At 39.9% G+C, this 72089-nt stretch overlaps 1 protein-coding gene across 1 annotated transcript; it reads right to left on the reverse strand.

The window, feature by feature from the left end:
• Positions 1-1553: 1553 nt before the first annotated feature.
• Positions 1554-60505, reverse strand: spaca6 (sperm acrosome associated 6). Its single transcript, XM_051721017.1, has 10 exons — positions 60397-60505; positions 22531-22617; positions 21737-21808; positions 21283-21306; positions 20498-20575; positions 18977-19077; positions 16947-17103; positions 16648-16828; positions 14811-14917; positions 1554-1702 (listed from the first exon to the last, which is right to left on the reverse strand). The coding sequence occupies exons 2-9, from the start codon at positions 22598-22600 to the stop codon at positions 14818-14820; spliced, it is 783 nt and encodes a 260-aa protein (XP_051576977.1). The 5' UTR covers positions 22601-22617; positions 60397-60505; the 3' UTR covers positions 1554-1702; positions 14811-14817.
• Between the last annotated feature and the right edge of the window lie 11584 nt (positions 60506-72089).

A 72089-nucleotide genomic window follows, 5' to 3' on the forward strand; every position in this document is an offset into this window, starting at 1 on the left:
TCTTTCTAGTTCAACATTTTCTATCTTAATTTTTACATGATTATTGATTTTTCGATATATATTCGAATATTATAAATGTTGTTTTATTTAAATTAAGACAATTTATTAATATCAAACCATCGTTTTAAAGTTTTTAATTCTGCTTCCACCGTATTCAGAAGTTGCTCCAGTACTTTACCAGTACAAATTAAATTTGTATCATCAGCAAACAAAACAAAATTTAGCAACTGGGACACATTACATATTTTATTAATGTACAATATAAACAACTTTGGACCCAAAACTGATCCTCAGCAATTCAGATTTATCATTGTCTGTTTGCACATACTGATATCTATTTTCAAGGTAGTTACTAAGCCATGAATAAGCTACACCTCTGATACCATATCTTTCCAGTTTCTTCATTAATATTCTATGATCAATCGTGTTGAATGCCTTTTTTAAATCTATAAATACCCCTACAGTAAACTCCTCATTTTCTACAGCTGTTGATAATTTTTCTGTCAGTTGCATTACTGCCATTAAGGTGGATTGATTTGTAACGATGCTAGCTGCTGGCATAGGCAATGACGATGAAGTGAGAACCCAAGTGCAGTTTATTTACAAACGTGATAACCAGTAACCCTAACTACAAACGTGAAACATAAACATGAACTTAACTATGACTAGACTTAAAACTTGACTTGACATAAACATAACATGGCTTGACTTGGCTAGAACAAAACACATCCACATACATTCAGTACTTGACAAGGGACAATGGAAAACATGAGAGCTTAAATACAAGACATGGGAGGACAAACCAATGAACAAACAGAACTCTAACAAGATAATTAAACAATAAACCAATGAAAACATGACACATGAACATGGAGGGAAAACATGAAATCACATGACAAGGGAAACAGGAACTAAACATTTCAAAATAAAAGACATGAATCAACAAAATACACATGACATATCCCGACGCCCCAACACAAGAACAACACAAAAAACAATACAAAGTTCCAAAGCTCTGTAGAGAGCTGGGGGGGGGGGGGGTGTCTTGAGGCATGGGGCGTGATGTGGCGAGAAAGGGCGAGGGGCATGGGACCAGGGCAAAGTCTGTGGGGGGTGGAGCCATGAGAGGCTCGAGGGGAGGAGCCATGGAAGTTGGAGCCGTGAGAGGCTTGAGGGGCGGAGCCATGGAACTTGGTGCCCGGAGAGTAGCCAAAGACTCGAAGGGCCAGGGTGGAGCCGATGGCAGGGAGGACCAAGGCGGTGCTGGAGGCTCAGAGGAGCAAGGCGGAGCTGGGGGATCGGAAGACTGAGGTGGAGCCGGTGGGACTGAGGACCAAGGTGGAGCCGTAGGGAAGGAGGTCCCCGGTGGAGCTGACAGATCGGAGGGACGAGGCACAGCCAGAGGATCGGAGAACCAAAGCGGAGCCAGGTGACTGACAGACCAAGGAGGAGCCGGAGGGACGAGGGACCCCGGCAAAGCCGACATTCTGAAGGACCGCAGTGGAGCCGAGGGAACGCCGAGCTGAGGCAATGTCGAGGGACCGACAGGCCAAGGCGAAGTCCAGGGCTCGGAGGGTCCAGGCGGGGTCGGAGGGCCGAAAGTTCCCCTTGCCTGCTCAGGAGAACTAAGGGTGGGTATAAGGGTGGGAACCATCTCCAGGTCCAACTGCTCAGGTGTGGCTGTGACATGCCATGGAGCAGGCTGAGGCAAGGGACAATGGAAAAAAGAGGGCTTAAATACAAGACATGGGATAACATAAACCAATGAACAAACAGAACTCTAACAAGATAATTAAACAATAAACCAATGAAAACATGACACTTGAACATGGAGAGAAAACATGAAATCACATGACAAGAGACAGGAACTAAACTTTTCAAAATAAAAGACATGAATCAACAAAATACACATGACACGATTAGATCTAAAACCATATTGATGGTCAGTAAAAAGTTATTAACTTTCTATAAATTGATCGAGCCTTTGTACAAAAAGTTTTTCTAATATTTTTGAGAACTGAGGCAGAAGAGAAATTGGTCTATAATTTGAAAAAAAGTGCCTATATCCATTTTTGTAGATGGGAATGACTTCTGCTATTTTCATTTTATATGGAATTATGCCAGTTTGGAGTGACAGGTTACAGATATAGGCCAGTGGTTTTGCTATGTACTCTATAATTTATTTTACTAATGTCATATAAACATCATTACAATCTGTGTTTTTTTTTTTTTTTATTTATTTATTTTTTTTTATTTGTTTTTGTTTTTTTAGTTATTTACCACATCAATTAATTCATTCTCTTCAATTCTCTTCAGAAAGATGGTGTTGGTATTCCTTTCAATAATATCTACATCTACACCCTCCTTCATTATTGGATCTAGAATATCTTTTGCTAAATTATAACCCACATTCACAAAGTAATCATTTAATTCATTTGTAATCTCTTTTGATTTCGTTATGTTAGACTGATTTCCTTTAATAAAATAATTTGGATAATCCAATTTCCTGCACCCTTATTAATGATGCTTTTAAGCACTTTCTATGTACCTTGTGTATTACTTCTCTGCTGTTCTAATAATTTGTTGTAATGATCCTTCTTACTGAATCTCATTATACTTATCAATTTATTTATATTTATGTTCTGCTTCTTTTGTTCTATACTTTAAATACTGCATTTAAGTACGTTTTAGCTTTTGATGCTTTGACAAGTTTTGTTAACTAATACATGTTGTAGCTTTCAATGCTTAAATAAGTTTTGTTAACTCTGAGCTATAACAGCAAAGGACTGAAGATTCTCAAGACACCGTCTTCTGAGGTGCTATGGAAGATGGTTGCATAATTCCAATTTTCTTTCTTATGGTCTCAATTTTATCAGTAAAGAAATTCACAAAGTTGTTATTTATTGCAGCAAGCAATATCTGGTTCAGTTTAAGCTTTGTTCCTTGTCAATTTTTCCATAGTACTGAATAAATACTTAGAATTGTTGTGGTTATTTTCTATGAGTTTACTAAAATATGCAGACATGGCAGCTTTTGAAGCCTCTCTGGAGCTAGAGACATTATCCTTCCATGCACCGCAAAATACCTCAAATTTTGTACTCTTCCACTTGCTCTCCATTTTCCGAGCTGCTCTCTTAAGAGCATGAGTATGATCATTGTACCACAGTGCGGGGCTTTTCTCTTTAACTTTCTTTACTATAACGGGGCGACACTTTCTAGAGTGCTCGAGAAGACTGTAACCATACTTTCTATGACTATATCAAGTTATTCTAAATTTTTTGGCATACTGAGTATACCACCGCTTCCTATACGCATATTATGCAGTCAGCGTAGGGCACCAACTCCCTAGGGGGCACCATCTTACAGCAGAAACTCAACTGGCTGCCCTTCCTCACATGTTATACGTTATTCAAGGACCAATAGCAGTCGCAGAACACAGACGATCACCTAGCAGCTCGTGCTTACACCACGCCTCGCCATGCTACCCTTCCAAAAAATCTAGAGTTTGGAAACTTGCCCCAAACTTGCTGCAAACTTGCCGCAATTTCCCGCTCATTATTTTCACATGCAAATGAGCTTGCGATTCACCGCAAATGTTGATAAGTTGAGAATAATGATAAATGCTAGTCCTAATGTATCTATTTCATTATCTATGTAAATGTTGAATGTGTGTGCATCTGTGAGAAAGAAAACACACATCTGTGTTCATTGTACTTTATTTATGTTGTGTATTTATTTATGAATATTTTCTTACTCATTTTTTACAATCATTTTTATTATGCATTTTTACTTAATACTTTTAATGTTATATTGTTCCTTCCTCTTGCTATGCTGTGCTATTGCTGTTTAAACTTATTTTGTGTGCTGTATCATCTTCACAGGTCAGAGATGAGAAATGTCTCCATATCAAGGTCTTCAATGTCACAGGACGATATTGAGAAGCAGTAATTTTATATTGCCATTGCTTGTTATAAAAACACTTGTTGAGATTGTACTTGTCAGACCAAGTCAGACTTAGCACTGAGAAAGACAACTCTGCTCATTTTCCATCGCATCGTCTCCTGCCTCCTTAGCTAGTAGGAAACATGACAAAGTGTTGACTGACTTTGAATAATCTGATATTTTCTGATGGAGAAAGAGAGAGATCTAGTAAAAAGACTGGATCTAACATAAGAACAAAAGCACACCTTATTTATTGGTACTGTCATGGCCTTCACTTATGTAGTAAATTAAAATTGAAACAATCTGTAAACAATTGTTGGAAACATTACTCGTGTCATGCACAAAGAAGATGTCCTAAATGACTTGCCAAAACTTTAGTTTGCTAATATTAAATCTGTGGAGTGGTTAAAAAATTAGTTTTAATGACTTCAACCTAATGTATGTAAACTTCTGACTTCAACTGTATACAGTAAATGCAGTTTAGCATTTTGTGTGTTAATCCCATTATTTTAGAGGTTCAGCTATTAGATGCAGTGTACTTCAGACAATATCTATATATGCTAAAATAAACATGCAATATATTTTCTATATACAGTATGTTGAAAGGTAAATAGGGCAGCTGCAATTCTTGACTACAACAATGTGAAATGCTTACTGGCACACAGCACCTCTGCTTATGTCATGATTCTGTTATATGCAAAATATGATTCTGTCATATATTGTAGTTATGTTTGTTTTGTACAGAAATTCAGTGGAACATCTTCACTTTGCTTTTTTTCTCCAAAATATTGTCGCGAATCAGAGGCAGGACCCAAACGCAGAGTGTAAAAACCAAAAGAGGAGAACAGGTGTCACAGATGATCGGCTAACAAGGTGATCATGTAGCCAGGGCAACAGGGCTGGGATCACTGTGGCACCTGCAAAACAAAGGCTGTGTCTCGTTTGGAAGGATGTGTCCTTCGGATGATGCATTTTTCGGCCGCATACGTCATCGAGGATGTCTCATTTCAGAAAAGCGAGTAGGACACTTCGAATGCAGCCTTCGAATGCTACATTCTTTCACGGGAATTCGGAGGATGCATAAGGTATATCCATCGTGGGCACTCACAACCCACAATTCTTTGCTTCAACGAAAAAGTCTAAAAAAAATGGTGCCAATTTGCCCGTAAATATGATGTTCAAACGCAAGGAATGTTAATTCCCAAGTTGAAGAACCTCAGTAGATGGGTGCAGAGTATATAATATGTATCATTTAATTAATATATAATTAAAATAAAGTATTAGACTAAAAGTACTCCTGTAAAATCTATTTTCTTTTCTCTTTACATCTTTATAACTCTCCTAAAATATACCTCATACATTCCCTTCTAAAGGGGCTTTGTTCCCTTCTCACTCGAAGCGCTCGCGCTTGTTAAAGAGTGGCGTGCTGTCATAGCAACCATGTTATGTTCAGTTTCCATTTGTCCTACGAAGGCCGTCTTGTTTAAATGAGATTTATTTAAAGGAGGATGCTTGGTATACTGCAGCCTTCAAAGGACGCGTCCTACCTAACACGCAGCCTTCAAAACGAGACATAGCCAAAGAAAGAGAGAGAGACATAAGGCGGGGCATGACTGAAAGACATGTGGCAATACAGAAACAAAACAAACACATGTGCTCTCACAAGTCACAAACACCTGAATGGCACGAGCGCATATCGCCAAGACAATAGGCAACATGCGTTCATGCCAACCAACAGTTAAGACGAGAGAATGCACAGCAACACCAACAAGGCAATGCCATGCATTCTCACACTAAACAAAGCCTGAGCGTACATCGCGAGGCAAACACCACGCGATGCACGCAACAGGCGACGACATGACACAGGACACTTGTGCGAGAGTTTGGCCACAAATAAACCCGACACTTCAGACCAAAGTGACCGAACCTCAGCACAACATGAAGACAGATCGCGACCCGGGTGCGCAGTACAAAGCGAGTGCAACACGTGTCTGCGGTTACGAGAGAGGCGTCCACTTCCGTGTGGAGGGTGCCCTCGTCCTTGGGATGAGGATTGGAAGTCTTCCGAGGCACAGGCTGTGATAAATTCATCTCATTTCATGGCGAGCCTGATTGTCTTGAGAAGACTCCCACCCACACCCCCATCTGGGACACAAGATTTAATGGGTTCAGTCAGACCTGCCCTAAAAAGCTCAGTAAGGCAGGCCTGATTGTATCCCATACCCGAAGACAGTGACAAAAACTCTAAGGCATACCCCCACACGGACTTGTCCTCTTGCTGTAGCCTGCACAGCCTCTTGACACGCTCTGCACGCAGGCGAGCAGGAGAACCAGGCTTTGTAAAAAAAAATCATCTCTGCTGGGTCCATTTTGGCCAGTTCATTCTGTCACGAATCAGAGGCAGGACCCAAATGCAGAGTGTAAAAACCAAAAGGGTTTATTAATTCAAATAAATGTGTCTTACAAGACACAGACACTGGAATGTCACAAGTGCATATCGCCTAGACAATAGGCAACACGCGCTCATGCCAACCAACAGATAAGATGAGAGAATGCATGGCAACGCTAACAAGGCAATGCCATGCATTCTCACACTAGACAAATCCTGAGCGTACATCGCGAGGCAAACACCACATGATGCACACAACAAGCGACGACATGTAACATGACACCTGTGTGAGAGTTCAGCCACAAATAAACCCGACACCTCAGACCAAAGTGACCGAACATCAGCACAACATGAAGACAGCTCGTGACCCGGGCACGCAGCACAAAGCGAGCGCAACGCGCGTCCGCAGTCGCGAGAGACAGACACAGATTATTGACGCGAGTGCATCCAGCCAAGGTGACATAAGCGCAATGCACTCACACCAATACAAGACAAAACATGGAACATGAGTGTCCGAATCACGACACCAAAACCTAACCAGACAGAGAAGTCAGGATCCAGATACCATGCTCTGGACATGAGACACGAGACCGACCGAAGAGCGCACAGCAGGGAAACTACAACTGAAGCCATGCGCTCACACAAAGACAGAAGACAAAACACAGACATAGAACAATGATGTCACGATCCTGTCACACAAAAACCCAGACTGACAGAGTGACAGGACCGTGACAAATATATATACATGTATATATATTTTTTACAAGTGAAATTCCAGGAATGGATCTGCCCTGTATGATTCTTACTTATTCAACACTGTGAGGTCAACAAAGCGGTCACAACTTACATCATCCAGTGATTTTCCAACTAGTGGTTTCCGTTTTGTTTAATCATGTCTTATTTTTTGTGTTATTGATATATAATGACACATTAGTTCATACTCTCATCATGATAACACTTGGCACAAATGAAGAAACCTCTGTCTGTTACTTACAGTAAACTCATGGCAGAAACTATGCCTTGTAATCAACAAATGTTCGCAATTATTCAGATCCTGCCCACCCAGTCTCTTGTTCCCTCCCTGCGTCAGAGGGGCTACAGAACTTGACCGCACATCTGGGAATGATTCAAGAGGAAACAGAATTCTGTGACTAAGAGTTGTGTTGTATAGGGCTCTTGCAGTCTGTTCAGTCTCATTTCATTACTGTTTCACTTCACACACTGCACCAGTAATGCCACAACAAAGCAACCATACCACAATAGCAACTAGAACTTCCCGCTTATGACTCTAAATCTGAATCATCTTCATTGATAAAAGTAACGCCATCATCACTGTAACCACCACCATTCACTGATTTTCACGTAAAGACCAGGGCTTATTGTCATACTTTCTCAGGTTAAGTTTACCTCCTGACTACAAAGAAGCCATAGAACATTTCCATCGTTACTGCCCAGTGCGGAATATAGGAAATACAGTTTATTGAACACACTTTGACCTTTTGTGACAACATGCCCCAATAACAACTATGTGGGGTCAGTTGTCATTATTGTTGAACCTGCCTACACAGCCTGTAATAGGACTTTCGGCAATATTTAAAAAGTAAAACAATTATACAACTCAAAACAATTATTGTAATGTAATGTAAACAACAAGAATGTAAACAGTTGCATGCAAAAATGCCAAGCCATTGTTCTGAGCAACAAATATTGTAATTAATACAATTGATTAATTTCTAACACGTGACTACTTGCAAACTTTGCACTTTGAGAGCTATTTTTCAATTAAATCTTTATATAGGAGACTCTTACCTGAATGTATGTTGTAACTCTTGTTTACATAACAACAAAAATATGATGATATTGAAATTCTAGTTTTGAGTAGTTAATTCACAAAAAATTCTAATTCTAATTTAATAGGGTTTTGAGCTAGTGTTTGAAAACCACCATACACAACCACTGCTAGAGAAAACACATTTGTGAATTGGACTTTTTGACCTTGTATATCTGGGCAACATTCTATATTTTTATACAGGGTTGGGAGGGTTACTTTTAAAATGTATTTCACTACAGATTACAGAATACATTCTGTAAAATGTCATTTGTAAAATACTCCGTTAGATTATTCAAGGTCAGTAACGTAATCTAAATACTTTGGATTACTTCTTCAGTACTGGTAGATTTTTTCACATGTTTTGACTATATATAAAAAAAAATTAAAAAAATCTGCCATTACAGTAAGACAAAATTCACATGTTAAAAATACATTCTCTGAAAAAAGCCTAAATATCTTATGCAGTGTTGCTTCTAAAACATGATAAATCAAATCAATCTTGTTTTAAGGATTTTTAGATATTTTTTACAGAAAAACAAAACAAAATTCTCAACAAGAATAAGATTTTTGCCCTAATATCAAAGCTCTTACTAGAGAAAACAAATTATGACCTAACTTGGATTTTCTTTTTTTTTCTTTTTATCCCCTTTCTCCCCAATTTAGAATGCCCAATTCCCACTACTTAGTAGGTCCTCGTGGTGGCACGGTTACTCACCTCAATCCAGGTGGCGGAGGACAAGTCTCAGTTGCCTCCACTTCTGAGACAGTCAGTCCGCACATCTTATCATGTGGCTCATTGTGCGTGACACTGCGGAGACTCCAAGCATGTGGAGGCTCATGCTACTTTCATCCACGCACAAATTACCACGTGCCCCATTGAGAGCGAGAACCACTAATCGTGACCACGAGGAGGTTACCCCATGTGACTCTACCCTCCATAGCAACCGAGCCAATTTGGTTGCTTAAGAGACCTGGCTGGAGTCACTCAGCACACCCTGGATTCGAACTCGCACACCCTGGATTTGGCCCCCGAACTTGGATTTTCTTGATAAAAAAATATGATTGTGCCCGGTAACAGGTGCATGTAAAATGGCTAGAAATAGCATTTTAGCTTAGCATAAAGCTAAATGTTCACATGACTATTTTCACAAGGTTTATTTTTATTTTGGCTGCTTCAAACATACTTCAAACTTACTCCTCTCCTATTCTGTCTGCTCGTATGAATGTAACACATCTTAAGAAAGTGTTTCACCGCTATACAAATGCTCTTTATTTTGCATAATTTATATGGATATATGTTTTCCAACTGAATAGACTAAATATTAAATGAATCAAATGATAATAAAATGCAAAGTAATATTTTCAGTAATCAAAATACTTTCTGATTTTAACTGTATTCTGATTACCAGTGTTTGAAACTGTAACTGTAGTGGAATACAGTTACTAATATTATGTATTTTAAATAAATACGTAATCCCATTACATGTATTCTGTTACTCCCCAACCCTGTTTTATAGTATGTTGTTACTTACTGGATTGTCAAAATAATTTTGTTTATAGATGGTTGGTCTGTTATTACAGGATTCATACCTTAAAATGTAAGAGATTTTACTTTTACATCAACAGTTCCAATGCAGTAGATGAAATATTCTCTAATTTTCCTTAGTCTTTACTTTGGAAATAAAAGTTGTTAAATAAAGAACTGAAGACAAGTTATTTTTCCAAGATACATCTAAGAGTTTGGGAAACTCTTCCCATAATAAACAATGATTATTATTATTATTATTATTATTATTATTATTATTTTTGCAGTTTCAGGACTTTGTAATCCATCAAGGGTAAAGATAAAAGACAAGAACATATAGCCCAAGAACAAACAGAATAAAATGTTATTCTGCATCTAAAGATCATTACAGTTGATTTACAGTTGAGACTTTGCCTGCCAGTACTGTAGGACTGTCTGTAGTATGTGTCTTTAAGTTGTGATTCCACTTTTTTTAACAAGCCGTGAATTAAGGAGCACTTCTTTAAATTCTGCACGTTTACTGCTCAGACATGAAAAATCCAGAGGCACAGGCAGAAGTTGCTTCTTTGAATTAAAATAACCTATTTTCCACTTTCCATTTCCATGACATAGCTTTCTATTTTTGGTGTTTTCGCTAAACAGTCATGACCTCACTCAACAGTTGTAGGATGTCTTCTTATCTCAGGAGTAGATATGGTAAGGAGATGTCAAAAGAAATGAAAAGCAGAAATAAGACCAATTTTAATGGTCAAAAAAGGTCACCCCCCCAAAACATTTCTTGTTTAGATGTATGAAAAAATTATATTGGGTCTTTAAATCTTTGACCAGGCATTGTGATTAAATTCTCAGCTTTTAGATACACATTGTTCTTGCAGATATTATGGAAAATTGACGTACAATACAATCAGATTTTTCCGTGCCTAGATTGGGCTTCTTGTGTTGTTGGGACAACAGCAGCAAAACACTGAGTAAAGACTATAAAAGGAGTTACGCCTTGAGTCATTTCTGGCTATTTTTAGTAGCATACAGGAGGCTTTATAACTTGAGGTAGTGGTACAGACTCCCTCACACACTCAGACTGCCTGCTTCTCCTATGTTCTTCTGGTCTCATTTCTAATTTTGCTGTAGTTTGTTGCCTAAAAAGCCATTCAAATACATATTATTAGTATATTATTAAGTTGCTGTGACAAAGTCAATGTGCATGTTATTCTACAAACTTGGTTTAAGGTTTTTTCAAAATCTCTGAACCGAGACCAACGTTTTTTTACACAAACTCAAGCTAGCTACATCCACTAAACCTGTTACAGACCCTTAGACTGTTCTGGAATAATGTGCTATGACTTTTCTAACTGATTGAACTTAATATTTTCACACAGCGAGCGATCAAAAATGGGTAAAATTCCATGTACTTATGGTACATTCACATCATGTCAGAATTACTGTAGTTATGTAGATTCTACTCAGAGCTATTCACATCCTCAGACCTTATTTGTTATTGGTTTCTATGGCAGCACACATAATGACAAAATGACTTTCTTGTTAATAACAGCAAAATTTTCATCACTACATGAATTATTAACTAACCTCGATATGCTCTCGCAAAATGTTTAAGGAAAAATAAATGCTCCAGGCATCAATGGCATAATAAAGAAATGGCACATCACACAGAAATATGGGTTCACCTTCAACTGTTGAGGCCACTGCCATATTGGTTCTTTTTACATGACGTCATGATTGTCAAGTCGAAGCTTTCATAGAATACATCTTTTAATTACAAGTTCTACGAAGACATGAATGCATTTTACAATTCGGAATCTCGTAAATACGGTAATTCTGACATGACGTGAATGCACCATTACATTGACGAAGTGTTCCTTATTAAGCTCCCCTCATGTTCAGTCCAGTGTTGAATTGTTTGTTATTCTTGTTATGCTTTGTCATGTGTTTCTCCAGTTGATCGGTTCCTGTGCCTGTTTTTTCCTCCAGTCTTATTCTGAGTTTTTATTTGCCAGTGTTTTAGTTCTGTCGGCTTTTCTCCATTGTGAGATTTTTGGTTTGTACTTTGTTTGTTTATTTAATAAAGCCCTTTTCATTGCCTCCCTGCATTTGGGTCCCACCTTGCTCTCTGTAACAGAATGATTCAACCAAATTGGAACCAGCAGAGGCAATGGGAATTTTTTTTATCCAGCCCCAGCCTGAAAAGAATCGGTCTCTCAAGGCACCGCCCAGCACAACAACGCTCTGGTCAGCTCCCAGAACGATCAAGGTTTTGGCCAGTGAGCCCCACATGTAGTGCTTTGATGAGACCCAGTTAAAACAACTCTTTATTTCAGGCTTGGACAATCCACTCAGTACGGAGGTGCTGGGCGAGATTTTCGTTTGACCTTTTTGAGATCTGGTGGACCATGTCTGCTTTCTTGCAGAAGTGGACATCCTGCTGCAGAGATGGAACGCCAGACCCAAGAACCCCTCTCAGCTGTGCCCTGTTCCTCCCTGGGCACTTCTCGGGCTTCACGTCACTGTGGGAGGAGGAAGCCTGCTGGTGACCACCATGAGGCGGAGGAGCCCGCTGGTGACCGCCAGGAGGTGGTGGGGCTCGCTGGTGACTGCCAGGAGGCGGTGGGGCTCGCTACTAACCGCCAGGAGCCGGTGGGGAACGCGACTGACCCCCAGGAGGTGGAGCAGCCCTCTGCTGTCCAACAGGAGGAGGAGGAGCCTTCTGCTGACTGCCAGGAGGTGGCGGCTGTTCCTGTAACCACCTGCCAGGAGGCAGAGTTCATTCCTGTTGCCGCTGGCCATGAGGCAGCGGCCATTCCCGCAGCAGTGTTTCTAACCGTCTAGAAGAGGAGGAGGAAAATGCCCCACATTTCCCAGTTACTGCCACGAAGGCCATTCCCCAGCTGTTGCCAGTGCTCATGGCCACAGAGGCCGTTCCCCAGCCGCTGCCAGTGCTCACAGCCATGGAGGCCATTCCCCAGTTGCTGCCAGTGCTCCCGACCATGGTGACCACACAGTCTGTCCAGTTCCCCGTGATCAACAACCAGTCTGTCCAGTTCCCTGAAGTTGTCGACAAGCTGGTCCAGTTCCCTGAGGCTGTCGATGAGCCGGTCCAGTTCCCCATGGCTGACAACCAGGCCATCCAGTCTCCTGACCTCAGTCCAGCAGCTGCCGCCCAGTCTCCTGACCCCTGTCCATCGGCTGCCACCTAGTCTTACGACTCCTGGCCAGTGGCCACCTCCCTGCCCAACCTCATCCCTGTCTTACCTGACCTCATCCCTGTCTTCCCTAACCTCAACCCCTATCCTAGGTGCCCAGACCACATCCCTGTCAAGAGGTTGCCTGAACTCTCCCCTGTGGCTGCTGCCAACCCTGAACATTCTCCTGTGGTCACCGCCTACCCTGACCTCTTCCCTGCGGCCGTTCCTGACCTCTACCCAGCAGTTGCAACCCTTTCTGCCCAGTCCTTAGTGTCTGCTGCACAGTCGGCCCTGTCCCCTGGACTTCCTACCCAGTCTGACCAGTCTCTAGCGGCCGGTGCCCTGTTGACACTGCTCCCTTCCTGGAGCCTTTCCCTCAGCCGCCGGACCCTGCTCCCTTCCTGGAGCTGCCTCCTCGGCTGCCAGACCCTGGCCCATTCTGGAGGTCTCTGTCCTGGTCGTTGGGCCCTGAGTCCTTCTTGAGGCCTCCTCCCAGGCCACTAGACCTTACCCCCTCCCTCAGGCCTTCTCCTTGCCCCACTGGACCTTACTCCTTCCCTCAAACCTTCACCCTGATCGTCGGACCCTGAGTCCTTCCTGAGGCCTCCTCCCAGGCCGCCAGACCCTACCCCTTTCCTTGACCCTCTTCTGAGGCCTCCAGACCCTGCCTCTAACTTAGTTCCACCCCTTGGTTTCCCTCTCCCTCCCTCCCTTGGCGGGTTCTGTCTGCTGCACCCTGGTCTATGTTTCCTGCCCTGTCCTAGTCTATTTTTGTGTCTGTGTTTGGTCTAGTTTTGTATTTGATGTTTCAAGTATCAGTGTCAGGATCCTGTCATTTTGTCAGTCATATTTATTGTGGTGACAAGAGCCTGACACTCATGTTCTGTGTCTGTGTTGAGCACATGGCTCAGTGTTATTCTCCTGGCAACGTGCTCTATCTGTCTTTGTCTCTGTGTGGGTACACGGCTTCGGTTTTGGTTTCCTTGCCATGCGCTCTTTGGCCTGTTTATGTTTCATGTTTAGATCATGGTGTCTGGATCCTGACTCTCCTGTCTAGGTTGGTTTCATTTCTGGTGTCAGCATCCGGACACCCATGCTCCATGTCTTGTCTTTTGTCCCAATCTCCCTCCCTGGTCAGTCCCTCTTGTGTTGGTTTTGTCTGTTGTGGATGTCAGGAGGCATCCGTAATGGGGAGGGATACTGTCACAGTTTGGCTTGACTGTGCCTCTCCTGACTGTCTTTCTGTCTCGTCTGAGTGTTTTCTTGTGTTGGTTTGTCTCTCACTCCCTCTTGTGTCTTGCAGGTGCCACAAGGAGAACACCAGCTCAGTTAATCAGACAACAGCTTGTTCTCCAATTAATCATCAGCGGCGGCACCTGCTCCCTGTCAACCCTTTCCTTCTTAAGCTCCCCTCATGTTCAGTCTGGTGTTGAATCGTTTGTTATTCTTGTTGTGCTTTGTCGTGTGTTTCTCCAGTTGATCGGTTCCTGTATCTGTTTTTTAACTCCAGTCTTATTCTGAGTTTTTCTTTGCCATTGTTTTAGTTCTGTCGGTTTTTCTCCATTATGAGATTTTTTTGGTTTTCACTTTGTTTGTTTATTTAATAATGTCCTTTTCATTGCCTCCCTGCGTTTGGGTCCTGCCTTGCTCTCTGTGACAATTTATGCGTATTTATAGGTATGTGTTATGTATGTATGTATATACATGCATTTATATGTATATATATATATAATTTATTTATTATTAATTTATTTTTAGTATGTGTTTCCTTCAGACAAGGCTGTGTCAAGTCAACATAAAAGTTTGTTTTGACAAATTTTACCTTTCTAAATTTAAATAATTTGGTTGTGATTCTAATGAGAATGGTCTTTAATGGTAAAAACAAACCTTTGCTTTAATATTTTATTTGTATTCTCACGTGGATACCTCAGGTTTAGCAGTGAATCACATATTTCTTCTTTTCCATGTATTTTTTGTCTTGGTCTGGAACAGAATCATTGGTCCCGCTTTTATAGGACAACCAATACAGCACCCTATGGACAAGAAGAGACAATCAAAATATAAACAAACAAATAAACAAACCAACCATCAAACCAATAAATTAAAATAAATAAAATATTAAAATATAGCCTTATTCACTGAGAATCTGTCACTTCATTTTCCATTATACACAGACAAAATCAATGCACAAATGGCTTACTTATAGTTGCCTCTCCATATTAAGTTGGGATATGAGAAACAATTTTAACAAAATATTTTTTACACACATCTTTTAATACATTTTGAGACTAGGGCTGCAACTAACGATTATTTTGATAATCGATAAATCTAACGATTAATAGAATGATTATTCGACTATTCGGCGATTATTACAACGATTCCTTAGCTCTTAACCGATTATTCAGCTTGTGACCCAACTTAAAAGGTTGTATTAAATGTGCTTACAAACAATAAAGAGGACAAAATCATCTTTTAAAAATACCTCTAAATGACATTCTCTGAATTAAAGGGAAAAAATATTTTTTATTAAGTTTAATTCAGTAAAGAAATTCACTGCAAAAAATCCTATTCTTATCAATTATTTTTGTCTTGTTTTCTATTTAAAATTGTCAAAAAATATACATTTACTTGAGATGCAACATATAAGATATTTAGACTTGCTTTAAGAGAATGTACTGTATCTTAATGTAAGTGTATTTTCTATATAAGTGTATTTTTTCACTTGGTTATACTTCTGCGAGTTCAGTAAAAACATATACTTATATACTTATATATATAAAATATACTTATATTCAAGATCTATTCTCTAATAGCGAGTCTAAATATCTTATATGCTGCTTCTCAGGTCAATGCATCTTTTTTTAAAGGATTTTTAGATATTTTAAAATATTTGTATTTTTAATATTATATTCAACATTCTCAGATAACAATTTTTCTTCTGCAGTATAGCTGCTATAGAAAATGTATGTCGTTTTAAAGGATATTTATATTGGAAAACAAGCCGAAACAAAAACAACTCAAAAACAAATTTTGCTGCAGTGCATAATGGGGCGAAGACTACCCTCTCTCACCTTTTTGTTCTCTTCAATCCTAATTTAACTCACAAATAACAAACTCCCTCTTATTAATAAAGCTGCGTATAGCCAATTTTCTTCATGATAAGAAATGCACAGTGACACATATATTATTATTCAATAAGTCGCGAGTCATCATGTTATAATCTAGCTGCAGCAAGCGCGCCTGAGGGAAGAGCGTCCCTGCGACAGAGTGTGCATCAGACCGCACAGAGAAATGCCAGTAAATATAACTGCATTTAAGATGTTAAGCCGGGGTGTTTCCTTTAAAGATGCTCGACATGCAAGTTTTGCATCAGCGGAGCAGCAGCTCAGGCTCCACTTATTCCACAACGAGTGTGCTTCTGTATTTACTTATTTTGTATTTTTGCATTAGAATTCCCTCATACTTTGCGATCTACATCACATGAAGATGTTAACACCTGAAACTGGAAAGTTTAGAGTGCATCTGGACTGTGAGCTGTGTAATTATTCCTCTCCTCAGTCAGGCGCGAACTGCAGTGCTACTCTCGCATGTCATCATTAGAGTTTAATGTGATCTCATGTTATGTTAAATGAGATCATACGACTATTTGACAATGACAATTTTGTTCACAATTTTTTATTGTCGATGTTGTTGATAACATCGACTAATCGTTTCAGCCCTATTTGAGACACACTGAAATGTAACCATTTAAACATTCATTTACCCTAGACTAAGGAAGATCAGCAGGAGCATTGCAGCCAGACAGGTGGTAAGAAAGTCAGTGCTGGGCAGCAACAAGGTGACTGGAACAGTAGGGGACAGTGGAGAAAATTGTCCTCCTGGGAGCAGAGCCTGTTCAAAGACATCTTGAAGCTCTGCTTGACCTAACTGCACCAGAGGGACCACTAAGTTGACAACCAGAAAGAAAGATAGACATTTAGTTTTAAAGGCATCCCTGTATGTGTTTAAATAACAGCAACAGTAGTTGAATATCATTCTTTTTTCATGGACATGAGTGCTCACCAGTGAGGTAGTAGTAGATACGGATGAGCGAGTGCTCCTGAGAAAAAATTTCACACTGGTAAGTGCCTGAATGCTCCATTCGAGCAGAAGGGATGAAGTAAAGAGGATCCATGCCAACCGTGACTTCTTTGAACTGATCTATCAACATTGTTTTCTCCTGTACATGAAGTACAAAGGGAGTAGTAAGTAAAGACTTAAATACTCAGATCCTTAAAGTATTGTCGGTAACACTATACAATAAGGTTCTATTCGTTAACATTAGTTAAGGCATTCCGTATAATGACCTTACAATGCGCAATAGATTTTTAAAGCATTCATTAATCTTGGTTAATTAAAATTTTGTATAACTATACCATTGCTCATTGTTTGTTCATAATGCTTTAACTAATGTCAGCATTATCAACTATCATGTTATAGTGTATTAGTATATGCAGAAATTAATATTAACCATAATAAATGCTGTAAAAATATTGTTTCCTTGTTCACTCATGTTATCTTTTGCATTATGTTAACTAATGTGAATGTCTACAACCTTATTGTAAAGTGTCCCAGGAATGTTCCAGGTTCAATACAAGTTAAAATCAATAGACAGCATTTGTGGCATAATGTTGATTACCACAAAAATTATTTCGAATTGTCTGTTGTAAATATATTATGTATATATATATATATATATATATATATATATATATATATATATATATATATATATATATAAAACAGTTACAGTAAGGGACTTCCAATGGAAGTGAAAAGGGCCAGTCTATAAATGTTAAAATATACACATAGAAATGTATATCTAATTGTAATATTAGATATAACTTTACACAGATAAGATTAGTAAATTATTTTATCACACTAAAATCATGTTAACACATAATGTTTACTTCTTTTGACTATACTTTTATGACAGTGTGCATTTTATTGTTTATGGACTGGCGCCATTAAAGGAATATTCTGGGTTCAATACAAGTTAGCTCAATTGACAGCATTTGTGTCATAATGTTGATTACCACCAAAAATCATTTCGAATCATCCCTCCATTTCTTTAAAAAAAAGCGAAGGGAAAAATCGAAGTTACAGTGCAGTAAACAGTAATGGCAGGGGGTCTGTACTTGAAGGTGAATGGGGCCAATTTTTGGAGGGTTTAAAGGCAGAAATGTGAAGCTTATAATTGTATAAAAGCACTTACATTAATTCTGTTAAAACTCATGTATTATTTGAGCTGTAGTCGTTGAAAATGTAATTTTTACAGTAATTTTAAGGTTTGTTGACATTACATCATCATGGCAAATAAGATGTAAAATTGGCTTTACACAGAAAAGGTTAGTTAGGGATTTTATAACACTAAAATCATGTTAACACGCATATTGTTTATGTCTTATGGCTATAATTTTGAAATAATGTGTATTTTAATGTTCACTTAAATTGTAATTGTCTCACTGTAAACCAGATTTTTATTTTTTATGTAAAGGAGGGGCAAGTCAAAATACATTTTTGTGGTAATCAATATTATGCCTCATATGCTGTTGATTAAGCTTAACTTGTATTGAACCCGGAATATTCCTTTAACTTCCATTGTAAGTGCCTTACTGTAATCACAACTTTTTTCTTCTTTTTTAATAAATCAAGTATGATATGAGTTGAAAAATGTTTTTGTGGAAAACAATATTATGCCACAAATCATTTTAATTGAGCTTAACTTGTATTGAAACCAGAACATTCCTTTAACATATTGTTACATTCATTAAGCAATAATTCCTTCAAACTTATGAAATTAATTCATTGCTTCAACATATTTAAAACAATTTATTTTAAAATCAGTTACTTATTATTACACTTACTCATTGGTCATTTGATCCTTTGTCATGTGAACAACTTCATCAACTATTCGTTGTTTGAAATGTATTTGTATGCAATCTACAGTATATATGCATAACCTATGCATGTTTGACTTTGTACCAATCCCTGCCAAAATTCAAGCATGTATAATTTACAGAGTAAAATCTGTTGCCCTAACTTCTTCTCACCATTGCATATCTCCAGACTATCTTTACATCTTTGGGCAAGTGGAACGGGACCTCACACCACATCTGAGTCCTGTTGTTCTCCTCTACTTTGATTTCCTTCACTGTGAAAGCACATATATCCAGGGTTGGGGAGTAACGGAATACAAGTAATGGGAATACATATTTAAAATACAAAATATAAGTAACTGTATTCCACTACAGTTACAATTTAAATCATTGGTATTTAGAATACAGTTACATTCAAAAAGTATTTTGATTACTGAAGAGATTACTTTGCATTTTATTGTCATTTGTTTCATTTAATATTTAGTCCTTTCAGATGGAACATTTTATACATATAAATGATGTGATCCAAAGTGCATTTGAACAGCGGTAAAACACTTTCTTATGATGTGTTACATTCATACGAGCAGACAGAGAAATACGTTTGAAGTAAGTTTGGAGCAGAAGAAATAGAAATAAACCTTGTGTAGATTGTCAGCTTTATGCTAAGCTAAAATGCTATTTCTAGCCATTTTACATGCGCACATTACCAGGCACGATCATGTTTTTTTATCAAGAAAATTCACGTTGGATCATAATTTCTTTTTTTCTAGTAAGACCTTTGATATTAGGGAAAAAATTATATTCTTGATAATAATTTTTGTATTGTTTTCCTGTAAAAATATCTAAAAATCATTAAAACAAGATCAATTTGATTGATCTTGTTTTAGAAACAACACTGCATAAGATATTTAGGTTTTTCAGAGAATGTATTTTTAACATGTGTATTTTGTCTTACTGTACTGGCTGAGTTTTTATAGTCAAAACAAGTGAAAAAAATCTACCAGTGCTGAAGAAGTAATCCAAAGTATTTAGAATACGTTACTGACCTTGAATAATCCAACGAAATACGTTACAAATTACATTTTACAGCATGTATTTGGTAATCTGTAGTGGAATACATTTCAAAAGTAACCCTCCCAACCCTGCATATATCCCACATTATTACACACACACACACACACACCACACACACACACACACACACGCACAGCAATACACTAGACGCAAATCTATAACACTTCACCTTGCAATTGAAAGCCTTTTGTCAACAGAAGAACAGGGGCAGCACAGTCTGCCTACCATTCCCCTAATTATAATATTAAACATAGCCTCTGGGGAAAGCAGTAAAGGAAACGATACACTGAGCAGTAATTGTAACTCTTCTGAGTGGAAATGAATACCACAGTGTGTGGGAGGGGGCCTGCCAACTTAGGTGACCCACAGGTCTCGCTGTGCAAAATTTTATTATGTGTGAAAGTGTGTCAAAGCCTAGGGTTTAGTTTAACTACCTTTCCTTGCTCTGAAGTACATTTAGTAGAGTTAAAAGCTACAAATAGATGTGCTGTGTAAATGCAGTTATGTAATTACAGAGCCAGTTCTGTCAGGGTGAGTTATAACATATCCATCATGTCAAGTGAACTAGGTGAGGGGGTGGGCTGCATAGAATGACATATCATTGTAGACTGAACAACTCACCGGGGCAATCAAGCGGGAACTCACAAGAGTCAAACTGACAGGTCATGCAGTTATAAACAGCTCCTTGCGCCTGGAAACCTAAACAATACATTTTATCCCATTTATGTGAGAATACATTTTTTACAATCATATGTACTTTAAAACAATGTAATCAGATTTAAAAACAGATCAAGGTTAAAAGTAGATCAAGGACATAACCAAATATTCAGGATCGGGGGGACCAAATGTAAAAATTGTCCATTGAAAAACCCACATTGATCAATAACTATTCTTAATATTTGGAAGGATGTGTCCCCCTCACTGTCTATGGTGATTATGACCCTGAAGTAGATAAACTAGTCCCACTTTATATTAGGTGTCTTTAACTACTATGTACTAACATTAAAATACATACAATACAATGTACTTATTGTGTAACTACATGTTGTTCTGCTAAATTCTCACAAGATTCACATTTGCTGCTACTATGGTTGAGGTAAGAGTAGGTTTAGGGGTAAGTTTAGGGTTTAGATTAAAGGGTTGGGGTAGGGTTAGGTTTAGGGGTCAGGTTAACAGTGTAACTACAGATGTAATTAAATGCAGGTACTTTAAATGTAAGAACAATGCTACAACACGTACAGTATGTACATAATAAGTACATTGTATCAAATGCTTAAGTACATAGCAGTTAAAAACACTTAATATAAAGTGGGTCCGATAAACTTGTTTATTTGTTTAGAGAAGAAGTGTATGCTGTAGAAGAGCTATGCCATATGTGATCAATGATGAAGGAACATGTCGCTCACCACAGGGGGGGAAACATCCAGAGGCTGCAAGAAATGACAGAAAACACATCTTTAGATACTGTAGGTCCATGTGCACAAGTTCACAAACTGTAAATAGTGGTAATCATCAATTGTTACATTAAGGAGCTGTTTTGACCTGATATAACCCTTAATATAAGTTTGTCGGTGTAATATAATGTATTTAAGCTGATTCAGTGATGCAAAATAATATGTTTGACTTGAATAAACCCAGTTCATTTAGATTTTTTTGGTTAACATTCTTTTTTTTTTTAGTGCATGAGAGGAATTCAGAGTAGGTTTAATAGTCATTAATTCAGTGGTGAATGAGTGTACTTATGTTCAAGGCAAGAAGAAAGAAGATAAAGAAGAAACTGTGATGGATATAGCTTGTGGGGAAAGAAGTGTATCATGGTATACCAAGCAAACAAAATAGAAGTGATAATGCAAGTCTCACCTCTAGGCAGCCTTGAGGTTGCAGCAATGAAATTATTTGCTGCTGCCTGTAACCTGATCTCATACACTGTGTCTAAAAGAAGTATAGAGCCATTTATCTCAATTGCACTCAGAGTGTACATATCAAAGATTGTGTGTTTGTTACTCTCTAGTGCTCTCCCTGACATTTCATGTCAACCTCATGTCTGTCCCTTCTGCTTTTCTTAATTGTTTAAAAGATATAAAGAAGGAGCTCTGTTCCAGTTACCTAGAATTCATGTAAAAGTTGTTGAATTCCAAATTGATGTAGAAAAAAACTCAAATTTTATTGAATCTGATACAGACACATTCTTTTTTTATTTCAATCACGCATACTCTTAACATGACAAAGGAGTATTTCCTCCTCTTATTAGGTAAAGCCTGTAATTAAACATCAGTAACTGTCAGATGTATAACTTTACAATTGCTTGCCATTACCTTTAGCATCTGACAAATCCACTGTGTTTCTGGGTGCGGAGAGTGTAGGCAATCATTTGACATTTTTTATCTGTGCATACCAATTTTCAGTGCACGTTACATAAGAAAGTGGAAATATTTTTGCAATCTAAGTACTGTTGGAGTTCACTGATAAGAGTTACGCCTTCTAAAATACACATCTATTATTTTTTATGAATCATGTCTAAAGGTAAATATTTACTCTGTGATCAGGGAAATCCACATTAAGGCAATAAAGCATTGTCACCGGGCTGGCCCCAAATCCTCATTCTGTAGTTATAACTTGGCTGCTGAAGATTACTAATAAGATGCATCTGTCACCTTCATTTGTCCTCTGGTCAAATTCCTCCACTATAGGCATAATTTCAGCCAGCAAGATATTCCTCAGCATCAGATCATAGCCTCTTCCTGAGAAAGAGAAAAAAAAAAAAAAGAAAAGAAGAAGAGATAAATAGATCAAAAGATACAAAATGTATTAGCAAACACTTCAAAAAATGGTAAGCTGTAGTTGTTACCTTAAAGGGATAGTTCACCCAAAACTGAAAATTCTCTCATTATTGACTCACCCTAATGCCATCCCAGATGTGGATGACTTTCTTTCTTCTGCTGAACACAAACAAAGATTTTTAGAAGAATATTTCTGCTCAGTAGATCCTCACAATGTAAGTGAATGGGTCCCAAAATGTTTAAGCTCTAAAAGCACATAAAGGCAGCATTAAAGTAATCCATATGGCTCCATTGATTAAATCCATATCTTTAGAAGTGATATGATAAGTGTGGATGAGAAACTGATCAATATTTGAGTCCTTTTTTACAATAAATCTCCACTTTCACATTCTTCTTCTTTTGTTTTTGGCGATTCACATTCTTTGTGTATTTTGCTACCTACTGGGCACCCACACCTATCATCTTGGTTCTGAAGATATGGATTTAACAACTAGAGTCTTATGGATTACTTTCATGCTGCCTTTATGTGCTTTCTGGAGCTTCAAAATTTTAGTACCCATTCACTTTCATTGTAAGGACCAACAGAGCTGAAATATTCTTTGAAAAATCTTTGTGTTCTGCAGAAGAAAGAAAGTCATAGACATCTGGGATGGCATAAGAGTGAGTAAATGATCCTTTTCCTTTTAAGGAGCTAGTTCCACCTGATCTAACCCTTAAAATGAGTTTTGCTGGTGTAACCTAATGTATTCTGGTTGATTCAGTGTTGTTAAATAACATGTTTTACATGAATTAAACCTGTTCATTTAGATGTTACCACATGAAGCACATTTTTTAGGTTAACATATTTTTCCAGTGTAGAGTGAAGAGAAGACAACCCTTACTTTCAAATGAATCATGTCTGTGACATGTTTAATGTCTTTTATATTTTATATTATAAATAGCTTAATGCATAATAAGGGTGTGATTTCTTACCCACTTTCCCTGCCTCAATTATTCTTGGTTCATTGTTGAATATTCGATCCACTGTTTCAAAACAAGAGTCCACATTCCTTATATTGTATTTGGTAAGAATGTGGCCCCAACACAAACGAATACTGTCTTCGACATTGATAAAGCACTGATAACAATTCAAAGCTGGGCTCACAATTGAGCAGAAAAACAACAGTTTCAACACAAACATTTCTCTTTTTTGCGTTTCTGACCCTGCACGACACTGCAAAATGAAACTCAGTTTCAAAAGGTTCTAAGAATCTTTAGAAAATTCTTTAGAATGTTTATTACATCATAATCACAGATGAACCCATCAACACAGAGATTACAACTGATTGATTTACTGTGAAACAGAACTTGGTTTTCACATATGTGTTAAAATGAAGATGACTACAACCAGAATAAACACACATTTTTCGGTATGTGAAGAATTAAATTAAATAAGGCTTTTGTAACATGAATTAATTCAGGACATACAGATGTAATAACTCAATTCAGGTAAAACTCAACACAAAAGCAATAAACGTGGATTTTAGTGCTCTTGTGCCTCGCTAATATTTCTGATTCCTCATTTACCCCACTGTCTTTTCAACTCTCTCATTTGAACCATTTCTGATGCGAAGTAAAGAGATGGTGTGAGTCTGTGTGTGTGTGTGTGTGTGCGTGAGAGAGAAAGAAAGAGAGGGTGAAAGAAGAGTGATAGAGATGTGAATGAATATGTGTGCCTGTTGATGATGGTGGAGGGGTGCTTGTGATATTGCAAATGATCCAAATTGAACGAAACAAAGGAAAAGACCTTCTGTGAATGTGATCAGTCAAGAAGCTCTGGGGCAGCAGAAGAAAGAATGTAAAATGACAAAACAATAAAGAAACAATGGGTGCAATAATGAGACATGAGAACAAGCATAATTGCATCTTAAACAGATAAATGTAATGTACACAGAGGGAAAAAAAAAAAATCTTATACAGTAGAATGGGGAAAGACTGTGTCTGAGAAAGTGAGAGAGACTAGCGAACAAGCCCACAAGCTCATTGCATCCCGTATCCCACACCCCTCCCCCCATTCCATCACCCCAAAACCCCCTCTCCTCCCTCCACTTCCCTTTCCAGTCTTTTCCGAAGTGTCACCATGGTAACGAGACAGGGTGCCTAATACATGAAGTTAATATATTTCCAGTGGCAGGAGCGACTTGGGTACTAATGCATTCATCTGTCTGTGCAAAGACAAGCCAATCAATAGCAGGAAGGAGCCCCACCGCAGGCCTGCTAGAGAGCAGTCAGGGTAGTCAGTTAGCTGGCCTATCAGCGAAGATCAGAAGACAGGTAGCATAGCACTGCACTGTCTAAAGATGCTAATTCTACAGCTGGCCCTCCGACAAGAGGCCAGGAAGTCAGTAGGGGCAATCTGAAAAATGTAGGTTTCATGGAGTGCCGGTGTCCATTTTTTCTCCAAGGTTTATTCTTCATTTGTGATTCGCAATGTACATCATGTGCTGGAGAGTGATTTTTTTCAACAACAATGCACTACAAAGGTAAAACGCAGTAACTATGCCAACACAGAAACCGAGAAAAATGGCTTCAAAGTTTATTTAATTCTCCAGTCAAATGCGTTACACATACACACATAGTAAAGTACTCATTATAGTTGATAGTTGATTTAAACCTGTGTGCCATAAGTCAGATAGTCTAAAAGATATGATTTCGTTAGGGTAGAATAAAAGGTTCAGTTACTGTGTTTTGCCTCTAACAGCAGATGGGACTAAAACAGACATTTGTAGATGTTATATTTTAGCATTATTGACATTAACACTAAAATGTATATTTAAAATTTTCTGGCAATGCTATGTGGGACAATTTATTTCTCTTTCATTTAATGAAAGATAATAAATATTGAAATCTATGTCTAGTCTCTACATGTCCGTTATTTCTTATTCCACATTTTGTCTCATTTAGACCAAATGACAGTACCAGTGATGGTTATATTTTTGGGTCACAACCCTTAGCTGTCTTATAATTGGACCATTTCTTTGTCTAGAACACAAAGCCAGCCAATAGGGTGTGCCCCCAGTGGTCACTACTGCAACTGGAGGTCAATATTTAGGGTTAATCAAACTAAATATAAACATAAAACTGCCACTTTTCTACATAAATTTAATCTTAATTTAGACACAAAAGAAAAAATGGCAAATAATCCTCCTTTGTTTAATTTTTGGGGATGACAGCGCATGCAGCCCTGTTCCTGAGGACCTCACCTGTGACCTTATTTGACCTAACAGGTTAAGGGTCTCAGGGACAAAGAGACATACTTGGAAAGATATGACCAAGTTGCTGGAATTAAAAATACATAATTACATTTAATGTCATGCTTTCGATTCCAATGTCTTCATTACTTCAGATTCCAAACATTTAAACCACCTGTAAAAAAGGGCTCAGACTGCATTGCGCTGTACAAATTCAGTCAGATTTCCACACTCAATGCATTCTGGCTGTCAGGGTGCATAGAGTAAACACATAACTTCATATATAGAACTCGAAGAACGTGCCAGTTAATGTTTGCACCACACTGTGTCGTGTCAGTCATAATAAAACCATGGGGTGTTGTTGGTGGGTACTTTTACTGCAATATTTTTCACCGCAGAAGCTGTAAGCCTTCAAACGCAGCCGTTGCATCATCTGCTGCAAGATTGTGCCAGCAGCTTCAGTAAAACCTCATCTGCTAAAGGAGCTTTACCTTTGGAGAATTACAGATTTATTTGCTGAGTCCCTAGACAAAATTGTTCTCATAATATTGCATAATAACCAGTAGCCTTGATTAAGGAAAAAATACGATCATATAGAACTAATTTGCGTAAAGTAATTCTCAGTAAATTAAATCAACAAACAAAAAATAGCTAGGAACACATTATATATATCACAAAAACATGGACCGCAGTTTCCACTGTCTCCAGGTAACATGAGCACAGGGCAAAATGGAATACCTACAGCTCCATGTCTGGAAGTAATCCAGATTTGAGTTTAACCTGTAAAGATAAAAAGGAAAAACATTAATGTGTCTAATGTTACGCATTTTAAGAGGCTAAACTTATAGGTGTGAATTTAAACTGAAAACTGGGAAATTAAGAGAGACTTAAGGTGCAATGGTGCAATAGTGCCCCCTCTTGGTAGACAGCTGATACAACTGACACAGTGACTGAGTAAGTGATACACAAAATTGCTCAAATTCTTCGCACTGAACGTCAGCAAATGACAAAGGTACAGATGATCAACATTAGAAATGAATCTAAAGATCAAACACAAAAAAACTATGAAAGATGTGATAGATGTGAGTTCATGGAACACATGCAATACATCAGACTGGACTCGAAAATACAAACATGATGACAAAACGATCCTTGAAAAATCATGGTATCATGAATTATGAAAATGACTGCAGCAGTAGTTAGACCCACAGTTCTATTGTCTTTTCAAGGTGTTGCAAAAAAAAAAAAAAAAAAAAAAAAAAAAAAAAAAAAAAAAAAAAATTGACAATGGTGCACTTTAAAGCATCAGATTTATCAGTCTTCCAATCAAAATACATACACATACCAGTCCAATATTCAGCAGATGCATGTGCACAGGTGTGCACACAAACACCACAGTAAACTGTCTATGACAAAGATCTTCAAGCCTCTGCCAAAAAGCGCATAATCATGTAGCGGGTATGAATGGCGAGAAAAGCCAAAATGAGATGCAGAGAGCACTACCTTTTCGCAGGTCTGGAATCTGGTATATGCAGACTTTGGTGATGTCAAGCTTTTGGCGACAAAAAGTATTCATTCATGCCAATGAATTAAATCTCTTGAAAACTAAGTATACAATGCGATTAGCTGGAAAACCAATTCACACACTCTTGAACAGCATGAGGGATGTGGACATGCAAGTGTCTGACTCGAAAGTTAAACCTGAAAAGACAAAGAGAAACATAAATGAAAAGAATAAAAAGCACATATGAAATGCAGCCATATCCATCATCGGACACATTGTCTGTATGTCCCATCTGAGTGTCTGGTCATATCTCCCTCTTTCTGGGGGTAAAAGAGACAGACAGTCATACAGCCAGACACACAGACAAAGAGCACAGTGGCAGGTAGACCAGAGGCAATTGCACTGATCCAATAGGTAACACACAACCTACCTCCCCTACAGCGATCCTATAGTCTACAGGACCACAAGAACCTCAGATAGTGTCCAGTCAGTCAGACAGACACACATAATCACACAAACTACACACAGATGTGCACACACATTTTCTGTTCATCAGCATCACTGATTCTCTGTGTCTTCCACGACTCTCTGTCTCTTATTAGCATCTCAACCACTCACATCCCTTGTCCCCTAATCTCAAATTCTGTCTACCTCTCTCTTTCTCTCTCCCTCCCTCCCAAGCCTATTCCATTTCCATTCTCTTCCACCTCTCTCTCTCTCTTCCCTCACTCACGTTTTTTCAGGCATCGTGTCTCTGTTACTCCCCCTGCCCCCCTTCTTTTGCAGTCTGTGTGCTCATGCGCCTGTGTGTGTCTGAAAGAGAAAGAGGAAATGTGTGTAAGAGACAGAGGGAGCAGGGAGGGGGCAAAGGGGAAAGAGAGAAGAGAGAAGAGTGGAGAATAGGAAGGAAAGGGAAACTCAGAGTTCCAAACAGGGTAAGATGTGAGAGAGCATCAGGCTAACAAAAAGATAAAGTGCTGGAAAATATTACTCCCCGTGTTTGCCGCAATCTTCTCTTAATCAATCTGCGGTATGCCTCATCAGATTACACTCTATCTCTCCAACACATGCCACGCCGCTCACCAGTGTAACGAATCAGCAACAGTCGTACGCTAACATGTTCGCACAGGTACTACATATATTTTCAGCACTTGAGGTAGTGCCTGAGGCGTTGTGCTTAATGCAATAGAATCCGCTGTGCAGCAGGTTAAAATGCACAATAAAATACAATGGATAAAATGTCAACCATATGGTGGGCATTGCAGCATTATCCTACACTGCAAAAAGTGGTAACCTGTAATTGTTACCTTAAAAGGCTATTATCTAATGCTTAAGATTAGTTTTGTTGGTGTAACCTTATGTATTCAGGTTGATTCAGTGATGTTGAACAATATTTTTGACTTGAATAAAACCAGTTAATTTAGATGATACCACATGAAGCACATTTTTTTTTTGTGTACACTTATTTTTATGGTATATGACATGCAGTATGCATGTTCTGTATCTTTTGGCTTAGTCTGACTAGATCTTCTACACATTTAGGTCATGTGTGACAGAAATGCATTGGTTTCTGAGCGTCTGAAAAGTATCTACACTCTCATGCACACAGACACACTGGCAAAATAGCAAACAGTTAATGTCAAATCAACAGTTTGTTTGCCAAAATAAAAACTTAGAAACATTCTCAGCTGGGTATCGTTTCTCGAAGCTGAACTAAATCCGTAATGATGCTGCATTGTCCTCCCATGGCCTCTTTAGCCAGCTATACTACAGTCCCACAGCCTTCACTTGGAGGTGTAGTCATTTTAATATGATTTATGACATGCTGGTACAGTGAGTGGGGGTGGTTACTCGTTTGGCTTTGAGAAGGAACAGTAACAAAGACAAAGACAGGCACAAACAGCAGAGAAGGGGATGATAGCTGCCCTGACCCACACAACGAGGAAGAGCTACGAGGGTATAGCCCCATTCCATGCCATTTTCAGTCAGTGTGTAGGAAAGCCCCTTGTTCTAGTGCCAAAATGTCTGCCGCAGACAGCATCGTCAGTACATTTTGGGATAAAGATGGTCAGACATTGATGCGAAGCAACATGAAAGAGAGCTTTTGAACAAGGGTGCACAAGTATGGATCAGCTATACAGTACATTAGCTTTATAGCAGATTATTCTGGGTATGCAAAGGGAATGCTTAGTAACCTCCATTTCCACGCAGAGCCCTACAACACAGAGGGATAGCAACAGCTGTTAGTGGCACTGTCTCTTCTGGCTGGAGGCAGTCTGAGAATTATTTGCAAAAGCTTCCATCTTTCTTATTCATTTTTCTTCAATATCTTCTCTCTCTCTCTTTTATTTATCCCTCCTCTCCTATAGAACTATAGTAATATTTTTATGATTCTCACTATATCTCCATTTGTTTCCCTCTGTCTACTTCTTCCCCCTTTTTTCTTTCTTACCGCTTTGTATGTCTTATTAAGGTGAATTATTATCTTATTGAGGTATATATATTTATATATGCAATTTTTAAAATATGTCTTTGATAATTAGGTTTCAAAATTATTTTGATGGTGTGTCAGAAATCACAGCATGATTTAAGCTGAAAATTCTGTCATCATTTACCCACCCTTATGATCCTCCAAACTCATATGACTTTTTCTCAAGTGGAACACATATACTTGGAATAGTGTCAGAAATTATCTTTTTCATTAACGGGCCAATATTTGCCCCCTGGAATTGTGAATCAGGGACATTTTTATCTTTATGAGGTCATTTTTAGGGCAACATTTTTTCTAAAAAGGAGGGACAATGCACGTGCATCCAATATTTCTTTCGACAGGTGACGGAGCAAAGCATTAAAATACAAGTGAAGAGATTCACAAACCATTTACTGATTAAAAATAGTAACGTTTTAATCAACCTGATCTTTGTGCTGTGAAATGTTGCTATTTTTAATCAATAAATAATATAACAGTGTGGATCTATGACTTCACTCATATATTTTCTAATCATATAAATTATGACAATATGACGTATTTTTTATGTCAAATACTTACTTAAAAATACTACTATTTAATCAATTAATTAAAATAAAATTAACAATTAACATCATACAAAGTCCAGTAAACATAAAAAAAGCTAAATCAATATTTGGTGTGACCACCACTGCCTTCAAAACAGCACCAATTCTCCTAGTTGGCAGATAGTTCCAAGGCTCTCTTGAAGATTTTTTTTTGGGGGGGGGGGGGGGGGGTTATATTTCCTATTGAAACACTAAAGCTGACGACAAATAACCTTAAATAACCTATTTGTCTTAATAATCTTAAGACAAATGTTTTTGTGAAACATCTTATGTGCCTGTAAGACTTTTGCACAGTACTGTATATATATTACATATATAACACTTAGGTTGAAGTCATTAAAACTCATTTTTTAACCACTCCACAGATTTCATATTAGCAAACTATAGATTTGGCAAGTCATTTAGGACATCTACTTTGTGCATGGAGTAATTTTTCCAACAATTGTTTACAGACAGATTGTTTCACTTATCACAATTCCAGTGGATCAGAAGTTTACATACACTAAATTAACTGTGCTTTTAAGCAGCTTGGAAAATTCCAGAAAATGATGTCAAGACTTTAGACAATTAGCAAATTAGCTTCTGATAGGAGGTGTACTGAATTGGAGGTTTATCTGTGGATGTATTTTAAGGCCTACCTTCAAACTCAGTGTCTCTTTGCTTGATATCATGTTAAAATCAAAAGAAATCAGCCAAGACCTCAGAAAAAAAAAAAAATTGTGGACCTCCACAAGTCTGGTTCATCCTTGGGAGCAATTTCCAAATGCCTGAAGGTACCACGTTCATCTGTACAAACAATAGTATGCAAGTATAAACACCATGGGACTATGCAGCCATCATACCGCTCAGGAAGGAGATGCATTCGGTCTCCTAGAAATGAATTGCGAAAAGTGCAAATCAATCCCTGAACAACAGCAAAGGACCTTGTGAAGATGCTTAAGGAAACAGGTAGACAAGTATCTATATCCACTGTAAAACAAGTCCTATATCGCCATAACCTGAAAGGCTGCTCAGCAAGGAAGAAGCCACTGCTCCAAAACCATTTGCAGGTGCACATAGGGACAAAGATCTTACTTTTTGGAGAAATTTCATCTGGCTTAATGAAACAAAAATGTAACTGATTGGCAATAATGAACATCATTATGTTTGGAGGAAAAGGGTGAGGCTTGCAAGCCAAAGAACACCATCCAAACTGTGAAGCATGGGGGTGGCAGCATCATGTTGTGGGGGTGCTTTGCTGCAGGAGGGACTGGTGCACTTCACAAAATAGATGACATCATGAGGAAGGGAAATTTGTGGATATATTGAAGCAACATCTCAAGACATCAGACAGAAAGTTAAAGCTTAGTCGCAAATGGGTCTTCCAAATGGACAATGACCCCATTGGCTTAAGGACAACAAAGTCAATGTATTGGAGCCCTGACCTCAATCCGATAGAAAATTTGTGGGCAGAACTGAAAAAGAATGTGTGAGCAAGGAGGCCTACTAACCTGACTCAGTTACACTAGTTCTGTCTGGAGGAATGGGCCAAAATTCCAGCAACTTATTGTGAGAAGCTTGTGAAAGGCTACCCAAAATGTTTGACCCAAGTTAAACAATTTAAAGGCAATGCTGCCAAATACTAACAAAGTGTATGTAAACTTCTGACCCACGGGAATGTGATGAAAGAAATAAAAGATGAAAGAAATAATTCTCTCTGCTATTATTCTGACATTTCACATTCTTAAAATAAAGTGATCCTAACTGACCTAAGACAGGGAATGTTTTCTACGATTAAATGTCAGGAATTGTGAAAAACTGAGTTTAAATGCATTTGGCTAAGGTGTATGTAAACTTCTGACTTCAACTATATATATATATATATATATATATATATATATATATATATATATATATATATATATATATATATATACAGTATATGTATTAGGGTGTAACTTGAACCGGGATCCCCTATAGTGCTTTTCACAACACATCGTTACAAGGCAGCTTTATAGAAAATTGTGCTATAACAGAAAATTAAGCTGCAATATCTGTAATGACTCAGAGTCATCATTCTGTGGTTTGATATGCTATCTCACATATATAGTGAAGAAATAATAATCTGCTAAGTATTTCTTTTCTTTTGGTCATGTATCTTGCCTAGGGCACCAAGTGCGCCAATGTCCCCTAAAAAAAATAGCTACATGACACCTCTGGTCTTATTTCTATTGTATTCTCCTCCATCTCTCTCTTATATTAGACTAGTTCCTGTCTCTTTCTGCATTTCTTTCTGTCTCTGTGTGCATGGATGCTTCAGTCCTATCCAGCGTGGTGCCATGTCTGCAAAAGTTAGCAGATGAAACAAAGCACTAAGGTTTTTGTTGGAGGATCGACGTCACCATGCTTGGTGCAGGTCTCCCCATTTCAGAGCCAAGCTAGCCACACTTCTAAGTCACTCTCAACATAACTGCTCATCACGCAATAAGACAGCCGCTTCTTCGAGTCACCAGACAAATTTCAGGAAAACTTCCAATCTAGTTGATGGGCATTATTGCTAAAGCATATTTAAATTCAACCAGCCTCAGATTCACACACACATCTGCATGAACAAGCATCTGTAAGCACATACAACATTTATCTTAAAGGGATATTTCACCCAAAAATGCTAAATTCTGACATTATTTACTTATGTCATTCCAAAGCTGTATGACTTTCTTTCTTTCATGGAATAAGGCCTACTAAAAAAGATTTTAGGCAGAATGTTAGTCTTAGTCACCATTCACTTTTATTGTAAAGGAAAGACAGCAGTGTAAACATTCTATAAAATTATCCTGTGTTCTACAGAAGAAAGAAAGTAATTCAGGTTGGGAATGACATGAGGGTGAGTAACTAAAGACAGAATGTTTGGATGAACTATTCCTTTAATATTCCACCAGTCATTGATGTGGGTGCATCAGATCAAGCTGCAGTAGGGGTGAAGGAGTGGAAGTGGGTGAAGGGTTGGAAAATTAAAGCAGAACCTGAAGGTCAGATGTGTGCAGTGGAGAACAGATACTGAGGCAGTCTAAAACAGATCATTATAACACATGACATTATGGCATTTAGTGTGTGAACTGAATACAGAATCCTAAATATACAACAGAAACTATCGACAGCTGAACACAGAACAACCTCTCACCACACCTGTGGTAGGATATATGCTGATCTGTGCCCTTTTCCAACCCTATGGTGGTGAAAGATGAAGAAAGAGACAAAGAAAGGGACGAGAAGAGAGAGAGAAGCAGAAAGAAAGAGAAAGACACAGAGGGGGAGTGAGAAAAAGAGCTACAACGCAATGCGGATGCTGGCTGTCTGTGCCACCAGACACACAGCGGGAGATGGTGGGTGTGTGTGTGTGGGGGGGGGGGGGGGTAGACATGTATGCTGATGCAGAGATAGGAGGTACAAACAAATAAACACACACACACTAACAGACACATGCAACCACAAATAAGCAGCAAAACCTTTTTGCTTTATTAAATGTTATCGCTATTTATGATGATATTTATAAAAAGGTGAACAAAAAAGATATTGTTGATAATTTCATATTCTTCTTCAGTTAAAAATTGCTTTGTGATCAAATTAATTCAGTTGCAATAAACATATAATGTAATAAACATTACATTAGTAAAAACACCAAATGAAAGTAGGCAACAAAAAATAAATAAATAAATAAATAAATAAATAAATAAATAAAGAAGAAGAAAAATGTATCCAGTCTTGTATCCACTATATAAAAAGTTAAAAAGTATATATAATCAGGGTTGGGAGGGTTACTTTTTAAATGTATTCCTCTACAGATTACAGAATACATGCTGTAAAATGTAATTTGTAACATATTCCGTTAAATTATTCAAGGTCAGTAACGTATTCTATATACTTTGGATTACTTCTTCAGCACTGGTAGATTTTTTTCACTTGTTTTGACTATAAAAACTCTGCCAGTACAATAAGACACAATACACATGTTAAACATACATTCTCTGAAAAACCTAAATATCTTATGCTGTGTTGTTTCTAAAACAAGATAAATCTAATTTATCTTGTTTTAAGGATTTTTAGATATTTTTACAGGAAAACAATACAAATATTATTATCAAGAATATGATTTTTTGCCCTAATATCAAAGGTCTTACTAGAAAAAAAGAAATTATGATCCAATGTGAATTTTCTTGATAAACAAAATTATCGTGCCTGGTAACGTGCATGTAAAATGGCTAGAAATAGCATTTTAGCTTAGCGTAAAGCTGACAATTTACACAAGGTTTATTTATATTTCTTCTGCTCCAAACTTACTTCAGACGTACTTCTCTGTCTGCTCATATGAATGTAACATCACAAGAAAGTGTTTCACCACTGTTCAAATGTTCAAAAAATACTTTTTGAATGTAACTGTATTCTAAATACTAATGATTTAAATTGTAACTGTAGTGGAATACAGTTACTTATATTTTGTATTTTAAATACGTAATCCCGTTACATGTATTCCGTTACTCCCCAATCCTGTATATAATGACCAGCAAAAGTCATTTTTAAGGGCTAGATCAAATAAAAAATAGATCTTTAAGGTAACAATTGCATGAAACCATGTAGTTTTCCATGAAAAGATTGACAAAAACAGAGAGAATTTTAAAAAAAAGTGTCAGTTTAGAGCATTGCTCCCACAGCTTTCAACATAACTAATTTAATATCTTAGTTTATCTTTAAATCTCAGGCAAGTCTATAAGGCTACTAGACAACCTTTTTTTAATTTAATCATTGCTTCTGGCTGTCCACTTGAGATCATCCCATGCTGCTTCAGGCATCATGGTGGGTTCTGATAGCTGTAAGTGTGCAGCCGCAGGGAAAGCTAGAAGGTTGTACAGTTATCTCCGGGCTGTTTATTATGCGAAAACATACAACCAACTACCTCACACTGCAACGCACATGCAAAGCCATGCATTTCTCCATGAAAAGCCCATTAGGGAGGATGCTGAGGACCTTATTACTCAGTTGCCAGATAAATTGGTGCATCTCTTTTTGTTACCATCTGTGTGACTGGCCTGTTTTTTCTAGATTGATCTACTGACTGATCTGACTATGACACCTCTGAATTTGAGTATGTCTCCAGCATATGTAGGCTACTCTTAAAAGATTGCATATGTTAACACAAATGTAACTTTCCATCATCCCAAAATCATCCTACTGTTGCACAAGAAAGACTTTGCACCTATACATGATCACTTGCACTACAAGGATTAAACATACATTGCATATGTCAAGTCATTCTTATTTGTATAGCGCTTTTCACAACACACATCATTTCAAAGTAGCTTTACAGAAAATTATGCTTTAACAGAAAAAGCTGTAATATGTAATGTCTTCGAGTCATAATAGTGCAGTTTAATAAAAAAGCATGATTGTAAATTGCACCTTAAAATAAATAATAGAAAATAATTATATTTATATTTAGACATTTACTGTATATGTCAAAACATTTGCATGTTAAAAATGTTTGCACTACCATACTACCTCACTACTGTATATACTAACATACTGTACATCTGTATGTATTTAGTTCTATATTTGCCTTTGTCTTATTAGCTATTTATTTATCTATTTGTCTGTTATTTATTATTTTCTCGCTCTATTCCTCTATTCTATATATTTAACTTTTGCTAAGCAAGACAATATAGAACTTGACCTTAAACATAAACCTGAATGAGATTATTCTTTTATGGCTTTCTTTTCTTCTATTGTTTTTATGTGTCAAAGGCATTTATTTTCATTATAATATAATTTATATACAGTATATATTTATTATAAAAAAATATAATGAAATAAACAGTTCTCCTATGTTAACTATTATATTCAAAACCACTATATTAGCCACACCCCTAAACCTAATTCACAGATTTACTCTGAATCTTCCTCAAAATTCTCAGACAACACAAGCACCATTTACAAATGAAACTGTTTATTTAGAAAAAAATATGAACACAAAACCCTCATCAACAGCATTCTATAATCATTGTTGTGGCATTGTTGCCCTCTGCTGTTGGTACCCTGCACTGAACCCCTCTGCCACGCCTCCTGCATTCATTCTCTCTGTCTCTCCTCATTAGTGGCTTCATACATACAGTATAATATACAAATGACACAGACAAACACACATGCACACAAACATACTCTATATACACGCACATGCATACACAGACATACACACAGCAGCCAGAGTCTGACCTCTTTCCTTGGTGAAACCACCCACTCTCTGCAACTACTAATTTATTAATGCTGCCCTAATAATATGTTTTCTTTATCATCATCATACTCTTCTCTTTATCTCACACACTGCCTTAGAAAAATTTAAGTCATAATCATCTTCTATTTTATTCTCTGAAAATAAAATTCTACAAAAGCAGTTCAAACCCATATAAAGTGGAGTCCATGCCAGCTTGAGTGCATGCTGTCATTAAAACAAAACTATAATAAGAAATTCTGAAAATTCATATTAATTTTTTATTTCAACTTTCCACTTAAACTTAAGATGGTAATATAATACAAATGAAAAGTGGAATAGAAGCATGTGTGTGTGTGTGTGTGTGTGTGTGTGTGTGTGTGTGTGTGTGTGTGTGTGTGTGTGTGTGTGTGTGTGTGTGTGTGTGTGTGTGTGTGTGAAGAGTGCTGTGTAAATCATTGCTGTGAGCTTGTATTCCATCAGTCTAGACAGATTTTGCAGTTCTGGCAATATAAAGCCTAGAGTCTGTCTGCTAAGAGAGAAGCTAGTGCTAATTCAGCAGGAAAGAAGCAGAACAGCACTCCTCTGAGACCTCTCATTTTCAAACACGTACACACCTACAACTGGCCATCGGTTATCTATACTTGCATAAGCCACACTTGTCTACAGTATACCTTCTTTGTTTGTGTTTGATCTCTATATTTGTTTATAGTGATGCAAATCCATCCAAGCAGTTTCCAGCCTAATGAGTTTACAGCTTCAGCAAATGAGTTTATGACCCTCTGTGTAGTCGCAGATGTAAATAGACGAGACGAGAAAAACTGGGCTCAGCAGCCATGGTTAATTTTCGCCTCTGGCTTGCTCCTTTACCAAGAAATTTCTTTAGAAAGTGTTTGTATATGTGTGTATGTGTGTTTCTCTGGGTATTATTATGTTAAAGGTAAACATAATAAACCAAAACAAAGCCAGCATATTGTTATTCTACAGACTTGGTTTAGGGTTTTCCCAAAATCCTTAAAAGAAGGATTATGAAATGTAACACCTCCAAGACATCCCGGAACATGGGAGTGGTGGATGGCCAGCTAAACTTCACTACCAACATCTCAACAACTGCCTGGTCTTGCAGATTTGCTCTTTTCAACATCCAGAAAATCAGAACTTTCCTGTCTGAATATGCTACACAGCTCCTGATCCAAGCGCTGATCATGTCAAGACTGGACTACTGTAATGCCCTGTTGGCCGGTCTGCCAGCTAGTACGATTAAGCCATTGCAGATGGTCCAGAACGCTGCAGCACGTCTGGTCTTCAATCAACCAAAGAGGGCTCACGTCCAGAGGTGGGTAGTAACACACTACATTTACTCTGTTACAGTTACTTGAGTAACTTTTTGGAAAAAAAAGTACTTTAATGAGTATATTTAAAGGTGGGTATATTTCACTCTTACTCAAGTAATTTCTAATGAAAAAATTTGCTTTTACTTCGTTACAATGGGCGACGTTCCTGTCATTACATTACTGGTTTTAATTTAATAAGTGTAAATAAATGCGTAATGTATTTCCATTTTTTTGAAAGGGACTTTTACGACAGTGTAACTTTACAGCTGCGCTCTGTCACTGGAGTCGAGTCCACCACTGCAGCAGCAGCAAGTGCACCAAATAAACACTTTGTCTGCTCCACACTATGAAAAAGAGTAGTTTTGTCATGCAGTGTCTTCATTTTACACCAAGACAAGTGGATATTTAAAGATTAAAATTGCAGCGTGGTAAGTTTTGGCGATTATGATAATGTGGGCTTGTCTGTGTCATTGTCATTTTTAGGGTGATTCTGTAACTATGGGCTCTTATGACCTCAGTTGAATAAGTATAATTTTTTTTATTTGTATTAATTAACAATAAACAAGCTAAAATGTAAACATGAATACACGTGACAATTCAATATCCCAACCCTCCCTCCCTCTTCCACCCTGCTTAACCCTGCGGTCTCTTTACAATGGGATACATACTAGGTAGATAATATCACAGAAAAAACAAGGTCACAGGAATTATGAAACATAAATTATGGGAATAAAAAAAAAAAAAAAAAAAAAAAAAAAGAGAAGGTGGTAGGGTATTCACTCTGGTCATGGTTATGTGCAATATACTTGGAAATCTTCTCAGCAGCTATAGTCCAGATCTTTAACCCGAGCCGTGGATATTTCTAACATTATAATGTCCCGGAGATGTGTCAACCAATTTTTGGTGTTTGGTGGGAGCCAGTATTGCGCTAGCAGTTTCTTTGCAGATGTCAGACCGGCAAGCCAAACCATTTTTTGCAGCTTAGAGAAAGCCAACATAGTATTGTCATTCAGTAGCAATACAGAGGGGTTTATTGGTATAGAATAGTCAATCATTTTTGATAAGATAGTACAGACCTCATTCCAAATTTTTTTTATCTTTTTACATTCCCACATCATATGAAGAAATGATCCAAGCTGTTGGTCAGAACATTTATCACAGAAGGGGCTAAAGGAGGAGTCAATACAATGTCTTCTAAGCAGGCTCCAATATGTTCTGTGACAGAAGTTGGTTGATTAGGATTCCTTGATGAGGTAAAAATATTCCCCCATACTCTTCCCCAATCCATGATTCCATCCTCTAGTTCAAGGTACGCAGTATGGCTAAGCATTTTGCTGTAGCCTCTAAGGCCTTCCCGTACATCCATGAGATCAGGTGTCTGGAAGGGGACATGTCAAGCCAAGCAATGATCGGATGTGTGGGGAGCAGTTCCCCACAAGGCACCCCATAGGCCTTCATAGCCGACCTGAGATGCAGATATAAAAAGAGGGAAGAGGGTTCTGTTTCATACTGCTCACACATTTCTTGAAAGGTTAACATGCACTTAGGACCAGAAATGTCTTTCAGTGTACAGTATAAATGCCATTCTGCATCCAGTCTCTGGAGAAAAATGGTGCACTTCCCAAACGAATATTATTATTATACCAGATAGGTGTAAGGGTGTGCCAATTATGATGAATGCATTTTTCCATCAGTTTAAAGTTAACTATCGTGTTGGCAATGATTGGACCAAAGGCTTGCATACATTGTTTGCTGTTCAACCCAGAGAACAGAATGTCTTGTAACCTGTATTTGCCTGCTAAGCTCTCCTCTGTCTCTCTCAAGGAACCCTGGAAAGTGGGTTGAGCCAAACCTTAATGCGTTTTATTTGAAAGGCCCTATGGTACAATAAAAAATTCAGAAACACTAAACCTCCATTATGTTTTGCATGCTGCAATGTTTCAAATTTAACTCTGGTTTGTTTACCATTCCAGATGAATTTAAGGAGCTTAGAATCAAGTTTGTGCCAAAACTTTTTAGGGGCAGGTAACGGAATCATGGAACTAAGAAAATTGGAAATGGAAAAACATTCATTTTAACATTCACTATTCTGCCGTGTAAATATAACGGCATCGAGGTCCATCTTTCGAGATCTTGTTCCACCCTGGTTAGAATTTGTAGATAGTTGGTATCAGGAATGACATGCAGGGATGGATAAACAACAATGCCTAAGTTAGTAATTGAAGATTGAATAGGGATCTTACATGGCAGTCTAACTGTCTTAGCAGTATTATTAAGTGGAAGCAAAGAAGATTTATCCCAGTTGATTTTTAACTGGAGAGTGTACTGACATTTTTAAATACCATCATTATTTGGGGAATTGCTGTCTGTAAATAAAAAGTAATATATCATCCGCATAGAGAGATATATGTTGTTTATGGGAGTTAACTGAAATCGAGCAACGGTTTTCCTGTCTTATCAGTTGGGCTAAAGGCTTGAGCGACAGCGCAAACAGCATTGGGGATAAAGGTCTTGTGCCTCTTTGAATATTAAAGGGTAGAGAATGCATACCATTAGTTACAACAGAAGCGGTGGGGTTTTTATATAGAACGTTTATCATGTTCAAGAAGTCTTTACCAAGACCATACATGTCCAAAACAGACCAGAGGTAATCCCACTCCAACCTGTCGAACGCTTTCTCCGTGTCCAGGGAAAGAACAGCAGCTGGAGTGAGACAGGCCCGGGATTCGTGTATGACGTGCAGTAGTCTCCAGATGTTATCTGATGCTAATCTACCTGGCATAAAGCCGGTCTGGTCTGGATGGACTAATTTATTTATATATCGCTGTAATCGCAGGGCCAAAATTCTAGCATACATTTTAATATCTGTATTTAACAAACTAGTGGGTCTGTAATTCATGCATTCCATATGATCTTTCCCTTTTTTGGATATCAACGAGATCAGCGCTGTGTTCATCTCTGGATGAAAGGCACCAGCCTCTACTGCTGTGTGAATGGCTGTCAGGAAGACAGGACCAAGTAAATCAAAATATTTGAGAAATAACTCTGCTGGGATCCCATCTAAATCTGGCGCTTTTCCTTTCAGTTCCTCCAAAGTAACTGGCTGTCCTAAACATTCGGCGTCCCCATGACTGAGATTTGGTAAAATAAGAGATTGCAAAAAAGTGGCACAACTGGGGTTTGTAGGATTAAGTTCAGATGAAAAGTCAGAAAATGTTAATTTCTTTGCTATCCCTAACCAGCCCTTTAGATAGGTGATTAATAATGTCAATGCAGGTTTTTACCTGACTTTGCTTCAATCTTAGGGCTAAGAGTTTGCTGGGTCGCGCCACTGAAGTAATAGGTCTGTCTGGTTCTGTGTATCACAAATTCTGCTTTCCTTCTCAGAAGATCATTCAGTTCTGCCATCATTCAGTCTGAAGCGTCTTAAATACCGAACGAGTGAATGAAGATTTTAGCGACAATTCGAGTGTTAGACATTCTTTTTCTAGATACTCGATTCTATGATTACACAACTTTTTTACATTAGTGGCCAAGGCTATGGAGAAATCTTTAATAAAGCCTTTTGTAGCTTCCCAGACAAATATAGGGTCTTCAACTGAACCAATATTAAACGAAAGAAATTCAGACAAATTGGCTTTGAAGTCTTTGTCGAACTGGTCATTCCGTAGAAGGGAAATGTTAAAATGCCACCGCGGAGATCTTTCAGCAAACAGGTTACATTCAAAATTTGCCATCATAGGATTATGATATGCAAGAATGGCTGGGAGTATCATTGTCTGATCAAAAGAATTCAGAAGTTCCTTAGAGCACAGTAGATAGTCTACTCTTGAATATGACAGATGCCATGTCGAGAAAAAGGTATAATTTCTAAATTGAGGGGTTCCCAGATCTCCAAACATCTACCAAATTCAATGTTTTTACAAAATCATTAAGCACAGAGGAGGACTTAAGCTGAGATTTATTGAAAGAAGAAGATCTATCCAATACTGGGTTTATCACAGCATTCATACCCCCCCCCCCCCAATAATCAAGGAATAATCTATCAATGAGAGCAAGTGATTAGTTGCTATGTTCTTCCCCTTAATGTTTGTACAAAAATAGGCAAGCCTGCCAGATTGATCTTGACTTTCTCGAGGTTACAGCTACGAGAGATTAAAACAATGGTACCTTTAGTTTTAGTATTATCAGTGGAGAAAGCTGCAATTTTATAAAATGTATTCTGTAACCTCTGAATGTCCGCTCGCTTTAAGTAGGTTTCCTGAAATAGAGCAATATCTATTGCTTTCCTGCGCAAGTAGATCAAGAATTTGGCTCTCTTATTTGGACTGTTAAGTCCTCTAGTGTTAAGCAATCTAATTTTGTATTTATCCATAGTCTATTGATAAAGTGCTGCGAGTTTCAATATACATTGCAAACCCAAAGTAAATCTGCATGACCTGTGATAAAACCAAAACAATGTGAGAAATCGATGGAAATAACAAAGACAAATACCCCCATCAGAGACCGCAAAAATCTCCCAACATTATAAGGTCCCGTGGCAACATCCACTGTCATTCACAAGGATACCAACATCATCCACCCTCCTCAAATGAACATAAAATATGTAATATAACAACGATATAAAGTGTAAACAGTAATAACAGCATATGTATGTATACATGTATAAATTGAAAAAAATAAACAAATACAGAGCTCAAATTCTCTGAAATAGGTAAACATATAACTTGCACCTAATGAACAGAGTACACGTGTTTGACCGTTTTAACCGTACATAGACTGAATAGTGCATAGTGAAATTTTGCTGCTCTGTTGTGCACGTTTAGATCTTTCTTCATCTGTTGTGTCATGCCCTGGATCTTGTCTACCTTTGATATCAAGTTTCGTACCATGTTTGTTGGAGACTGCACTTCTTGACGGAGCTCGGTCAAAGAGTTTTTAACATCCTCCATTGCCGTCCGTACTGCATTCTGAACCGAAGTGTCAAGCGAGATCTGTTGCTTTGAAAGCACCTCCGTAATGCCGTTGGTCAGATTAGCCTCAGTGCTTGATAGCTTCATCTTTTTCTTTCCCAAGGGGGTTGTGGATGGCGAAAAGTCCTGTTTTCTGTTTCCGTTCATTATACTGACAATATACTAATTAAAAAAGAAAGGCTGTCAGTACTAATAAACCTATGATTTAGCAAAATGAAGAGGGTTTAGATGGAGCACTAGAGTCCCTCGACCATCGCGTGCATGGGTCACGTGACCTCTCATAAGTATACATTTTTATATCAGTGTTGCAATACATCAGTTCCTAAATCCATGTAAACATCCGGGTTAAGTGTAAGTGTCTTATGCTTTGCGGATTGCATGCTTGACTTCTGGAGCACGAGCTGACAGTATGTCTGTGCCTGCACAGCATTTCTGCGTTTGACAGATGCAGCATGTTTTTCTCATGGACAACGGAGCTCTGAACTTAAATAAGCCCAGCATGCTTTCAAACACAGAGATAAGTTGCAGTTTACCCTTAGTGTACAGAACTAATGATCTAAATTCTTTCGACATTGAAAATACTGTAACTACACTAATCTAAGAATCCATACAGGACTTCAAAAAGCAAATAGTGACAGTAGGCATTAATAAAGCATGATCTTGTTTCATTATAGAATCCTCAGAATTACATATAATTGGGCCTGTGGGGTATTGTTCTTGTTTTTCACCATAATAATTACTAGAAACTGGTTTCCAAACTTCTCTTCTAATTGACAGATTTGTCCAAATCTGACAAGCATCCTTAAAGTGAAAGTTCAACCATAAATGAATGTTCTGTCATAATTTCCCACACTCATGTTGTTACAAACCTGTGTGAATGTGTATTTTGAGGAACCCAAAAAAGATATTAGACAATGTTAGAGACTGACAGTCTGTCACCATTCCCTTTTAAAATATGGAGGAAAAAAACATGCAGTGACAGTAAATGGTAACTATAAGGATAACATTCTGTCTGACATCTCTTTAATTGTGTTGCATTGAAGAAAGTAATATGGTTTGAAACAACATGAGGATATGTGATGACAATTTCCATTAATAATAATAATATTTATTATTAATATTATTATTAGTAGTAAAATTATTATTATTCCGTAATACATGTTAAATATGTATTATGTAATGGAATATTGGGGCGTAATCATCCATTATGTTTTATGTGGAAGTAACTAGTTACTCGCTACTTGAGAATTCTTTCAATTGGATACTTTCTTACTCTTACTCGAGTAGTTTTTTACAATACTACTTTTACTTCTACTTGAGTAATAATTTTTTTGAAAGTAATTGTACTTTTACATGAGTAAAGATTTTGGGTACTCTACCCACCTCTGCTCATGTCACCCAACTCTTGATTTGCTGCCCACATCAAATTCACGGCTTCAACTCTAGCCTTCAGGACAGCCAATGGAACAGCACCCTCTTACTTCAATTCACTTCTCCAGGTTTATATCCCAACTCGCTCCCTGCAGTCAATAAACGAGCAACGCCTGGTGGTCCTGTCACAAAGAGGCACAAAGTCCATTTCATGATCATCATTCTCTGTTCCTCTGTGGTGGAATGAGCTTGCAACCTCCACACAATCTGCTGCTACGATCTCAGCATTCAAAAACAGCTGAAAACACATATGTTCCATGAGCTCTTAACCAATCCACTCTAAATGCACTTACTATTTAACAACTTAAAAAAAAAGATAATTTTTTTTTGTCTGTCTCTTCTGCACTAGCATCTTTACTACTCCAGCCTCTGTGAGAACTTGGCAGTGCGATACTGCAAATATTGTATGACAAATTGCTTGTTATGTTCCTCATTTGCAAGTTGCTTTAGATAAAAGCGTCTGCTAAATGACTAAATGTAAATATAAATCTCCAACCCTCTTTCTTTTTCTAATTGTTTGTCTTAACTTCAAACCTAAAGCTTTTAAAACGTTTTGATAAACTTTTAGGCCAGGCTTTGTCGGGCCGATTTACGTATGTATGATTTTGCTGGTGAACAGCATGGCTATGCTGGTCCACCAGGTAGATAAGCACCAAATCACCACTAACCATTATAATGCCAACCTAAACCATCTTAGAAAATTATCGTATTTTTAAAGATCATATTTTTGCCATATTTTTCAGCAGAATGGACAAAACTAATAAAAGATGAGAAACATGTAACAAAACTGTGACAAACCAGTCATGCATAATGTTACCATGGCAAAAGCAGGGTGTGGAGGTGAGGGCGTGTTCGAATGATCATCTGGGGAGATAGGAAGTGGTAAAGAGGTTCACCTGAGATTAATTGCTGGTAATTACTGTTTCTGTGTTTGCAGTGAGAGATGGGGGAGATAAAAACCGCCTGGTCGACAGAGAGAGGGAGAGAGGCACACGAGAGACTGCCTGTCTGTTACTGAGTGTTTTTGAATGATTGCTGAAAAATGGAACATTATTTGTGTATGCTGAAAAGCCATCCTTTGTTGTGTGTAAGCTGAAAAGCTATAGCTATTTGCTGATAATTAAAATCTGACTCACATTGTGGCAGGGTGGAGGGCGGGGCTGGGTCGTGATTCTACACACCCAGCTCCTAATCGAGCTGATTAGCCCGAGAGGGATAAAGGCCGACTGGAGATGGCAGTGCGACAGAGAGAGAGAGTTACGGACAGCTGTCCAACACCTGTGTGTGTTTGTCTTTTTGGTTCAGTTTATAATTAAACTATTATTTATATTATCAAGCCGGTTCTCGCCTCCTCCTTTCCACTGATGTGTTACACACATGTATTGTGGAAACCGGCTCCCACTTCCTCTTTTATTTGCCTGACAACGGATCTTGTCACACTGGTGCCGAAACCCTGGGATAAGGAGAAAGGATACGCTGCTATGGAGTCATCATCGCCACTGGAGGAAGTCTTCCGATCCCTCGCCATCATCCACCAGGCCCAACACCAGGCCCTCATGGAGCTGCAGGTGGAACAACAACAGTGTTTTGAGATGCTCCTTCGAGGCCAAGAGGAGGACCGACGGGCGTTGCGGAGCTTGGTACCCCAGGAGGGGGCGTCCGCCGCAATCCCGGCAGCAGCGACCCCCCCATGTAATGCTTGCTAAGATGGGGGCAAGATGATCCGGGGGCATTTCTGGAGCTCTTCGAACATACGGCCAAAGCTCTGAAATGGCCACAGGTGCAATGGGCGGTCCCTCTCCTACCGCTGCTGACCGACAAGGCCCAGCTCACGGCCCAACAACTTTTGGTTTCCAACCTCCTGGAATACCCCGTGTTGAAGAAAGCCATCCTACAGCAGGTCGGCCGCAGTCCAGAAGAGCACCGCCAGCGGTTCAGATCCCTGATGCTGAGTGAAGTCGGCCACCCATTTGCCTTTGCTCAACAGCTCCGTGACGCCTGCCGGTGGGGGGTGCTGTCTGAGGAGGACAGCGACATCGGTGATGTCATCAATCTCGTGGTGCTGGAGCAGTTTGTCTCCCGACTGCTGAAGGGGATGGCGGAGTGGGCCCGGTGCCACCGACCGGTGCACTGGATGAAGCAGTGCAGCTGGTGGAAGACCATCTAGCAGCATATCCGGGGGCTGGCGTGCCCCACTCTCTCTCTTTCTCTGTGGTCCCTGATCGTCAACGCCTTCAGCTGGGCATTGCACTCACATATCTGTATTTTTCAATTATAAACGATCGGTTGTATCGAGTACGCAGGATGCTCAGATAAAGGAAGATACAGCCCAGTTGTTAGTACCAAAGAGCCGTCGAGAAATGTTGTTCCAGGTGGCTCATCATAGTCTGATGGCAGGTCACTTAGGACAGGGGAAAACACTAAGCCGTCTCATGGCCCGTTTCTATTGGCCGGGTATTCGCGGGGATGTCATTCCAAAAGCGCCATTGCGCCCTCTTCCGTTGATCAAGGTTCCCTTTGACAGAGTTGGCATGGACCTCGTTGGGCTATTAGAACGGTTAGCATGCAGGCACCGCTTTGTGTTAGTTCTGGTGGACTGCGCAACGTGATACCCAGAAGTAGTGCTGTTGCGCAACATCTCAGCACGTAGTGTTGCGGAGACACTCTTCAGAATAATCTCCTGAGTGGGGATTCCAAAAGAAATCCTCACTGATCAGGGCAATACTTTCATGCCACGTACACTACGTGAGCTGTATGTATTATTGGGTGTTAAATTGATTCAGACAAGCGTGTACCATCCACAAACGGATGGCTTGGTCGAACTATTTAATTAGACCTTAAAAAATATGATTCATAAATTCGTGCAGGAAGATGCTCAGAATTGGGATAAGTGGCTTGAACCCCTGTTATTTGCAATGCGAGAGGTCCCGCAAGCCTCCACAGGGTTTTCCCTGTTTGAATTGTTATATGGGTGTAAGCTCCATGGCGTGTTAGACGTCATGAAGGAAAATTAGGAGGAGGGAACTTCACAGAGCAAAAATGAAATTTAATACGTTCTTGACCTGAGAGCAGGTCTCCACACACTGGGGCTTCTATAACAAAAGAATTTGCTACAGGCGCAAGAACGTCAGTCCCGGCAGTATAACAGGGGAGCTCGGCTACGGGAATTTGCACAGGGAGATAAAGTACTTGTATTACTGCCCACATCGAGCTCGAAATTACTCACAAAGTGGCAAGGGCCCTTTGAGGTCACACGGCGAGTTGGGGAAGTCGACTATGAGGTAGTGCGACTGATAGGGGTGGGGCTCATCAGATTTACCATCTCAACCTACTAAAACCATGTAGAGAGGCAGCCCCCGTGTCCTTGGCAAGGGTAGTTCCGGAGAGGGAGGAGCTCGGACCAGAGGTGAATCTAAAAGCCAATCAGTTCACCCCGGTCCCTTGTAGAGACCACCTCTCGCCGTCACAATGTACGGAGGTTGCCAGATTGCAAAATAATTTCTCTGATGTGTGCTTGCCTCTCCCCGGCCGCACTAATCTCATAGAACACCACATCGAGACGTAGTGGTACGTAGTCGACCCTACCGATTACCCGAATACAAGAAACAGGTAGTACGGGAAGAATTAAAGGCCATGCTCGATATGGGGGTAATAGAAGAATCCCACAGTGATTGGGCCAGCCCGGTGGTTCTGGAGCCTAAGAATGATGGCTCGGTCCGGTTCTGTGTGGATTATAGGAATGTCAACGCAGTGTCGAAATTTGATGCGTATCCAATGCCTTGTATTGAAGAACTGCTTGATCGGTTGGGCACGACTCACTTTTATTCGACACTGGATTTAACAAAGGGTTATTGGCAGATCCCCTTAACGCCGATGTCCCGTGAGAAAATGGCCTTCTCCACACCGTTTGGGTTACACCAATTTATGACCCTTCCATTCATTTGTTTGGGGCCCCGGCTACGTTTCAGTGTCTTATGGACAGAGTCCTCAGACCACACGCTGTGTATGCCACTGCTTAATTGGATGATATCATTATTTACAGTAATGATTGGCAGCGGCACATGCAGCATCTGGGGGCCGTTCTGAGATCACTGCGACGAGCGGGGCTCACAGCAAACCCGAAGAAGTGTGCAATTGGGCGGATGGAGGTACGGTATCTGGGGTTCCACTTGGGTCATGGGCAGGTGCGGCCCCAAATTGATAAAACTGCAGCGATTGCGACCTGCCCGAGACCCAAGACCAAAAAGGAGGTGAGACATTTCCTGGGGCTGGCTGGCTAATATCGAAGGTTTGTGCCTAATTGTTCGGACGTCACCAGCCTGCTGACTGATCTCACTAAAAAAAGATCTCCAGACCCAGTCCAGTGGACAGAACTGTGCCAACAGGCTTTCACGCAGGTAAAAGCTGCACTTTGTGGCGGGCCGCTTCTGCACTCCCCTGATTTCTCTCTCCCTTTTGTCCGCATCGGACAGGGGGCTGGGTGCTGTACTGTCCCATGTGGTGGAGGGGGAGGATCACCTGGTGTTGTACATTAGTCGGAAGCTCTCTATGAGAGAGATGAAGTACAGCACCATAGAGAAGGAGTGCTTGGCCACCAAGTGGGCAGTCCTTACTCTCCGCTACTATTTGTTTGTACAAGCATTCACTCTCTGTTCGGACCATGCAACGCTCCAATGGATCTACTGCATGAAGGATGCCAATGCCCGGATCACCCTTTGGTATCTGGCACTCCAGTCATTTAAGTTCGAGGTGGTCCACAGATCGGGGGCACAGATGGCTGTCATGGACTTCCTCTCCAGAAAGGGGAGGGGAAGTGGGCAGACTGGACAGTTCCCCTGGCCTGAGTTGGGCAGTGGGGGTATGTGGAGGTGATGGTGTGGTCAAACGCCTGTCTGGGGAGAGAGGAAGTAGTAGGGAGGTTCACCTGAGATGAATTGCTGGTAATTACCGTTTTTGTGTTTGCAGTGAGAGACGGGGGAGATAAAAACGGCCCAGTCCACAGAGAGAGGGAGAGGGGCACACGAGAGACTGCCTGTCTGTTACTGAGTGAGTGTTTTTGAATGATTGCTAAAAAGCTGAACTTTATTTATGTATGCTGAATAGCCATCCTTTGTTGTGTGTAAGCTGAAAAGCGATTGCCGTTTCCTGATAATTAAAATCTGACTCATGTGGATTGTGAAACCGGCTCCCGCTTTCCCTTTTATTCGCCCAACAACGAACCTTGTCACACAGGGCTTACATTTGTGTGTTGCCAGGTGGATTATTTGTCCTATGTCCTTTTCATCTGCAGATTCTTGCACTGTTTTCTTCAAATACCCAAACCCTATAGCAAATACCCAAGCAGTGTCATGCACCAATTTTCTGAATGGGCACTAGTACAGTGGCAATTTTACTTATATGTGTAAGACGTGTTAGTTGTGTAGTATAATTTTGTTTAGTGCGCAAGGAGACAAAGGTTTCAATTTTTTTTTTTTTAATGCTAAATTACTCCTTGATCTTGATACCATGCATTTTCAATTAATTCAAAAGAGCAGCCTTGACATTTTGATAATAATTCATTTTGTGTTCCATGGGAAGAAGAGTTTGTAGCAACATGAAGGTGGGTAGAAATTTTCAGTTTAAAGCAAAGATCTGTGGATCAAATTTAGACATGCGAATCTGTGATTTCTGCAACAGCATTTTAGACAAATACTCTTTTTTTACCTACAAAAACCTACAACAATCTGAGTTATAAAAGATAAAAAAATTTGCTCACAAGTTGCATTCAAAATCCAGTTGGCTCAAAGGTCAGAGGGAGCACATGATGCTTCTAAGTCTACCTTGCTTCTCTTACCATATCTCCATATAAATTTAATAGATTACAGAACAACAGCTAGACTCATTAAACCCAACTTTACACTGGATTAAACACGTTTGAGTTCTCTGAACTTGTGCAATTGTTTAGTTGATTGTGTTAATGTGTAATAGTACGAGACAAGCTGTGGTTTCAAAATGCATCTGTGAACGCATAATTTTGTACATGTGTACATACATAGGTTACCACTTATAAATGTGTACACAGTTACTTACTTATCAACGATAAACAGGGATGTACACAAGCTTGTTAAAAATGGGAGTGTCTTATTGCTGACTTTTATATTCATCTGCATGACTATGAAATTATACACTACCGTTCAAAAATGTAGGGTCACTTACTCATTCTTTATTTTTATTTCTTTCTTCTTTTCTTTTTTTTTTTTTTTACATTTTAGAATAATAGTAAAGTCATCACAACTATGGAATAATAGAAATTGAAATATGGGAATTATGTTGTGACTAAAAAAATCCAAAAGAAATCAAAACTATGTTATATTTCAGCATCTTCAAAGTGGCCACACTTTGCCTAGATTTTGCAGAAATGTACTCTTGGAATTTTCTCAACCAACTTCTTGAGGTATCACCCTGGGATGCTTTTTAACAGTACTGAAGGAGTTCCCATCTATATGCTGGGCACTTAGTGGCTGCTTTTCTTAATTATTCAGTCCAAGTCATCCATTTCAAAAACTTTTTTTTTCTTTTTTTTTATAAAATTTTAGTTTTGTAATTAAAAAAATTTATATGTTGGCACAATTGGGGGGTCACGTGACACCATGTAAGGAGCAGACGTGTGAGCGACGAGCTCTGTGCACTTTGCTGAATTTTCGATTATTCTCATGTTATAATCTGGTGAAATTTGATACACCCAGTTACATATTTGCCCTTTGTTGCAAAACATGGCAAAGAAGTCAAAATCCTGATGCAAACCGCTGGCACCCCTCATGATATAATATTGGGAGGAGACTTCAATCTTTTGATGGATTCAGTCCTTGATCATAGTGAAGCAAAAGTGTGTAAGCCCCCTAGAGCAACACTGACGCTTCGCAGGATGTGTAAAAATCTTGGTCTTTCGGATATTTGGAGACTTTTGAACCCATCTGGTAGGGACTATAAAATATTTTCATCAGTCCATAAGATTTTTTTCTAGAATAGATTTTATTTTGATATCCAAATCCCTAATTTCATCTGTTGTTGATTGCTCAATTGGAAACAATTTAGTCTCAGATCATGCCCTGGTGAGTTTAGAGGTGATGCCACATATAGAGAAAAAGAAATCATATAGTTGGCGCCTTAATGTATCCCTTCTGCAAAATCCTGATTTCCAACAAATGTTAAAGACTGAAATCAATGTTTACATGGAGACCAACTGGCCCTCAGTATCCTCTGTGGGCGTTGCTTGGGAGGCACTTAAAGCAGTTCTTAGGGGCCGGATCATACAGTATGCCTCATTCATCAAAAAATCCAAAGCACGAGAACTCGTGGAGTTGGAAGGAAATATTAAAAGTGCAGAGGCAGAGCTGAAGCACCGTATGTCAGTTGATGGCCTCAGAGAATTGACCCGATTGAAATATAAATATAATACTATTTTGTCACGGAAAGTGGAGTTTTGGTTATTCAGGGCAAGACAGTCATACTTTGAGTCAGGTGACAAAGCAGGGAAGCCTTTGGCTCGAGATATATAGCAGAGAGACTCTTTTTCTACCATTCCCTCAGTGAAATCTGCTGGTGGTGAAATATTTACCTCAGCCATTGATATTAATAATGCCTTTAAAGTGTTCTGTATTGATCTTTATAGTTCCACGTCTTCATCTACTGATGAAGATATTAGAAACTTTGTGGAACCATTAGATCTTCCTAAACTGACGATTGAGCAAAAAAACTCTCTTGATTCTGAGATAACCTTGGAGGAGCTTGATGAGGTAATTAAGTCCCTACCTACTAGCAAGGCTCAGATGGTTTTGCCGCAGAATTTTTTAGATCCTATGCTACAGAACTGGCTCCACTTTTGTTAGAAGTTTATACTGAATCATTAAAGAATGGAAAGCTTCCTCCAACCATGACACAAGTCCGGATCAGTCTGATTCTTAAAAAGGACAAAGATCCAAGCTAGTGTAAAAGTTACTGTCCAATTTCCCTGATCCAACTAGATGTAAAAATATTGTCAAAAATTTTATTAAAGTAAAGTTATGACATCTCTTATACATATAGATCAGGTGGGGTTTATTTGAGGCCGCAGCTCTTCTGATAACATCAGGCGTCTCATCAATATCATGTGGTCAGTAGAGAATGATCAATCTCCAATCGCTGCCATCTCACTTGATGCCGAAAAGGCGTTTGATATGGTAGAATGGGATTATCTTTTTAAGAGTTTGGAAATGTATTGGTTCAGGAGTACATTTATTGGTTGGATTAAGTTACTTTATAGACACCCTGTAGCAGCGGTACAAACAAATGGATTAATCTCATATTATTTTACTTTGAAAAGGGGCACTCGGCAGGGTTGCCCTCTTTCCCCATTATTGTTCTGTCTTGCCCTGGAACCATTAGCAGCAGCGATAAGAAAAGAGGATGATTTTCCAGGCGTGGTGGCGGGAGGTATGCCGCATAAGCTTCTGCTTTACGCAGATTATATTTTATTATTTGTCTCTGAACCTACTAGATGTTTGCCTTGCCTCCACAGAATTATTAATTCCTTTTTCAAGTTCTCAGGATACAAAGTCAATTGGGCTAAATCTTTGGCTTTGACAGCGTACTGCCCAGTAACGGCTTTTCAGCCGGGCGCCTTCCAGTGGCCCAAACAGGGCATTAAGTATTTGGGGATTTTATTCCCAGCAAATTTGTCTGATTTAGTTAGAGTTAATTTTGTCCCTTTAATAAAAAGGTTTTCGAACGATGTCAGCAGGTGGGCTTCATTACATTTATCGATGATTGGGAAAGTTAATGTTATTAAAATGAATTGTGTTCCAAAATTTAACTACCTGCTACAATCTCTCCCTGTAGATGTCCCCCTCTCTTATTTCAAGGAATTTGATAGCATAGCGAAGTCCTTCATTTGGAATGGTAAACGTCCCAGATTGCATTTTAATAAGTTACATAGGCCGATAGACAAAGGTGGGCTAGGCCTACCCAAGATTTTGTTTTATTACTATGCGTTCAGTCTCAGACATTTGGCTCATTGGTCACTTCCACCTGAGAGAGCCCCTCCCTGGTTAGTTATTGAACAGGCAGTTCTTGCCCCTATTTCGCCATTACAAAGCATCTCTATCAAACTAATCGGAAAAGTTAAGTTACACCCCGTTATTTCACATTTACACTCGGTATGGACTATTGTTTAAATTGGACACGTATTTAAATGCTGCCTTGAGCATATGGCAGAACCCAAGACTATGTATTGGCAAGTCTCCTTTCTGCTGGCCGGAATGGATTGTGAGGGGGGTTGCTACACTTGGTGACCTATATGAAGGTGGTGTGTTGAGATCATTTGAAAACTCACCAGACCTCAGTTTTATAGGTATTTACAACTGCGCCACCTGCTTTGCACTATTTTTGGGAGTAGCACACATCCCCCTAAGGAGGCAGATGCTTTGGGAGAGGTGATTGTGACTTTTGGAAAAGGTCATGAGGCATCAGTGTACTACTTCCTGTTAATTCAGAGTATGGGGGACGGAGCCTTAACTTCTCTCAAGAGAGTATGGGAGAAAGATTTCAACTTGGCATTGGAGGAAGGAGTGTGGGCTAAGATTCTTTAAAATGTTAAGTCTGCATCTAGTGATGCAAGGGTGCGTCTTATACAATTCAAAATTTTGCACAGATTTTATTGGACCCCCTCTAGACTGTATAGGCTCGGTCTTAAAGACACACCCACCTGCTGGAGATGCCAATTGGAGGATGGAGACATGGCCCATGTTTTTTGGTGGTGTGTCGAGATCCAAAAATTCTGGTTGAAGGTTCAGAATTTTGTGTGCGACGTGGTGGGCACTCAGGTTTCATTTTGCCCCAGACTTTGTGTTCTGGGCGATGGGGCGGTCATCGATGTGGGGGATGGCCATATAGGGAACTGGGTTCTGACATGTGTGATGATCGCCAGGCAGGTTATTTTGAGGGGTTGGAGGTCAGCTGGTGCGCCCCCATATCCGGAGTGGTACACGGAGGTGGGGAGGATGGCAGCTTATGAGGAGGTGTCATCTGGAAGACGGGGTGGCTTGGATAAGTTTGTTCGGAAATGGGGCAGGTATTTGGAGTTTTTGGAGGGCTCTCGGGTGGGGTGTGGAGAGAGTAGTGTATTATAGTTTGTATGATTATTATGTGTGTGTATGTATGTATGTGTGTATATATATATGTATATGTATTTATGTTTGTATATGTATGTATGTATGTATGTATATTGACCACAATGTATATTGTTTTTGTTTTTTTTGTGGGGGGGGAGTGGGGGGGAGGAGGGTTGTGGGGTTTAAATGTTGATTATATATATATGTATGTTTACAATTCATTGTAAAAAAAAATTAATAAATAAATAAAAAAATATGTTGGCACAATTATATTTTTGTCTACAAAAATAATTTCAAACATTTAAGCATACGCCTTCAGATCAAAAGGTTTTTAAGATCATGAGAAACATTTCAGGCAAGTGACCCCAAACTTTTGAACGGTAGTGTATATAATATCAAATGGGTAGCACAGTCCTAATGGAACCTTAATCCACCATAAAAGCTAAATTAAATTACATTTAATCTAAACCATAAAAATCATACACAGTACCAATGTTTAACAAAAACAACAAAAAATCCTGAGTGCCTTAGGCATTAAACTAGCAAATACACTTCCTCATAACATACCAAAGAATGATCAAATGAATGTTACACATGGAACAAAAATTAATCACAGAAATCATATCAGCTTTTAACACATTATGTTCTAGGGCAAATTTCAGCAGTAATCCCTTTCTGCCTCTTTGCAAAACCTTTGCTACATTTCAAGGTGGCAAATAAAGTGGTTAAATGGGTTGCTATGGGAACACATTCCCTGGCAATCCTGAGCAGTCTGGCAATGTGCCAAGCGATTGCTAGGGCAGAGTTGTCAACCATGTTAGAGGGGTTAGTGCGTATGCCAGGCATGTTGGTGGGACTGAGCTCTGCTGAATAAGAAACAGAGATTCTCACATTGCTTTGGTCAGCTTCAAAATATGAAGGTCAGCAGTAATTAAAAGCATACATAGCAGACATACCACCCTGCAGCTCTTGCCTGGTTGCCCACTAAAGCTAAGCAGGATTGAGCCTGGCCAGTATCTGGATGGGAGACCTCCTGGGGAAAGGTAAGGTTGCTGCTGGAAGACGTATTAGGGAGGCCAGCAGGGGGTGCTCACCCTGTGGTCTGTGTGGGTCCTAATTCCCCAGTATAGTGACAGGACAGTATAATGTAAAAAGGCACCGTCCTTCGGATGAGACATTAAACTGGGGTCCTGACTCTCTGTGGTCATTAAAAATCCCAGGGCAATTCTCATAAAGAGTAGGGGTGTACCCTGGTGTCCTGGCCAAATTCCCCCATTAGCCCTTATCCATCATGGCCTCCTAATAAGCCCCATGACTGAATTGGCTACATCACTCTACTCTCTATCAATAGCTGGTGTGTGGTGTGTGTACTGGGGCACTGTGGCTGCTGTCACATCATCCAGGTGGATGCTGCACACTGGTGGTGGTTGAGGAGATTCCCCCTATACTATGTAAAGCGCTTTGAGTGCCTAGAAAAGCGCTATATAAATGTAAGGAATTATTAATTATTATTATACAATGAAATTCCAAGGATATTCAGGAAGAGCCACAATCAGAAATATTCAGAGAGCAACTTAATGTCCAATTAGGTGCTGCTTTTTCAATTAATGCAGCCCTTTTGAAAGTGAAGATTGAGAAAAGAGTGAGAAACAATTTAGGAATGTGAGGCAGTTCAAAGACATTTTCTATAATCAATGCTGACTCACCAGCAGACTTGCAAACCAGCATGTATTGTAAATTAATGATATTAGGGACATTGTTAAGTATAAGGAGAGGATAATTACCACAAATCTAAGGTTTTTAAATAGGGGTCCAATGAAAACCGTGGGTCCGTTTAAATTATCAATAATATTCTGTTTTTCAAAATGTATTTCTTTAAATGTGGTTGATTTGTTCTAAAACTTTTTCTATTATTATTGAAAGAAACAACATCTCATCTTTGTTTGATTCAGTTGCTTCTACATAGCGTAAAACCATCATTATACAATTTTAAATCTCTAGGTGTCTGAAAATACAGTGGTGCGATGAACCCAGGGTATGGCAAAACATTTAAGGTCTGCTTGCTATTTGAGAAGCATAATGTAGTAATGTTTGTTAATATTATTAATAGGGCTGTAAATGGATTAAAACATTTTAATAAAATTAATTACATGACATTCTGTGATGCAGATTAATTAGTCAAATTAATCGCATAGGCCTATATCAATACTTGCTGAGAATGGCCCCAAAATTTATATAATTTAATATAAATAAGACATAAAAATTCAAATAATTATAAAAAATATATAATTAATATATTCAGACAATCAGACTGAAAAAGGACTATCTTGCAGTATTGTGGCAGAAGAGTAAAGCATTGATTAGACCAATGGTTCTCAACCTTTTTTGGATGAACGCCCCGCTATTTCATAACATGACCTCATGCCGTCCCCTTCCACCCCCATACCAAATTAAGTGACATAATCTGAAAACTGAAACTTTGTGTCATCAAAGAAAAATAAAAAAATATTTTTGTTATTTGCTTAATTTGTTTGATGCAACTTACAGTTTAATAATTGTACAGTTTTGTTAATTAATTCAGCAGTCTTTCGCATTATTAATGTGAGACCAAACCTTGCAATTCCTGAATTCTAGCAGATGAGGGCTATATCTGAGGCCTATAAAATTAAAATGCGAAGACAGAAACTAATGATAAAAGTGATATTATTATTATTATATTTCAAAAATAAGTGAAATGACCAATAATATTGCATATTTTGTCCAACTGAAATGCTCATTCTACAGCACGGCATTGATTTAGAGTTGGATGCACATGTAAATGTTCTGGCATTAACAACAGTGAGGTTATCTATAACAAGTAAAAAGTAAGCACCAAATTTATGTGGCTTAATAATTTGTGACTCCTTTCATCAGGTTCTTCATACTTTCATCAGTTTCATTCAAATCTCTTGGAATTTCTGAAGGCAAACAAAACCAGTCAAATTTACTTACACTCAAAAAACATTTTAGCCTATTTTTATTTTATTCTTTTTTTTTTTAGGATTTACGCATTTCTATCTCATCTTAAAACATTTTTTGAATATATTTTGCATTTGCCCTTATGAAAATTTAGCATAATTTTTTTTTATATATAGTTTTAACTGTGTTCTTTGTAACAAGACCATAGTAAGCACATGGAATATGGATTTTCACTACCATGGTTATGTCACGGTCCTGTCTTTGTGTGAGTGAGTGGTTTTAGTTGAATTCCCTTCCGTGCGCTTTTCGGTCTGTCTTGTTTCATGTCGGGAGCACGGTGTCTGGATCCTGACTTCCTGTGTGGTTCGGTTTCGGTCTGTGTTGGGACCGGACACTTGTGCTCCATATCTGTCTGTTATTGACATGGGAGCATCATGCTTGTGTCATCTTGGCAGCATGCACTCGCGTCAACAGTTTGTCTGTCTCGCGTACATGGGTGCGCCTCATTGTGTTGCGCGCCCGGGACACAAGCTGTCTTCATATTGTGCTGAGGTTCGGTCATTTCGGTCTAAGGTGTCGGGTGCGTGTGTGGCCGAACTCTCGCACAGGTGCCCTGTCTTGTTTTTGTCGCCTGTTGCGTGCATCGTGTGGCGTTTACCTCGCTCAGACATCACTTTGTTTGGCATTACTACAAATTCTCTCACCTTGTTTGTCGGTTGGCATGGCCGTATATTGCCTCATTGTCTTGGCGATGTACACTCATGCTATTCAGGTGTTTTGTTGTCCTGTGAGAGCACGTGGCTTTGTTTTGTTTCTGTATCTCCGCATGTCTCTCTGTCTTATGTCATACCCCACCTCCTTGTTTGCTTATTATTAGTTCATTTGCCTCACCTGTCCCCTGTTAACCCGTTTGAGTTCTCTCCCTACTTTAGTCTCCTCGTGTTTGCTGTCCAGTGCCAGTTCGTCTTGTGTGTATTCCAGTCGATCCTGTTCATTGGTCTTGTTAATCGGTCTTGTTTCCAGTCTTCCCTGTCGGTCCTGTTTCCCCCACCTGGTTCCTGTTTCGGTCTGGTCGGTCCTATTTCCCTCTGCCCCAGCCTGGATTATATTATTCCCCTACGGGGTAGTTTATGTCTGTTTTGTCCCCCTTGTGGAAGTTTTGGTTTGTTTTCCCCCTTTTGGTTATATTAATAAATCCTTTGTTTTTTAAAACTCTGCATTTGGGTCCTGGGGAGGGTTTGGTCTGACAGGACCGTGGCATCATCATCCCATGTCTGTCTTGTGTTATATATTAATTATTTGTATTTTTTTAACTCTTCATTTGGGTCCTGCCTCTGCATTCTCTGACAGGTTAGATGTAACTTGATTTCTATAAAACAAACTAAAGCATTTTTTTGTAATTTTAAACCATAGGCCTAAACACATTTAAAAAACATTTATAAGTTGTAACAAATATTAATGAAATTCCCTCACTCCCCTATGCTGCCTATTACAAATTTAATAGAGCTGAAGTAGTGATATGATAATATTTATTATGAATCTATATCTGCCTAAAGTACAGTTAGTTACTAAAGTAAATTCAAGGGTGGAGATGTAGAATTCTGTGCCGAATTCAAATAGTTCCACGCCTCGTGCCTTGCTTCACTGGTTCTCGCAGTGCTGCGTGATTAAGAGCTCGAACCGGTCTGCGAGTAAAAACGCACCTGCTCTGTCAATTGAGCCGTATCCAACTACAGAGCCATACAGGTGCATTAGCCGAGGTTGTGACTCCGCCTGTCTATTTGACGCTGCAAAACCAAATACTTCAGATGTGTCGCAAGACTTCAGTTCAGAATCAGATGAACCGTGGTACAAATGCATACCAACCTATTTATTATGCAAAGTTACGATAAGGATAATCTGGTAATTTTTAAATTAGGGGTGTCCCTGAGTTGGCTGAGAGTCTCAATGGGGGTCCCTGGGTAGGAAAAGGTTGACAACCCCAGCTATAACTTAGGAAAGGCATACAGCCTTCATTTACACACACACACACACACACACACACACACACACACAAAAAACTATTTGATGCAGCTACAAAATAAAGAGATGTAGAGCAGTTTCTAAGAGCTTAAAGTTTTAAATCAAAGGTGGGTTTCAGCTCAGGTGTGCTACATGGCTGGGTCAAAGGGAGGGCTAGTGGGAGCATTGCCCCCCTAGATTTGTCTCGAGGCCCCCAAAAACTTCTGATACCCCCACCCTGATTGACAGTGAAACAATCAATGGGCACGATGCCCCCAGAATGATGGCAAAACGATCAACGTAGCCCTCCCTAAACATACAAGTGTCCCACTAAAGACTGCATCCTAGTACCAACACTCATGTATAAACATTGCATACGCAAAATTCTCATTCTCATGATGGGATTTAGAAAATATAAAGTTGACGTAGAAATGTGCGCACTGCCACGCAAGCTCTACCCCTTGTGTACACACTTTTCCTTCTGTGTGTAAATTGGCGACTTCAGCTGGACAAGTAATGAACTGAACAGACTGATCATAAACTCTGCTTTTCATTTAATACACCACATTTAAAAAAAAAAAGTTTGTAGTTAAGCACTTGAATCAGAAGAATCATCATCCTGCCAATATTAGTCTATATTAATTTTATGTAACTAATTGAAAAGGTATTCAAATATAAGCTGTAAAAGGAAATATTGGCAATTGATGCCAATGCTAAACCGTTAAGCTTTGCTCTTCCTGACAAGTTTGATAGTTCTGCTGAGAAATGCCGGGTTTTTTTTAACGACAGTGTAAAGTCTATTTCTCTAACCAACCTGAATTATTTTATCAAGACGCCAAGAAATGTACTTTTATGATGTCTCTGCTTACCGGTAAAGCACTCGATTGGGCCGTTTGGGACAAAGATCCTCAAATCCAGACCTCGTTTGACTACTTCATTCAACAGATCCACGAAGTCTTCGAGTATCCAGCGGGTGGTCAAGATATCTCTGTTCAGCTGCTTCATTTACGCCAGGGCTATCGATCTGCAGCAGACTACGCAATTCTGTTCAGGACGCTAGTGGCTCAAAGTGGGTGGAACGATGTCTCTCTGAAAACAGTTTTCCGTGAGGGGCTTCACCAAGAGCTCAAGGCAGAACTGACATGCAAGGGTGAGGGTTCTACTCTGTCAGAATTCATTACCATGGCTATCAAAATGGATAACCTGCTTCGTAATGCTCCACGGCCCCATTTCCACTCCGCTTCTCAGTCTACAGTCTCAATACAGGCACAGGCATCCACTGAATCACCCGAACCTATGCAAGTTGTTTACGCCCGTGTTTCTATGGAGGAATGCCAACGTCGACGTAATGAAAAACTTTGCTATTACTGTGGTGAACCAGGTCATCTCAATGCTGCATGCCCACACAAGAAATCAAGTTCCCATGAATCAAAGCTGAAAGTGAGTACCACGAACTTTGTATCACCTATCCTTCACAGTTTTTGTTGCCTGTAGAGATCTCCATTGGTGATCATATAATTTTTTTTAGTGGATTCTGGGGTTGCTGTGAATCTCAAATCAAGAGATTGTACAAGAACTCAATATACCCACTATTCAGTGCATTCCAACAATTAATATCACCACAGTTGACAATGCTCCCATTGGTACTGGTATAACCCAACAGACCGTTCCCATAACCATCAAGATTGGACTATTTAATGTGGAGAACATTTCACTATATGTCAAACTCACCCAATCAAATCAAAATCAAATCAAATCAAATCAAATCAAATCACTTTATTGTCACACAGCCATATACACAAGTGCAATGGTGTGTGAAATTCTTGGGTGCAGTTCCGATCAACATAGCAGTCGTGACAGTGATGAGACATATACCAATCTACAATAAACATCAAATTAACACAACGCAATTTAAACATCTGTTATACATAATTAAACTCGACTTAAAACATCAAATTAACACAACACAATTTAAACATCTGTTATACATAATTACACAACTTAAAACGTCAAATTAACACAACACAATTTAAACATCTGTTATACACAATTACACTCAACAATATACAATAATAACATACATTGCACAGTATACAATATGCTGTTTTTGTTTTTTGTTTTTTTGTTTTTTTTTTACTATATAGATACTATATAGATACACATTATTCAATAAAAATTAAAATATATATGAAAAAAGTATATATATAGAATGTACAGTATTGTACTGTATTGACATTCAGGCTGTCGGTTGATAGTCAGTTGTTAAGAGAGACATAATATAATGACAGTAATATAATTTATGACAGTCCGGTGTGAGATAAGATTAATAAAGTGCAGGGATGATGTATTTTGATCGTGGGAGATCAAGAGTTCAGAAGTCTGATTGCTTGGGGGAAGAAGCTATCATGGAGACGGCTGGTGCGGGTCCTGATGCTGCGATACCGCCTACCTGATGGTAGCAGTGAGAACAGCCCATGGCTCGGGTGGCTGGAGTCTCTGATGATCCTCCGAGCTTTTTTCACACACCGCCTTGTATATATTTCCTGGAGGGAGGGAAGCTCACCTCCGATGATGTGTTTGGCAGTTCGCACCACCCTTTGCAGTGCTTTGCGGTTGTGGGCAGTGCTATTGCCGTACCAGGCGGAGATACAGCCAGTCAGGATGCTCTCCACAGTGCAGGTGTAGAACCGTGTGAGGATGTGGCGGTTCATTCCAAACTTCCTCAGCCGTCTCAGGAAGAAAAGGCGCTGATGAGCCTTCTTCACAACGACTTCAGTGTGGACGGACCATGTGAGTTCCTCAGTGATGTGGACACCCAGGAACTTGAAGCTGCTGACTCTCTCCACTGGTGCTCCATTGATGGTGATTGGACTGTGTTCTCTGTCTTTTCTCCTGAAGTCCACCACAAGCTCCTTTGTCTTACTGACGTTGAGGGAGAGGTTGTGCTCCTGACACCAGTGTGTCAGAGTGTGCACCTCCTCTCTGTAGGCTGTTTCATCATTGTCAGTGATCAGACCTACCACCGTCGTGTCATCAGCAAACTTAATGATGGCATTGGAGTTATGTGTTGCCACACAGTCATGTGTGTACAGGGAATACAGTAGTGGGCTGAGAACACAGCCCTGCGGGGCTCCAGTGTTGAGGGTCAGTGATGAGGAGATGTTGCTGCCTATTCTAACCACCTGGCGTCTGCTTGACAGGAAGTCCAGGATCCAGCTGCACAGCGAGCTGTTTAAGCCCAGAGCCCGGAGTTTCTCATCTAGCTTGGAGGGCACTATGGTGTTGAATGCTGAGCTGTAGTCTACAAACAGCATTCTCACATAAGTGTTCTTTTTTTCCAGGTGGGAGAGAGCAGTGTGTATTGTAGATGCAATGGCATCATCAGTGGAGCGGTTGTTGCGGTAAGCAAACTGCAGCGGGTCAAGATTGAGTGGTAATACAGAGCAGATGTAATCTCTGATTAGTCTCTCAAAGCATTTGCTGATGATGGGGGTCAGAGCAACAGGACGCCAGTCATTTAAACAAGTTATTTTCGATTGTTTTGGGACAGGCACAATGGTGGATGTTTTAAAGCATGTGGGGACTACAGACAAAGAGAGGGAAAGGTTGAAAATGTCCGTAAAAACACCAGCCAGCTGGTTCGCGCACGCTCTGATGACGCGGCCCGGAATGCCGTCTGGACCCGCGGCTTTGCGGATATTCACCCGTCGGAAGGATCGGGTTACATCCGCTACAGAGACGGAGAGTGAACTAACCTCTGTAGCTTCGGCCGTGAGAGCTCTCTCCGCGAGGGCGGTGTTATTTCCCTCGAAACGAGCATAAAAAGTATTTAGCTCATCCGGTAGAGAGGCAGCGGTGTTCATGGCGGAGTTTTTATTCCCTTTAAAGTCCGTGATGATGTTAATTCCCTGCCACATGCTTCTAGAGTTGGTGGTGTTAAACTGTCCTTCAATCTTACTCCTGTACTGGCGTTTTGCTGTTTTGATAGTTTTTCGGAGGGCATAACTGGCTTGTTTATGCTCCTCCGCGTTCCCGGAATTAAAAGCGGAGGTCCGCACATTAAGTGCTGCGCGAACATCGCTGTTGATCCACGGCTTCTGATTCGGATAGATTCGCACAGTTCTGGTCGGAATCACTTCCTCTACACACGTTCTGATGAAGCACATTACGCTATCAGCGTAAAGCTCGATGTCGTCATCAGAGGCGGACCGGAACATCTCCCAGTCCGTGCGATCAAAACAGTCTTGTAGCGTAGAGTCTGATTGGTCCGACCAGCACTGGATCGTTCTGAGGGTGGGTGCTTCCTGTTTCAGTTTCTGCCTGTAAGCGGGCAGAAGCAGAATGGAAGAGTGGTCCGATTTGCCAAATGGTGGGCGGGGGAGGGATTTGTAGCCATCCCGGAACGGAGAGTAGCAATGGTCCAAAACCCGGTCCCCTCGTGTGTTGAAACTAATGTGCTGGTGATATTTTGGTGCGACTGATTTTAAACTGGCTTTATTAAAGTCCCCGGTCACAATGAACGCGGCCTCAGGGTGCGCGGTTTCCTGCTCACTTATTCTCCCATACAGTTCCTTGAGTGCCCGGTCTGTGTCGGCTTGTGGGGGGATGTACACAGCTGTGATAATGACCGCTGTGAATTCCCTCGGTAGCCAGAATGGTCGACACAGAAGCATAAGAAATTCCAGATCAGGAGAACAGAAAGACTTGATAGAATGTATGTTCCTCTGATCACACCAGGATTTGTTGATCATAAAACATACACCACCTCCTCTAGTTTTACCTGAGAGGTCTTTCGCTCTGTCCGCTCGGAGCATGGAGAACCCCGCGGGTTCAATGGCTGAGTCTGGAATCTCCGCAGACATCCAAGTTTCCGTAAGGCAGATAACGCAGCAGTCCCTCGTCTCTCGTTGGAAAGAGATCCGCGCTTTCAGCTCGCAGAGCTTGTTATCCAGAGACTGAACATTTGCCAGTAGAATAGTGGGTAGCGGGGGTCGATTTGCGCGGCGTCTTACTCTGATGAGAACGCCGGCTCTGTTTCCCCTTTTCCTCCTGCGTTTCCGCGGCCGTGCTGCCCAGACAAAGGGCTCCGCTTGCGTGTTTGTAAACAGCGGGTCGGCATTGAGGAATGTGAAGTCCTCTTGTGAAGTCAATCATGCTCTTATCATGCTCTTAATCATGCTCTTATCCTGAGTCATCCTTGGCTTGCCATCCACAACCCTTCTATATCCTGGAACCAGAGTGAGCTCAAGCAATGGTCAAGTTTCTGTCATGAACATTGTCTCCATGTTGCTGTCTCCACGTCTTGTCTTACCACCAGCATTGAAAGCCCTGAATTTCAAACAGTAACCATGATTCCCAAGGAGTATGCAGAATTCAATGAAGTTTTTAGTAATGTCAAAGCTACTCAACTTCCTCCTCACTGTCCATAGGACTGCGCCATTGAACTTCTGTCTAATACAGCTCCACCGAGAAGCAAGGCTTATCCATGGTCATGCCCTGAGACCCTAGCTATGGAAATTTACATAGAGGAAGCTCTTGCCTCCAGTTGCATCCATCCCTCCACCTCTCCAGCAGCTGCAGGTTTTTTTAACACCTGAACTCTGTCACCTTGAAATACCATTACCCACTGCCACTTATCCTCTCTCCGTGAGGCTAAGATTTATACTACGCTCGATCTAAGAAGTGCTTATAACCTCATCAGAATCAGAGAAGGAGATGAGTGGAAAACTGCATTCATCACCACCAGGGGGCACTATGAATATCTGGTCATGCCATATGGACTTGTTAACACCCCCTCTGTTTTCCAGTCTTTTGTCAATGAGATTTTCTGAGACCTACTGAATCAGTGTGTGGTGGCCTACATTGACGTCATCCTCATCTACTGTCAAAACAAGGAACAACATATCCAGCATGTCAGGACAGTCCTATCACGTCTCCAGGAACACCAGCGATTTGTCAAGGCAGAAAAATGTGAGTTTCATATCTCCCATACCACGTTCCTAGGTTACAATATCAGCCACCAAGGTGTAGAAATGGATGTCTCTAAAATCACAGTAGTTACCGAATGGCCTCAACCTTCCACAGTCAAAGAACTACAGTGGTTTCTGGGCTTTGCCAATTTCTACTGCCGCTTCATCAGAAACTACAATATCACTGTAGCACCACTCACGTTATTGCTCAAGGGAAAACCCAACAAGTTGCCATGGAACGACGCCGCATTCCAAGCCTTCGTCTCCCTCAAGTCAAGCTTCACGACCGCTCCTATACTGAAATACCCCAACCCCAATCTTCCTTTCGTCATTGAAGTAGACGCCTCTGATTGTGGGATTGGAGCGGTCCTATCACAATGTCACGGAACCCCAGGCAAGCTTTACCCTTGTGCATTTTTCTCCAGAAAGTTAAATTCTGCTGAACGAAACTATGATGTGGGGAACAAGAAATTACTTTCCATGAAGGCAGCACTCGAAGAGTGGCATCACTGGTTAGAGGGGGCAGTCCACCTGTTCCAAGTTATCACTGATCACAAGAACCTTGAATACATCAAGGCAGCCAAGAGACTGAATCCACATCAAGCCCGATGGTCATTGTTCTTCACCAGGTTCAATTTTACCATCACTTACCGCCCTGGCGGCAAGAATAGCAAAGCAGTTGCACTTTCACGCAGGCATGATCCACCCCACATCAACCTCATCCTGGATCAATCCTACCACCATCTGTCATCATTGCACCGATTAGATGGGATATCATGGAAGAAATACAACGAGCACAACAGCATGAACCGTCACCACCTGACTGCCCTCTAACCAAGCACTTTGTACCACAGGCTCTACGTCTAAGAACTATCCAATGGGTCCACACTTCATTGAGCACAGGACACCCTGGTATCCAAAGAACAATCACTCTGGTATATAATTCCTTCTGGTGGCCATCTGTAATTCGTGATGTTACTAACTATGTGAAGTCTTGTCAAGTGTGTGCACAATCTAAGACCCCCAGGGAACTGCCTACGGGATTACTCCAACCAATGCCAATACCCCAAAGACCATGGTCTCACCTGTCCATCGATTTCATCACCAACATGCCAAACTCCAACGGATACATCACCATACTGGTAATTATCGACCGATTTTCAAAATCATGTAGATGTGTCCCTCTCAAGGGTTTACCCACGGCTATGGAAACTGCTAATGCTATATTCCACTAAGTATTCAGAGTCTATGGATTACCAGAAGACATAGTATCCAATCGAGGTTCACAGTTCACGTCCCGAGTTTGGCAGGCACTCTGTAAGCAACTGGACATCAATGTGAGTCTCACCTCAGGCTATCACCCCCAAGCCAATGGACAGGTGGAACGTTTAAACCAGGAGATTGGCAGATATCTTCAGAGCTACTGTAGCCGTGACCAGGGGAAGTGGAGCGACTTCTAGCCCTGGGCCGAATACGCACAGAAGTCCCTCACTCATACCTCTATGGGGCTAACCCCCTTCCAATGCATGCAGTGCTACCAACCCCCGATCTTCCCTTGATCAGGAGAACCATCTACAGTGCCAGCAGTGGGCAATTGGATTAGGCGGCAACGCTTTCAGGCTGACCGGCGGAGGCGCCCTCACCCCAACTATCAGCTTGGACAGAGGGTCTGGTTATCCACAAGGGATCTCAAGCTGCGGCTACCCTGCAGGAAGCTCAGTCCAAGGTATGTGGGTCCATTCAGAATTATCCGTCAAATAAACCCAGTTACTTCCTGCTAACTACTGCATCTCTTTCATTCCATGTGTCCTTGCTAAAACTGGTCCACCCGGCGTCTGGCCTTGGAATCACGAATCCCGAGCCTCCGCCTCCATTGGAGGTTGATGGAGCACCAGCGTATATGGTCAGAGATCATGGACTCAAGGCAACGAGGGAGCCAAATGCAATACTTGGTGGACTGGGAAGGCTACGGACCGGAGGAGAGATCGTGGGACCCACCAAGGACATACTGGACCCGTCCTTGATCCAAGAGTTCCACCAAGCCCATCCTAATCGTCCAGCACCACGACCAAGGGGATGTCCTGGCAGAAGAACACCAGGAGTTTTTTGTGGGGGGGGGGGTTCTGTAACATCTGAGGTTGTTACCCATCCTACCAACCACCAGAGGGAGCCCTCTCTTCACCCATTTCTTCATTGCTCATTTCCTGTTTACCACATGTGTATATATAGCCATGCAGTTCCATTGTTCATTGCGAAGTATTGCCAGTTTACCCTGCCTTACCGAGCGTTTTACCATTATTTCTTGATTCATGTTATGGCCATTGACTGTTTTTCTGGATTTACTGCTTCTTGGATTACCCTTTGTTTTGTTTGCCTGGTTGGACTGTCTATTTGGTTTATTGGATTTATCTGCCTGCTATTTTGGATTGTTTTCTTGTGTCTCTTAATAAACTTCCTGCACATGGATCCTAACACCGTCTCCATGGCCAGTTCGTTACAGTTGCCTGCTCCATTTCATCCTGAACCTTATCGCAATGAAAACCCCTTTTGTAGTCTTATAAAAATATTATGAAAACAACCTTTGCCGTTCAGCTGTTTTTAGAATAGAAAAGTTCAGTCGAATATAAAACAAAAGGTTTATATTGCTTACAGTGATAATTCACCCAAAAATGAATATTCGGTTGTCATTTACTCACCCTTATTTTGTTCCAAACCTGTATGGCCTTCTTTCTTCCATGGAAGACTAAAAGAGATTATGAGGTTAGGCAGAATGTTTGTTCACTTTCATTGCATCTTTTTCTATACAATAAAAATGAATGGTGACTGAGGTAAACGTTCTGCCTGACATTCTCCTTTTGTGTTCCACCGAAAAAAGTCATACATGTTAAGAGCAACATAAGGGTGAGTAAACGATGACTGAATTTTCATTTTTGTGTGAAGTATACCTTTAAAAGATGCAGTGAAACAACAAAGACACAAATGAACGGCATTGTGCACATATTTGAAAGTTTGAATAAATAATTTTTTGGTTGCTTTATGTCTGTTTGATAAAGTAGTTATTTTCTGCCTTGTGCTTGCAAGCATATGTTCTCATTTTTCTTTTTTTATCCAGACTCCCAGGGTTTCCCCCGATACATAATTTTACCCAGATAATTGTGACATCACGCCAAGAATGCACACAAGTGTTTAAATATAAACACACCCCAGCCCCAGATCTCTGGTATGTAATTCATATTTCATGTCTGTTTTGACAAGCTTCTGCTTGTGCAAAAAATTCACCCTTCTGCCTGACGTTAATCTGATCTACACACACCATATTAGACAGGTCACATACAGGTCACTGCTGATGGCAAAAATCAAACATGAAAGAAAGCTACAGCAATCAAAGTTAATTCAGTTTTGTCACTGATTATCTTCGTTTATGAAGCTATCAAGGAGAGAAGAAAAAATAACTTCTATGTTCCAGGCTAGTTTCATACTCTGAAGCATAACGTATCTAACACCATTAAACAGTGCAACATAAATTCCTATGAGCTGTTATTCTGTTCCACATATTTGTGTCCTAGGGTGAGAACAGAGCTCATGCTAATCTTATCAGTCTTGACAAGGACTCACAGCAAGTCACAACAATCCTCAGAGGAGAGGAGGAGGCATGCTGCAGTTCTGGCAAGAGAGGATTAATTTCAAAGGCTTGTCAGGCATTAGTTCACTTGAGTTAAGCGTAAATAGGACTTATGTTTATAGTCTTTTGACTCTACATGATAGTCAAAGTGGTCCTTCTATGCATATTTATATGATTACTTTAATAGGTTTGGTGACATATTTACAGGCAAATCTCAGTAATGGTAGCAGCACTCTGTAAAAAATAAAACACTGTGACAGGGTAAGAAGGTCTAATTGCTTTCGGATGAATAATTCTGAATTTTGTTGGATGGAATATTACTCTGTATAAAATCTACCAAACCCTGCAATTAAGACTTCACAAATTCATAACATTCTCAATTAGAGTCAGGTTTCAATTTCAATTTCTGGACATATTTAAAACGATGTAACATAAACAGTAAGCCACTACAGTCCACATGTTACAGTTATTTTTATCAAGGATTAGGGGTATTCTTTGCCACAATGCAAAGCATAGTGTCTAAAACCCCTCACCCATGGTAAAAATACGTATGTGGTAAAACATTAACCTATGGGCCAATTGGGCCGTTGCCCAGGGGCCTCTAAACCCAAAGTGCCCCGAGCTCTAAATCAATTATTTATTTATTTTAAGATACCTATTATAAATCCAAGTAATTGTCAGCCTTATGTGAAATACCATTTATTCGGCCGAATGAGTGCTGGACGACAGCAGCGCAAGCACAGACACTCGAGTGCACGCTCGGGGAATCTGCGTCTCACAGGTGCAGCGCATTTATTTGAAGGACTACAGAAAACAGTCTTTGATTCGCAAAACACTTTCAAACACAAAGATAAAGTGCAGTTTACCCTGGCTGTGTACAAAGCTGATGGTTTAAATTCAAACAAGCGACAGAATTCTTGCAACAGTATAGATGACTTTAAAATGTTTAAGCCCTGCATGCAGTTAAAGTTTAATGATAAAGGTGCCTTAATACCCTAAATATGTGCACGGTAACCTTTTGTAATATTTGGTTAACCATGGGGGTTCACGAACGGTTATTGTGTTATTTGTCAGGAGTCGGAAATAAAGAATGTTTATTGCCATGGATGCGTCAAACACAATCTCAGATTGCAGGGAATAGAGTGCACAGTGAGCTATGAGCCTAAACAGCACAACACATAGATCTTCAAAAGATAAAATCACATTAAAGTTGAACAAAAATAATCACTGTCACTGCTTGCAACATAAACTCAGCAAAAAAAGAAACATCCCTTTTTCAGGACACTGTATTTTAAAGATAATTTTGTAAAAATCCAAATAACTTTACAGATCTTTATTGTAAAGTGTTTAAACACTGTTTTCCATGCTTGTTCAATGAACCATAAACAATTAATGAACATGCACCTGTGGAATGGTCGTTAAGACACTAACAGCTTACAGACGGTAGGCAATTAAGGTCACAGTTATAAAAGCTTAGGACACTAAAGAGAACTTTCTACTGACTCTGAAAAACACCAAAAGAAAGATGCCCAGTGTCCCTGCTCATCTGTGTGATCATGCCTGAGGCATGCTGCATGGAGGCATGAGGACTGCAGATGTGGCCAGGGCAATAAATTGCAATGACCTTACTGTGAGACGCCTAAGACAGCGCTACAGGGAGACAGGAAGGACAGCTGATCGTCCTCGCAGTGGCAGACCACGTGTAACAACACCTGCACTGGATCGGTACATCTGAATATCACACCTGCGGGACAGGTACAGGATGGCAACAACAACTGCCCGAGTTACACCAGGAATGCACAATCCCTCCATCAGTGCTCAGACTGTCCGTAATAGGCTGAGAGAGGCTGGACTGAGGGCTTGTTGGTCTGTTGTAAGGCAGGTCCTTACCAGACATCACCGACAACAATGTCGCCTATGGGCACAACCCACCTTCGCTGGACCAGACAGGACTGGCAAAAAGTGCTCTTCACTGACGAGTCATGGTTTTGTCTCACCAGGGGTGATGGTCGGACTCGCATTTATCGTCAAAGGAATGAGCATTACACCGAGGCCTGTACTCTGGTGCGGGATCGATTTGGAGGTGGAGGGTCCGTCATGGTCTGGGGCGGTGTGTCACAGCATCATCGGACTGGGCTTGTAGACATTGCAGGCAAACTCAACGCTGTGCATTACAGGGAAGACATCCTCCTCCCTCATGTGGTACCCTTCCTGCAGGCTCATCCTGACATGACCCTCCAGCATGACAATGCCACCAGCAATAATGCTTGTTCTGTGCATGATTTCCTGCAAGACAGGAATGTCAGTGTTCTGCCATGGCCAGCGAAGAGCCCGGATCTCAATCCCATTGAGCACATCTGGGACCTGTTGGATCAGAGGGTGAGGGCTAGGGCCATTCCCCCAGAAATGTCCAGGAACTTGCCTTGGAGGAAGAGTGGGGTAACATCTCACAGCAAGAACTGGCAAATCTGGTGCAGTCCATGAGGAGGAGATGCACTGCAATACTTAATGCAGCTGGGGCCACACCAGATACTGACTGTTACTTTTGATTTGGACCCCTCTTTGTTCAGGGACACATTATTCCATTTCTGTTAGTCACATGTCTGTGAAACTTGTTCAGTTTATGTCTTAGCTGTTGAATCTTTTTATGTTCATACAAATATTTACACATGTTAAGTTTGCTGAAAATAAAAGCAGTTGAAAGTGAGAGGACATTTCTTTTTTTGCTGAGTTTAGTAGGCCTATTCTTAATAAATGGAAAATGCGTAATTCTGCCCGTGGGCAGGTTCACTTTCCATGAGGCAGCGGATTATGCTACGGATTATAGGACTTCTTCAGGATGCGTTGATTTTTAAATGATTCAGCATTTAACTTCTGTAATTATTGTCTGCACACCAGAGCAAAAGGGGGGAAATCACTCACCATTTATCAAGCGCTGAAACTTTGCCAGGTGAAAAACAATCTGGAATCA

Source organism: Myxocyprinus asiaticus, chromosome 16, assembly GCF_019703515.2.
Source record: "Myxocyprinus asiaticus isolate MX2 ecotype Aquarium Trade chromosome 16, UBuf_Myxa_2, whole genome shotgun sequence".
In the NCBI taxonomy this organism is placed as follows: Eukaryota; Metazoa; Chordata; class Actinopteri; order Cypriniformes; family Catostomidae; genus Myxocyprinus; species Myxocyprinus asiaticus.

Coding starts and splice junctions, on each gene's coding strand:
- spaca6 (XM_051721017.1), bottom strand. CDS start 22,600: ATGCTGAGGAATATCTTGCTGGCTGAAATTATGCCTATAGTGGAGGAA. Junction 21,809..22,530: donor TGACCAGAGGACAAATGAAG/GTGACAGATGCA, acceptor TACTTCTTTTAG/ACACAGTGTATGAGATCAGG. Junction 19,078..20,497: donor GTTCCCGCTTGATTGCCCCG/GTGAGTTGTTCA, acceptor GTGCTTTCACAG/TGAAGGAAATCAAAGTAGAG.